The 72,089-nt window shown below is 44.7% G+C and overlaps 2 protein-coding genes and 1 pseudogene across 2 annotated transcripts; all 3 read right to left on the bottom strand.

Moving 5' to 3' along the window:
- Nucleotides 1-26,421: 26,421 nt before the first annotated feature.
- Nucleotides 26,422-41,608, bottom strand: LOC149328781 (uncharacterized). Its single transcript, XM_089559089.1, has 6 exons — nucleotides 41,605-41,608; nucleotides 41,492-41,508; nucleotides 32,426-32,646; nucleotides 29,924-29,997; nucleotides 27,933-28,016; nucleotides 26,422-26,555 (listed from the first exon to the last, which is right to left on the bottom strand). The coding sequence occupies exons 1-6, from the start codon at nucleotides 41,606-41,608 to the stop codon at nucleotides 26,422-26,424; spliced, it is 534 nt and encodes a 177-aa protein (XP_089415215.1).
- Nucleotides 41,609-44,520: 2,912 nt separating this feature from the next.
- On the bottom strand, nucleotides 44,521-53,934 carry LOC149328780 (uncharacterized; annotated as a pseudogene).
- A 1,744-nt stretch (nucleotides 53,935-55,678) lies between these two features.
- LOC149328779 (uncharacterized) lies at nucleotides 55,679-71,231 on the bottom strand. Its single transcript, XM_089559088.1, has 5 exons — nucleotides 71,097-71,231; nucleotides 65,419-65,576; nucleotides 63,706-63,779; nucleotides 60,867-60,950; nucleotides 55,679-55,812 (listed from the first exon to the last, which is right to left on the bottom strand). The coding sequence occupies exons 1-5, from the start codon at nucleotides 71,229-71,231 to the stop codon at nucleotides 55,679-55,681; spliced, it is 585 nt and encodes a 194-aa protein (XP_089415214.1).
- Nucleotides 71,232-72,089: the final 858 nt, after the last annotated feature.

Below are 72,089 nucleotides of genomic sequence, written 5' to 3'. Positions count from 1 at the left end.
GATCCTGTATAGCCCCTATTCTTTGCGATATATTTTTAGCTTCTCTGGAAAGAGAACTTGTTGAGACATTTCAAGGAGTACATATTTTAATGTCTAGATATGTGGATAGTTTGCTGATACTTTTAAATACTGATTTCGACAATTGTATTAAGGTAATATTTTTAAGATTTTAAATGCTTGTAAGAATAAAGGCCATGGACTAGTTTTTACGCTTGAGCTACCAACTGCCAAGCTACCAAGCTACCAAGGATTAGTCAACTTGACTAGTTTTTCCAACTTCTCAGTCTCCGAGAAGTTGGAAAAACTAGTCAAGTTGACTAATCCTTTTCCGAAGCCTGAAGAACCATGCGGTATCAAGCACCGGGATCCTTTTGTAGCATGTGTTTCTGGTGTGGTCTATGAAATTCCTCTATCGTGTGGCTCAGGTACATCGGTCAAACTGGCCGATGTCTGAACGAAAGATTACTGGAACACAGGAGGAAGGTAGGCAATTATAGAGACGGTAATCTTTGTGAACATTCACATGGTTGTGCTAAAAAGAATAAGAGACCATGTAAACCTGTCTTCAGCGCATGCAAGATTGTGGCCAAACATCGTTGTCAGGATGTGAGAGGGATAATAGAGGCAGATTTGATTAGAAAAGCCGGTCCATCCTGCGTCAGCGCACCATCTGTCACACTGACTAAAAAGGAAATAATGTTTTGGGGAGCAGCCACGTAATGTCGGCAGGGCTATCAGTTTGACGTCATGCAGCAAGGTGTATATAGTTGTGCTGGTGTATAAATAAACTTCAGTTGAAAGTAAGCGCTCCTGTTGTCCGAGTCTCTTCTCTGTCCGTGTTTTTTTGCCCTTCTACGTGTCTGCTATGAACCAACTAGCCCAAAGGTCTGTGCTCCTGATTCTCTTTCGTTCTCTGTCGCGCGCTAGCACAGCGCGCTCTCCCCTCGCGCTCGCCCCGCGCCTCTTCTTTATTCGTACAGCGCAGCGCGCTCTTGGCCAGCGTAGGTCGTGTGCCGTAACAGTCTGTCCGCTTCGTGCGTTACGGCTAGAATAGTTCTTGTGGAAAAAGTTTCGATGCTCGAGTTTTTCATGCTGAAGGATATGATTCCAAACGATGGTTATACTTACGGTTCTCTGACAGCAGGGTGCGTTTGCAGTTTTTCTGCAAAAGATACCGCGCACTACAGCTTGAAATATTAAACACACACATGCGTTCTTCTTCCGACACGATGAGCTTGCCGTGAGGCGGCTTTAATTGTGCCCCACAGCTGCACTTGAATCGCTGCAAGCTCAAAGCTGGTGAACGGGGGCATCAAAAATCTGCGTTCATAAGTTCTTCGCCATGTGCCTTTTTATATTGTGGAAATAGGAACTGGGTTTCTTCGCTTTCTCTTTGATGAGCATTCAAAGAAATGCCTTCAGTGTTCATTTCTGAGCAGGTTGTTTGCTCCTACTTGCCTATTAGTACTATGCACGTAGAAATCACGCTTCTTTTTGATCGTATAATGCGACAGTACGGCGTGGTAAAAACTGAGAACATATCCGGTTAATTTTGAACTCCTCAAGACGTCGATTTATTAGCGATTATGGCACATGTGATGGAGCGTAGAGCGCAGGTAATGTTGAAGGATGGACCAGGTGCAATAAAGAAACGGTAACGGCAGTTTATTCAACATGCCAGATCTCACGTTCCATTCATTTGCTGCGGAATGTTCAGCACGAAGCGATAAGGGGCAGCGCCATCGAGCAGTCAGCGTGTGTCATAGAGTTAATATAACCAACTCTAGAGGGAAAGCTGGCCATTGAGCCCATGCATACCAGTGGGGAACGCATGAACGCCGCCATGATCCAGCGGTTTGTGTATGTTGCCAGCTGTTTAGACACTCTCTAAATCTGGACAAAGAACGGAGTTGGAACCTGGCAACGTAGACCATGGGAAGATGGCGGCATGCAGAGTAGCTATCGACTACTCTAAACTGCTGTAAACAACGGGAAAATCGCCGCGTTTAGACCATTTCCAATTGTATGCAGTGTCGCATACCGACTGCAGTTTCATGCAGGTGGCTTGTGTGTACTTAATTGTTATTTGAAGGCGAATACCGCGATTGTGATGCGCTTGGAGTGTATTTCGTCCGTAGAGCGCGCGGGATTTTGCATGTCCTCTGTTGCCGAGTGCAGATACACGTCGTAAATTTGCTTTGGCCTCAAAAGGACGAACACAATTCGCAAAGGAAACGTATGCCCAAGGTAAATGGAGCAACTGCTCTGCCTGGTTTCTTTTGAATGCTCAGCGTTTTGTTATATTAAATGTCGAAGGTTTGTTAAACTACCGCGGGCCTCTCGCATTTTTTTAATCCTTCGCCTTCGCCGAGCAAGACTGCGCCGTGTCTTTCCTCTCCCTGGACGAGCTCATAATGGGTTTTTTTCGTACGCAGCAACGCCAAGAGCTTCATCACGAACGACTGAAACAAGGTGGAGGCAGAAATATATGAAACAGCATGTACCGCTCGAGAAACTTTCGTTCGATGTATAGCATTGTGCACACTAAATTGTGGGTGCTTGGTTGGTTGTTGTGGTGCTTTTGTGTTTTGTGCTTTTGCTTCTAATGTATGACACTACTTTTTTGCTGAGATTTTTTTTTATTCCTCTGTTTGGTTTAAAAACCTATTTATGAGAAGCTAGTGCCGCTAGTGCTTTATAGGCACGGGATAGAAAAGTGTCCTGCGATTACATGTATGCTGTCTTGTTTTCATGCCGATTTCCTGTCAGTGCATCTGTTCGGAGCGATAATGAGCTGTGTCACATGCTTGAGCTGAGGATCATTAGTGTGCCTCTTTTCCGTCTAATAAACAGTTGGTAGAGTGCGTATGTGTTGTCCTTCTCGTGCCGTTGTCGTTGCGGGGCCGTTCATTTCAACAGTGTTACCTTTAATTACCGCATGCATTAGTGCTGAAAAAGGTAATAAAAATGCATTTAAGCAAGAACACCTACATCCTTTATAAGTAGCACCAATGTGTACTCTGTCAAGCAGATTAAGGCAATGGCGTTAAGAAAGCCGAATACCGTGAAAAAGTAAACGGCAGCAAGGCTGATTCGATTCGTGTCATCGGCCTTTAAAGAGCAATTCCGAGAACGGGAGATTTTCGTTCACACCCTTTCAGTACACAGTTGTCGCGAACTGTGCATATGTACCACTTCCCACGTTTACTCACAAAATGATGCGAAATGTCCGATTCTTTTGGAGCTTTTGACATGCATCAACGCACGAAGGTGGCATCGCGGTGCACGAGAGCGCGAGTGACTCCTTGTCGTATGCAGCTCCTTGCATTAGTGCCTTGATCAGATTCGAAAGCAGAAGTTTAAAACCGAAACTCCGAGAACGTTTTCTCAGTTTACTCGTGAACATGTTCACAATCGTCCGATATTAAAGAAATGACCACAATCAGTATGCTAAAGATTACAAAACGTATTTAAAACATTGAAAATACGCGTATGAGTGACATAAAATTATTTTCTCTGCCGCAGTTTTCCGAATTCAAGTTGAAACTTCACCCATCCTTGACTTCGCGAGAAAAAACTGTGCTGGCCACATCAATGTGCTGTAAGATGGCGTCCAAGATGGCGACTTACATGCGTGGACCGCTTTGCTGCCTCAACTTTACCCCGCTTGCATGTGTACTGTGCAATTATGGAGTAGCCGCATAATCCTGGTGAGAGCCAGAACGCAAAATATTTTTGACGCTTATCCATGGTTCCGCGACACTGCAGTTGGATGCAGCGGGGAAACCTACCTAACCAAGAAGGTGCGTTAGGCGGCGGATTACAGTGAACAAAGAGCCATCCTTACAGAAGACGACGAGGAGATTGAGCTGCGCGGTCTGCTCAGGCGTGCACGGCCGCGCAACAGTTCGGTAAAACACACTGCACACCTAATAGAACGGCGGCAGAGTGTTCTCCCCTGCTTTGTTAATCTTAATGACTCATTGACAGACTATAGCTCCTACTCAACGCCAGCATCATGTGGCGTGCCAGCCATGGATGCTGGCCTTATTGGTTTAAAATCAGACAGTGAAAATTGATTTCGGCGTCTTTTCGTGGCTTTTCGAGTTAAACTCATGAGACAAACCCATACGTATTACGCAAGGTAGAAAAATCTGGATGCTTCACATCAACTATTCGGCTTTGCTCGTTCCAGCTACAGCGAGAGAAATATGAAGTATCTATTGTGTCCACTCGGTACAGCGTGCTGTTTTTATCAGGCAGTAAAAACTAGTTTTCGAATTTCGCATTGTAGTACAAATATACAACGGGGTAAGGGGCTGGGGAAGTATCTTTGTTCGTTTAACTCTTTACAAAATATATATCTGGATGCTAGACCCTTTCATGAGTAAACGACATTGATATCACCGTCCTGGCGATCGCCTCCATTACTTACCTAAGGAGAAGATGCTCAAGTAGGTGGGTGGGAGCAAAGATCTTCTGCGGATTGTGAGTGCTATGAGAAATATCTAAATAAAGGCTCTCTAATTCACTTGATCTTTTGTGCTCTCGCTCTTATGTTGCTTGGAGTGCAAATAACACGGCCTTCATGGTTCAGGGGACCTCTAGGAATGCCGAAATATTGCGATATTAATTTACAGGTTGGCGGATTATTGCAGGTAAATGAGAGAAAAAACACTTCAGGCAGGAATGATTACAAAGAGTTTATTTTTTTTAGGTTAGAAAACGGTTTAAAACACAAATATGGCAACAAGAACATTCAATGTCATCCTCGGCTGCGAAAAGTCTGATGTTAATATGAACGACCATGTAAAGACAATTTACAGCTCCTCCCCACGGAAATTTTGAAGAGGCAGACGCTCTGCATAAGTCAATGGGGCAGCCGGCATCTTGAAAACGGGCTGAGCAAGACGGAGGAGCAAACTTTAAAGCGCCTGCAGACAGGTGCTCTAATCTGTCCTGCAATCATAAAACATTACGTTCCTAACCCGAATGGGCAATGTCCGCACTGCGGGCAGAGCTGTGATATCTTCCACATGGTGTGGGCATGCACTCAAAATCCCCACCTCTCCCCTTCACCTACCCTTCCGGAGAGGCACGGGAGACTGCACTCCTCAATTGCTCCTCGCATGAGTCCCAAAGGGCACTGGTGAAACGGGCGCGAGACGGGGCCCCGTCATGCGGTATCCTGGACTAGGGACTCCGACAATGCAGCGGGGCCACTCTGTGGCTCCCAAACTGTATTCCATCAACTAGAAGCTTTCACCACCACTACTACCGTCAATCCGGACAAGGCAAGATAGATGAACCAATATAGTGGACGTGGTGACCACTAATATCAGGAGCCGCTTTGAAAGCGCCCAGTATCATCATGTTGTCAGACAGCAGGCTGTCGAATGTAATCCATCACAGGGTCCAGACTGAAAAGATTCGCGTCTCTACGTGTTGTGATTCCCTCATGAAGATAATGCCTCCACGTGAGCCGCTGAGGAGCGACCTGCGAAGAGTTTGGAGAGAACTGTATTATAACTCGGGGCGCGCGGCGGGAGTACTGCGGAAGGGCTTGATCGATGGTTCGATCAATGGGAATACGGCAATGCCTATGGGAATACGTAGGTATGGATCGTTTCCATAAGCCACCGCTCATTGCAGAAGCTACCGATACCTATTGCGTCGAGTGCACCCAATCGCTTTCGCAATCAGTGGTTGGGGAAACTGCTGGTATCAAGTTGTCATCAATAATGATATAAAAGTCAAAGCCGACACGCCGCGTTGTGTCTGTAGTTCGCTCAGCCTCTCCGCCGCAGTTCCCGGGTGGGAACACAGGTGCGGCGGCCGCGTTTTCATGGAGGCGAAACGGAGACGCGCCTGTGTGCTGTCCGAAGTGAGTGCAAGGATCCCCAGGTGGTCGAAATTATTCTAGAGCTCTCCACTACGGCACCTCTTTTTTCTTTCACTTCCACCTGCCTCCCTTCCTTTACGTGGCGGATCTGATGTCCACCGAGCTGTGTGAGACAGTTACTGAGTCATTATCCTGTCCTAAAAAAAAGCACTTTTCCTGTAGCCTACTCCGCAGCTTCCCGGTGGTCCGGCGTACAGCCAGCTGTCCACTCCTTTTCTCCATTTTTCGATGAAAGCTGTTCAATGCGCTGCTCAAGAAACCGCCGCTCTGTTTGTAACCGCACATACCATTGTACCACGTACACGTTATTAGGCCTCCAAACAGGCGTGCAGGCTCCACAGGCGCCGCTCTGATTTCGCCCAACATGAGCGCGCTTCTGTCAACTCACCCAAGGATATGCCGCAGCTGTGCTTTTAAAGCGAAAGCTTTACTACTTGCACTTTCAGCCTTTGCCGTGGCGCGGCGGTGCCACCATTGACCTCTAGTTGACCTCTGTGTGACGTCATGTGTGACATCACGCCGAAGAGAAGGGCGACCGACTCGCGTCGTCGCAAGCCGCGGCGGTGCCACCACCGGCGCCTATCTCCTGCGCTCTCCGCTAGGAGCGTAACAGGTTTTGTGATGTCACGCCGAAGAGAAGGGCGACAGACTCGCGTCGTCGCAAGCCGCGGCGGTGCCACCACCGGCGCCTACCTCCTGCGCTCTCCGCTAGGAGCGCGATTGTGGCGTTACGCTGAAGAGATTAGGCTCGACTCACGTCGCTAGAAAGCAGTAGCTGTGCCAACCACCAGCGGCTTAACATTGCTTCGCGATCTCGCGCCGTCCGTGTGCGACGGCGGTGCACATGAACGGCGGCCTGACTGGACTGGATTGTACTGGACTGGATTGGATTGGATTGGATTAGAATATATTAGATTACATTAGATTACGTTGGATTGTATTGGATTGTATAACAGATGCATCGCCACAAGTCTAACCACAAGCACCACCACCAGCAACACTACCAGCTGAACCATGGTGTAGGTACGGATGTGGCTTTCGCAATTAACGGGCTTAACCAAGCTAAGCCACAGCGAATTTTTTTATTCCCATTCGCACACACACTGTAAGCGGGCGCACGCCCTCTGCTTTTCTTCAACTTCCTCTTCTCTCCACTTTCGTCCTTTCTTATGTTACTCAACTGGCCACGAATTTCGGAGGCTGGGGTTTCGGATCCCACCGGCGGCATCTGGTTGCTTTTTTCTGCTTTTATTATTCTCCAATTGCTGGAAACGAGAAGTTAAAACAAGGCATCCGCTATGATCCATGGCTTCCGTTACTCGTGGCTTCAGAACGGTTACCATGATGTACAAGCACCTGCTCGAACCACCAAAAGTGATCGCTCTATGCGCAAGATAAAGGCCTGTTGATAGCGTGTTCCGCTTCCTGGTGACCGAGCCCATCTATTACCAGAGCCGACGTTAGAAAGCTCAGCAATATGTTTGCGATGCTGTCGAGCCTTCGTTTCACTTTTGAGTGCACCTGTACGCAGATCTGCTGACTGGTAGATTCCTCGCTGTAATAGCGCGGTAGTAGCGCTGTAATAGCAACGAAGATGGAGGCTGCTTCAAAGAAGGCCACGTATTTTGATATATTACGTTCTCCCAAAAGCCGGACCGAGTCACAGCAGGGCTGTAGCATGGTCGGAAGGGTGGTGTATATTAAAATGCGACAAGGTGATGCGCGGCGGTCCACTCAGTGGACTCCTATTCCACTACAAAGAGCGAAATGCAGGTTATCAAACTACCAGAATTGTTCCGTCTGCAAATTTTAATTTTGTTCTGAAGATTACATTCTCTATAGATCAGTGATTTATTGTTTTAAACTGAATGGAGCTACGCAAACTTTCTGATACGCCCTTCCATCTAGAACTACCTGACACAGCTGTAAATGAAGTGAGACGACAGCCGTTGTGTGAGTGTTCTACTGTTTCAGCGTATTAGCCTCAAGTGAAATAACGTATGCCAATACTCCGAGAGTGAGACTCTTCGGCAAGCTTTTCTCAGCTATGCATTGCCTCTAATTGGTCCGCAAGGTCTAGGGGAGGAATTGAAGTAGGAAGTTCATTATATTTCTGGCCACAACTGCTGAGCAGATTGCAGTTAAATCAGGCGATGTCAATGATCTTAGGTATGCCGGTACATGCACACGAGGATATATTATCACTGCTACTGAGGCAACACCTTGTATCGGGAAGCACTAGCTGCTGCCGGTTTTTAAAAGTTGTTTTCGCGTATTATGCGGTCACGCTTAGTCGAAGCCAGAAGAAAACATATGTTGCTCGATAATCTTGCAGGGCCGTCCACGCTAGCAAACGCACAGTCCGGTCTGTTCACTTCGCGGACGCTGCCCTCCATAACTTGTGCAGCGACGACTGTCACGAGGAGGTTAAAATGTCTGTACGTAGCAGTCTCTACTAGAAAATCATGACAATGGCTAGGTGATGATCGCTGCCTCAGTGGTAGTTTTCCATGTTGCCCACACTGCGAACTCGTTGGCGCTCGGGCACTCTTGGTATCCAACTGCTGCAGCCGCCTCAGCTGTCAGGAGTGTGATGTGCAGGGCGGAGTTCATCATGAGAGCATCGTTGCCGTGATCAGAAGCGCTATACATTGCAAGAATGGTGTAAATGAATTGACGGCTGATAACAGATGAATGACGCCCTGCCAGCAATAGCTGTCATTTCGGCTGTTGCCAGACCGCACAGCTTGTCGCCAGTATGATGGCGTGGCAGTTCCATCCCTCCCATCAACACGCTGTGTACGTGATGTCCCGCCCTTGTGCTCTACGCCGCGTGACAACCCGACGACATCTCAACCTAGTTTTTAAGAGTAAACTGCCACATCCGTTTTTGTCTGCTTGCTATCTCATTTAGCGTGATATGCTATCCTAATAAGGATAGAAATTTTTTGCACAACTGTTGCTTCAAGTTTTACTTTTTTCATGCTAATAACAAGCAATAAATTGTTTTGAATGACAAAAATACCGAGATCGACTTTAAATCATATTTTTCCACACAGAGTTGCCTCATTAAGACACCAAAAAATGTTTGTATTAGACTCATTGAAAATGATATTCGCCGAAGAAAACCTGAAGAAACATACCTGAAATCCTATAACAAAAACGCGAAAGTTGCATCGAATTTCAAAAAATTAAAAAACGGAAAGCCGGACCCGTAAGTATTATTCATCCGTGTGACATATTGTGTGAGCCAGCTTTAAAACTGTATTTGCGCGAAACTTCAGAAGCCTGGAGGTCATGAAGAGACCGGACAATATCACTAGGGCTACTTTGGACCATTCGTTGTTTATGTGGATGACTTCATTTCTGGAAATACCATTTACGTAGAAACACTAGATGGGACATACCCCGGCATACACGAGATGCCACGGTCAGCGATTTCGTGGACTCCAAGAGTTTGCATCCGATGTACACTGGCCCATAAACTTCAACTAAACTCTCGACCTCACGGCTTGTGCTTACAATAGCGACGGCAGCGTTGGCCGGCCGCTAAGTCCGAAACCGTGAAAAGCGACGGAAGGTGAAGCCTCCAAATATACACCGTACAGAATGGTTCCCAGAATCAGGGGCCAATGCTCAGCGACGCAAATGTCAGGCCTAGTTTGGAGCTCGAGAACTGTCGTTTAGTGTGCATGCGGCTTGATACTTTGGTGCCAAAAATCCTAATAGTACGAAAGGCAAAGATATGCCGCTCATGTTTAAAATAAAAATGCAGCCGCCTAACTTGCACGGCTTTCGAATGCTCGGTTTTGAATTTCGTGGAAGAGTGTTATGGTTAGCAACATAGCCATTTCATCAAGCCAAATGGAAATTCTTACATTCTTAAATTCTGTTTACGGCTGCGTAAGTATTTTTTTTTTCTCTTTTGTTCACGGCAGTCTTTCGTTCGTACAGTCTACCAGTAAGGGTCGTCGGTGTCAGCCTAAAAGAACTTGGCAAGTGGAGCATCAGCGACAATTGCGCAGATTATTTTGATGTCGCGTACCTAAAAGAGCTCTGCACTAGACACTAAAAACGTCGCGCATACACTCTCGTTTTCCTTTTGTCGCGGCAATCGGGCGCTGCGGGAAGTTTTCTGCTACCGAGCACGAAAGCTCAGTCCCCACTCCCGCCTTCTGCGACAGTATTTGCGATGCAGGTAAAATGGAGAGACACCCCTAAGATTTCTGTGCTCATAAGAAAACCAAGGTCGCAAAAGTTAACAGTGCGTTCTGCTACCGAGCACGCGAGTGCAGTCCCCACTCCCGGCTTCTGCGATAGTATTTGTGATGCAGGCAAAATGTGGAAGCACCACTGAGATCTCTGTGCTCATCACAAAACCAAGGTCGCAGAAGTTAACCATGCCCTCTTTATGACGGGCCTTATTTCTTCACAACGTCGAGCTATTACGCGGCTCTAGCAATATTTGAATGCACGCGTAGGCTCTTCGGCCCAAATTTGGAAGCGTACGCGTTGACGTCAGAGTTTTCAACTCTAAGAGCGGTATAGTTAACCATGGTGCCAGCACTAATGCGAATCAACGAAAAAACCTCCGCAAGATTACCTTTCGATAACGAGCTCCGAAGGCACAGAAGACCTCGTCATCACTACTGTTACCCCGAATCATGCAGCCCGAACAAGCAGCGAACGAAGTAGCATAAAATGACCCTGTGTCGACAGCAGTTCCAGTCCTTCCCTGCCTGGCCGATTTAAAGAAACACACTTGCACGAAGTGGTACTGAACGATCCCGCAACCCCTGCAGTACGGACGACGTATCACGAAGAAGTGACAAGCCTACAGCACGTGGCGCCTGCTGTCCGCGTTCAGAACAAGCAAGAAGAGATGTGAACAGGATCTGGTCCCTTTAGTCGGGCGGAGAGTCAGATCTTCACTATATTGCCGCAGAGTTTTGTAATATTTATTTCTTGATGCTTAATTTCGCCGACCCGCGGCTTTATCGTATTTGTGTGGGCAGACGCCACCAGATTTATCTCGAAAGATCGCAGCGAGGCGGTAGTGATTCTGCGTTATACCAGACAATTGTGGCTATTTTGCGCGGAGTATGACGAAAGTTCGTTGTTAACTATAACGTGAGCACTGCCGAGAGCGGCGGACATTCTGTTCGACCACTGCCGTGCACAATTGTGCCGATTCATTCTCCGCTGCCGATTAATTCGATTTTTTCTATGGGCTGGATGCGTAGTTAATAGTTTCCTTTAGAAGCTATTTTCGATGTTTTTATGACCGTCGTCACCACTCCATTGCAGTCTCTTAGACCGTGCGAAGTGCATATGAAAGAAGCAAAGACATTATTGATACAAAGGAAATGCTATAGGAATGTTTCGTCTTTATGTGAGATGATGAATGGTGCAGAATTAAAATATGTGCAAACGTCAAATAATTTTGCAGACAGAAGAAAATGAACCGAATGATCTAGAAAAAGTACGAGGCAGAAAAGAGGCAATGTAGAAATAATTTAAATGTGCTGCGTTTTAAAATTAGACAAACTACCTTACCGCAGGCGCTGTAGTATTTTTTTAATGCATATTGAAAAATGCTGACGTCTTTGGCTTGGTTTACCTGCTACTCTTTCCTTGCTTTGGAAAAGATTACATGAAGGTAAAATAATTGAAATGCACAAAAGGAGGCAAGGTAACTTGAAAAATCATGTAGTAAAGTGACATTCGAGCGAGTTGGTAAAGCATGTTGGAAAATTTCCAGCGCACGCAGGACAGCGGCGAAGAAGAGGACACCACAAGCGCTACAATTCAACTCGGTAAGAAACCACCACCGACAGTAACTTCATGCTCTCGACGTAGATACAAGACATGCAAACATTTACAAAGGGACACTACGGTTAAAAGTACGGCAAGCGATTTCAGTTTCGATGTAAAGACCAGTTTTGACTGCACATCGTCCAATATTATCTACATGCTCCAGTGCTCCTTCTGCCATAAACAATATATCGGAGAAACCGGGCAAACGATTCGTGCCAGATTAAACGGGCACCGGGCTGACAAAACACGGAATGAACAGAAGGCAGTGTCGACCCATTTTAATCACCGCCGTCACAAGTTCGATGAACTCAAATTGTTCATTCTTCAGTCAGGCTTCAAATCGACTAGGGACAGAAAATACAGAGAAGCATTCCTAATCCACAAATTTAAAACACTGCAACCAACAGGGATTAACATGTCCAGAGGAAACCTGGATTCTCTCAGGTACATTCCAGGGTTAGCATAATTTTAAATTAACAAATGTCTTGCACGCGGTCAGACCATTTCCTAGAACCTCGCATAAGCATATTATCGCTCTTTGCACTCTTCCCACGTCATATCTTCCACCCCATTTCTGGCCTTCTCACCCTCTCTCTTTGTTCTGCTTTTTTTTCTTTCTTTTCTCCTAATCCCCTACTATCAGTTCTCGGAAACCATGACATTCCTGTTACCCCCTCCGCCCCACCTTTTGTCTTTCTCTGAACTCGAGCCATTCCCCCCCCCCCCCCCCCCTGCCTTGTTCTTCCTTGGAAATGCCCCCGCCCCCTTCCTTGGAAATGCCCCTCCTTCCAGTGCCAACCTATGTTGTTTGCCTTCTTCTCATTTCCCTGTACCACGCTGACTAATCCTCTTATCTGAGTTTTTCAGGTCCTACAGCGCCTCCCCCCCTTCGCAGCCCCTTCAAAGCCTTTGTTCATTACACACCCCCCGGATATAAGTTTTTCCACTATTGCTTAACGAATCAAGGTTCACCTCCCTCCCCTTCCTGACACGCATCCCCTCTCACACCACTCTCCTTCCACACCCCCGGGGCCTTCCTCCTCGGAGCGAAGGCCCTATTTAATCCCTGCCAATGATGAACGCTTTGCCGAGACGAAGACAAGTCCCCTTGTCGAAACGTTGGCTCAAGCAACCTGAGGTTTTGCCCTCCCTTGTTCATTTTGTGATCGCCAAGGACCATCTACCACACCCTCCCTCTACCATTAACTACAAATGATGCAGTTTATTAATATGAATGTTGCGTGCTAAGAATTGTATTCATAAAACTTTGAACATGCAATGAAAGCTGTAATCTACTCCAATAAGCAAGCTGTAAGCTTGAATTCCGCAGATGTGCCGTAATGGTCCGTGCTGTGATCTTCCGGCTAGAAATCGCATGTCCGAGGGTCGTACACGTCGTACTTGGGCGAGGAGCCGCAGTTCTGGTCGTAAATGAACTCGCAGCAGTTGTTTGGTTCTTGCAAAGTTCCTCTACGGCGCCACATTGAACATCCATGGCCTATTCAATTGAAGAAAAATTTAAAGAAAAGCAGCAGAAGTAAGTCATTAAAAGTATACAGATCAGATTTTAGCGAGATGATCGCAAACCTACTGGCCTTTTCCTCTTTCTAAAAATTCGCCACATCACCCCGATAAATCTGCAGTAGCGTTGCTTACACGGTTCGTGCCACCAGCGGACGCCTGTAAGTAATGTGCCCATTTTAATTACGGTGTTTCGGTGAAATTTTCTACAAACGTTCTGTGATATAGGAATGGTGAACATTTCGTGACCTGGTCGTGAAGTCTATATCTGTAATTCCGAAAACTATTCAGTTGTCCACAAAAATCTGAAACGATTTCACAGACGTCAGTGTTGACACCCGTGTTTAATAATTAGTTATTTCTAGAACATGATACTTCTCTGATGAAAACATGCAGAGCGGCCTTTACAGCTATCACTGTGCAGATATTGGTATCCGTGGGGTCATGTGTACGAGGCGGAAAAACCCGCTTTTGTCACATTGAGAGTTCATTGCAATCGTTCTGCTAGATGCCAGAAAAAACTTCTTTACCTTTGCAATACTTAAACTAGTCGTTCGTTTCAGTGAATTGGTCTTTTCGCACTATTTCTGACCCCTCCATTGTATACAGCATTGCCACCCAATTAGTGAAGCATTATATTATTGTTACAAATGGGATAATAACAAAGGAGAAAGACGAATGTTCTTATGTTTATTCGCTGATTATAAGATGGCGAACAGCTCCGAGATCAATGTGGTCCTACAGTTCAATCCGTGGTTCGCAAAAAATTATCGTAACAGCACCACATCACTAACCTGAGATTCGTGACAGCCTGCAAGATGAACACCAGTATAGGCCTATAGGTTATTCTACATATATGCCATGCACCTCAATTCTTTAACATGCTTCCGCCGACAAACAACTGGAAGCAATGCCATGTATTAAGTTTCATTTTTGGGGTTTGCATTAATACAAAGTAACATGTCCTGGGGCATGTAAAAAAAGCATCTGCCTGAAACCTTTGCGTAGAATCCTGAATTTTAATACAATACAGTTTCTTGTACCACAAAGTTCTACATAGTTGGTGACAGCGACTGCTACATTTTGACCTGCGGGCCGAAATATATTTAGTCTGTGTTTATTTAAATGCGAACACTATTCCTTGAACGCTGCACTGAAATCTGGTCCTGTTTGTCTGTTGGCAAAGATGCGGACAGGGCAAATTTTTCTTATTTCTTTTTTAAGCCCAAACTAATATCTGTTGGCAATGTGGAGTACGTTCAAACAAGGAAAGTATCGTACTTTTGGCCCAATACGAGAAAAAAAAAGGTTACACGTGCTGTTAACCAACGCAATGCTATTGCTGGTAATTACGGTTAGTGGTTGCAATTTCTAAACTGTATTCAGATTCAAGCAGGCTCCTCACACTCACCGTTTGCAGCATACCGATGACGAATGACAGCACAGCTTGAACACTCAGTGTAGATCGTGTAATAATCTTGGGGAGGGGCATTTTCTGAATAAAAACCAGTGATAAAACGTCTGAGGCTTCCCTCACCTTTCGAGCAAGAAAGTCAAAGCTTCACTTCGGGGAAATAATGTGTTTTTACAGTACCGCAGCCCCTCGAATACCAAAAAATTTTATGTCACCCCCCATCGCGCTAGTTGTACTTTTAAGCACTTTTTACAAAATTTATTCTTACTAATCACTTAAGCACAAAAATGTAATATAAACGCAAGCTTCTCTATAAAATATTAATCTTAAACTTTTACAGCCTAGACTTAACACCACAAAATCATTGTGCGTAAATTTACTACACCTGAATCACAAGAACGATGTCTGCAATCATTACCACTATCTGCACTTTAGCCATAAACTGCTCCTGTTTTAACACCCAGGGTGCGAATTGCGGTGTAACTGCAGAAATAAACGCATGAAATGGTATAGTTCGCGCAGATTTGCTCCAGAAGGCTAATGGGGATATTGTTCTTTAAATCTGCGGGTCGCGGTAACTATATACACTGCATGAAATTTTTCAACAGTGTGTTAAGCGCGCATAAACGTGCTTTAAAAGTGCTCAGTACACAGCAAATGGCCAATGCCTAAAACGACTCGATTCCCGTTTCCTTCTTTAGGTTACGTAATCGCGCCTAATGTCACCGCTTGCACAGATCAATGTTATATAGATAAAGTTGGCAAGTACGCTTCGATTCCAAAGAAGGTCTGGCTCCTGTTGAGGCGAATAAACATCAAGCAAGAAAAATCTTTTTCCAGCTAGGGCCTTTAATGAATGAGGTGAGGAGCACCTGCTCCTACACCCTAAAGTTACTGTGATGCTGCTCATTAGAAGAGTCTGGTCATCATGTTCAGTATGCCCAAACCATGGGAACAGGAACAATGCGACATGAGGCCTGAATCTCTGCACAAACCCAAGTCACTACCCTCTGGTGGCACAAAAAGTAATTCACTCTAAGGCACATGACAGCTTTTTCAGGAAACAGTCGTAACTTTCACTCATATGAACATTATCCCAGATAAAAAAGACAACACATAACCAGGTTCGGGATTGCAGGAGTTTGGACACGGCACCAAGAGGGGGCCTGACTCTCTGTCAATGACTTTTCAGCCGGGGAGATGCCAGTCCCTGCATTTCCAAAATCCTGAGGTACTGTAGCTTACTCAACTGAGAGGGACATCTTCGTCTTTATGATCATTCTCGAACTATTGTCAAGTCGCCTTTTCCAGTACCTCGTGCTTACTTTTCAAGACATCTGTTCCTAGTCGGCTTGCATCAAGCTGCTACTGTCTGTTATGACGAGCTCCTAGCCGCCCCGTCGAAGTAAAGGAGGCGTTGGATACCATGAAACCTTGTTAAGCTCCTCGACCAGAGGGGCTCCGAGTGGAATTTTATGTTAAATTCTGGCACACTGCAGGTCGCATTTTCAAAGAGGTACTTAGGCAGAGCTTCGTTCAGCAGGTATCTTTAGAATCCTTTAGAACTGGCCTCTTTGTTCCGATGCCTATAAGCAGTCTTTGCTCTTGTTGCTCTATAGATTGGCGATTCATCAATTTGTTGAATTCTGATTAAAATGTACTGCCTAAAATAATTGTACAACGTTTAGGAGCTGTGCTTATTTCTGATCTGCTGTCAACATTTTGTTTCTCACCTGGTCGCGATGTCCACCGTCTATCGTCAGTAATGCATGACATCCTGGACTACACTATCCACCGCCGCGCTCAAACATTATTGGTTTTACTCGACCAGGAAAGGGCGTACAATTTCCCGGAACATGAGTACAGTTACTCTCTTCTTCAGGTTTTCGCCTGCCCATCTTCAATTGCTTTTTTCTAACCCGTGGTGTTCATTACTGTTGCCTGCTCTCTACACATTTCTATGGCCTGGCATTGGAGCCCTTCCTCTTCGCTGTACATCGCCACCATCAAGCTACTGGTTTGCGTTTACCAGGCAGCCAGAAAGTGCATGCCGCAGCCTATGCTGCTGACATCGCACTGCAGTCTGAGGCCTTCTTCAGGCCTTCTATCTATTTGTAGTGTATGCCTCCTTCTCTCGGTCTCCTCTTATCTACTGGATCTACTCTAAAGCAATTACTTTGTTGTGGGTGTCGCCCTTTTTCGAGCACTTATTGCGTGCACTCGACACCCTTAGAGCGTGTGGGGTAGCGGTCTCGGTCACAGAGGAGATGCCCTCGACTCAGCATGCCAAGCTCAGCCAGAGAACAGCTACCAAGTGACGACGGGAGCGATAGAGTGATAGTTTGGTGCCTATCTTTCGCACGTCCCAAGCAAGAGAATCTGTCGGAGCCAAAGGTTCAGAAGGAAAACAAAGTTTAACAGTAAACAGATAATATACAGGATTTATCAAACACCCGTACGAGCACACACAATGTGATTGACAATACAATCCAATTCGTGCAAAGTAACACTTCAAAGATTCTACTATACACAGGAATACTGCCCCTAAAGGGGACTAATACAAGAGAGAAGAAAAGCACAATTTGTTCACCAGGAACTGCAACAGTCCAAAGACCAGAGGATCACGAGGCAGCCGTACCGCAGACTGGCCCACGCTGCCTCACTGGTCCTTTGCTGAGCGAGTGATGTTGGCGCGGGAGTCGAGGGGGGCGCGCTTCTCCGAAGCTTGAACGGCGGCTCGGGCTGGCAGACAGCGGTCAACGCCCTTCATTTATATACGCGCTTTGCGTTTCTTCTCACCGCCAAGGCAGGCGAACACATACACAGTCTGAGGTGTACAATTTCCTTCTCGTTCTCACTTCGGGTGAGCGTCCCACTGGCCGGGCGAGGAGACCAGCTTCTACATACTTCGGTCTCCTTCTTGAGCTGTGCCGGCGACAGCGCACGAGTGGAGGGGAGAGGACATCACTGAACATGCTGAAAGCTACGCCTTCTGCATAAGCATTAAGTAGAATTTACTCAAACCTTCTCGAATAATCGACAAAGCGCGCTGACGTCTTCCTTCGGCGCCGCGCCAGTGATCGAGCAGGACAGGAAGGCAAACATACAATCTTAGGCGTTGTCTGGGCTTTTTTTTCTCCCCTGATCCATCGGCGCGCGCGTCGGCGAGATGGCTTTCGCGCAGCGTTGGTTTCTTCGAGTATCTGCCGAGCTTTGTGACAAAGGGTCTGCGCAGTCACGTATATCCTCAGCAGTCCCCTCACAGTTTTGAGAGAGGTTGTGCATTTTAGAAGTCTCCTTTGACTACTTCGGTGTCTGGGACGGAATGTGGTCTTTGGTCGCGGAGGGCATGAAGGCCAGCGCACACTCGACGCTGGCTTATAATATCCCCTTGCGAGAGCGAGGTTACCTTGTTCATTTGGTGATGCTGGGTGCCCTCTAGTACCTGAGGCGCGTTTACAAGACCTCCGTCCGTGTTCTTATAAGTGTGTAGTGCACTGTATTCGCGTTTTCCGGTCCGGAGGAGCAGAACTTGTGGCTCGAGCTGTGCTAGAAACACCACTTGTGTGAGGTGGATTCGTCTTTCCCAACCTCTCCATCTCCCCGTCTTATACTCATAAGTGCGGAAGCAGGAAAGAAAGAAAAATGTTTCATTGCTCAAAGCTATTATGTTGGTAAATAAATTCGCTTAACTCCTTCAAGTGCACTGTTCACAGATGTATATGAGCACGCACCTGTACACCTCGCCTATGCATGCGCAAATGTAGATGTAAAAAAATCCGGTGGTCTGCGAAATGTAACCTAGAAGCTATTGTATCAGTCATATCGAGTGAATGAAGGAATCCGATTTTCTTGACGCCCGTGTACTCTGCGATGTCAGTGCACGTTAAAGAAACCCATGTGGTCGAAATTTTCGGAGCCCTCCACTACGGCGTCCCTCATACCCTGAGTTGCTTTGGGATGTTAAACCCTAATAAACCAAACCAAACCTTTTTTGAAATGAATATAACAACCGACTGTAAGAGGAATAAGTCTCAACAATTTTAACTCAGACTTTGAAACTTATAATGAGTGGCAATGTGGATGTGTCAGGAGTCGAGAGATATCGCTTAAGACCTTTCGGGGAAGGCTGGACAGTTTTTGAAATTCTAGCATGCTTCTTTAAAAATTTTCAGTTGATGATTTTCTCTCCCTTTTTCATTTATTAAAAAATATGCGTATTGAGCTAAAAATTCAATACAGACGCCTAACACTACTTGCGTTTTTATTAAATGAGAATCATTGCTGTACCTGGGAACACTGCAACACACATACGCGAATGGCTCCGCCCGGAACGCTGCACAAGTGTACAACATATTGGTGCTACACAATATTCACACGGAATTTGGTTTTATGAAAAACCAGTGAAATGTTTCCTGTGTTATTTCTGAGCGTGTTGTGCTGTTTTTGTTGTCTGCAATTATTTACGGCGGATAAATTACTGCTGTCTTTTTTCGGTCGGATATTGTGGGGCAGGTTTGGTTATGTTTACTGGGGTTTAACGTCCCAAAGCAACTCAGGCTATGAGGGACGCCATAGTGAAGGGCTCCGGAAATTTCGACCACCTGGGGTTCTTTAACGTGCACTGACATCGTGTTAAAGAACCCCAGGTGGTCGAAATACTGGTGGGTGGGAAAAACTCTCGGCTTCTCTGGGCAGTTTTGGTCGCCTCGAGCCACCGATTATTTAGCCAATAGGGTGCATGTAATCATATGTAGAGCGCAGTGAATACTGAAGGGTGCTCGAGCTGCGATACGAAAAAACAGAAACGGCAGTTTATTCAACATCTCACACGCTGTTGTTTAGTTGCGGAAGGTTAAGCACGAAGCGAGAAAGGGGAGGAGCATCGAGTAGTCAACCAATTTACTCAGCAACGATGAAGCAGATGCAGCATGCTCTTTATAGCCAGGACACAACTAATTTTGGACTCTTATTTATGGTACCAGATGGATGCAGTGGAGAAACCTACTTAAAGAAGAAGCAGACCTATGCAATGGATCATAGAAAACATACTGCCAGCCTTACAGGAAACGGCAAGGAGATAAAGCTGTGTGGTGTGCTGAGGATGCACAGCATCGGAACAGTTCGCTAAAACGCTTTCAAGAGAATTTTATTGGGCACAAAGCTACAAAATGGCGACTACCGTCGCCCGACACACAAAGAAACAGAACGGCGACTATTGTCGCCCGACACGCAGAAATGTTACAGAACGGCGACTATTGCTGCCCGCCACAAAAAATAAACGAGCACAAGTGTCCCACGAAACTTCATAAGGGTCCAAAAAACCCGGGGAAAGGACGCCGAAAAAATCTAGATACCACTCCGCGCACAAACATCGCGCACAACAGCGGCGCGCAACACTTAATATGGGAGGAGCCGCACCGTCACGCGACCCCCGCTGGCGACGATGATGCGGGTGCTCCACCGTCGAAGGAACTCGTCTTCCGGTAGTGTTACCCAGTCTAAACGCTACTGAATAGAGGTTTATTTGAACCCAGGAGCATAAAAGAGACAGCCATCCCTCTACAAAACAGAAAAACACATTACGGCGACAGATGTTGGCCGATGCGCACACATACAATCACAAGCAACGTAAGTGTCCAAAATACAGTGTCCAAAGTACAATAGCTCAAGAGGGTCCATACGCACGGTGGAAGCACGCCGGAGGAAAACCGCGCACCAATTCCGCGCGAAAACATCGCGCACTACACTGACGCGCGACACTCAATCTGGCAGGAGCCGCACCATCACACGGCCCCAGCTTGCGACGATGATGCTCCCACTACACAACCTAATAAGCCGGTGTTAGAGTGTCAGTACGCCCTTCTCTCCTTGAATTATTAACCTAACCGAGAGTTTGAATGTCTAGAGCTCCTACTCACCGCCAGCGATGCTGGGCGTACAAACCATAAATGCTGATCTTATTCCGTTAAAACCATAGGTTGAAAATTCATTTAGGCATCTTTTTAGTATTGTTTTCCGGTTTAAACTAATGAGAAACACACCTACGTATTACGCAAAATACATAGTATGGAGGCTTCAAATAAGCTATTCGACTTTGGTCGTCCGAGATAGAGCGAGATCAATATGAAATATCGTGGCTACAGGCGATAGCATGCATTGCTTAATTAATGGCAGTAAAAACTCATTTTGTACTTAGGCAGCGCAACATAATATATGCCCTGGAGTAAGGAGCTGCACAAATTTGTCTGTTCGTTAAACCCTTTCATGAGTAAACGGCATTAATATTACCGTCGTCTGCATCGTTCACCTACGCAGAAGATTTGTAGGCACGTGGGTCGCTGTGGCGATGTGTTGGAGTTTGTGAGGGCTCTCAATAATATCTGCTTAATGGTCCTGTAATTCGCTTGGCCTTTTGATTTTTCCATTTTTGTTGCTTGGATTGCAAACATGCCCTTCTTAGGCCAGGGGAATCTCTGGGAATACAGAAATAATTGTATATTTATTTACAGGAAGCAGAATTATCGCAGATAGTTAACAGAAAAAAACGACGACAGAAAGAAAATGATGTGTACGTGCTTTTTTTTTAGTTTAGAAAACAAGTTAGCTGGGAATATTGCAACAAGATCATTCAGTTTCATCCTTGACTGCCACAATTGTGAGGTGAATATCAACCACCCTGCAGCGACAGTTTACAGCTTTTCCCCATAGAAATTACGAAGAGTCAGATGATTTGCCTAAGGTCTATGTAGCAGCCAGCGCCTTGCCATGGCAATATAGATGAAGCAATATACCTGACGTGTTGGCCACTGATATCAGCAGTGCGCACAAAAGCCGCATTTAATGCGCACAGTACAGTCGGTTTGCCAGACAGCACGCTGCCGAAAGATACAAACCAGAGTGACAAAACTCAAAACATTTGCGTCAGTACGGGTTGTGATCTCCTCTCGAAGATAACGCACTAACTGCTAACATTTTGGAGAAAGCTGTATTCCTGGCGACGCGTGGCGGGAGTAATGCGGAAGAGCTTGATGAAAAAAAAAAACTAAAGGCGATTGATAGTGCGATCAGCCAGGAATACGTAGGTTTGGCTCATTTGCAGAAGCTACCGCTCATTGCAGAAGTTACCTATGTAACTTGCCTCGAGTAAATGCAATCACTTTCGTAATGACTAGTTAAGGAAAGTGCTGCAATCATGTCATCACATATGGCATAAAGGGTTAAGTAATGACGCGGACACGCTGCGATGGATCAGTGGGTAGAGCGCTCTGCCACTGAGACCGATTTGGCAGGCGTGAACGTGGCCGTGGCGGCCGCGTTTCGATGGCAAGGAGGCGCAAATGCGGCCCTGTGCGGCGCTATATCAGTGCAGGCTAAAGACCTCCAGTGGATCAAAATTATTCTAGAGCCCCTAAATACGGAACCTCATTATTCTTTCATTTGCATCTTCCTCCGTTTTCTGGCGGCGCGGTTTCGATATCCACGAATGTGCGAGTCCAATAATGCGCCATTTTCGTTTCCTCAAAAACCAAATTTCCTGCAGAATACGCCGCAACTCCCGCAATTACCGCCGTCCATCCAGCTGTCGCCGCGCTTGCTCTTTTACCCAACTCTCCATTCTTCGAAGAAAGCTATTCAACGCGCTGCTCAAGAAATCGCAGCTCTCTTTACAACCGCTTATAACGTCCCACCATGAGTACCTCTATTAAACCTGGAAACAGACGCGCCAGCTGCGCGGGCGTCGCCCTCATTTCTCCATCATCCACGCGCAGCTTACACATATAAGGCCGCGGCACAGCTGTGCTGCTCTTTGCCAGCCCCACACTTTCCAAGCGGGTGCACACGTGGCGCTTTTCTTTCACCTCCTCCTCATCTCTCCACTTTCGTCCTTTCTCCTGTTACTAAAATTCTTTTACCACGTGTTACTGAAGACCTCCGAATTTCAGAGGTAGTGGGTTCGAGATCTCACCGACGCATGTGGCTGTTTTCGTCTGCTTCTAATCGTCTACATTCGATGCAAACTACCAAATAAAAAAAACGACATCCTCAATGCTCCAAGTTTTTCTTGACTGTTGGCATCCGCGACAATATCATTCAGACCGATTACTATAACATCTCTTATGCAGAGGCTAGCATTGCACACGGTGAAATTAAAGTTGCGCTCATAAGTACAAAGTAATAACTTACACGGACAGCTTCAAAATGGCTTTAGAAGGCTTAGGCGCCTTTTCGTGCCCACCTAATGCATAAAAATAGCTGAGGAGGAGAACATTCGTCTTTATTTAGCCTTTATGGACATAAGCGGCGCATAGGTCAACGTGAACACGGAACAATTTTCGAATATACTAAAGCATGAAGGTATCGGTCATGAGATAATTGATTTCTTACCTGAAATATACCGAGATAATAAAGTTGGAATTAGATGGGATGCAATCAGAGGTAGGACATCTGTCGAGGTACGCAAAAGATTAAGACAAGGTTGTATTCTATCAGCGCTGTTGTAGATGCTTTTATGATAAATATGCAGAGAAGTGTTCCAGAATGTAATCTACGTGTACTCAGTGGTACATATTAGTCAGAAAAGTTGTTGAACGACGGGTCCTCGCTTTAACGCATGCGGACGATATTGTACTACTGGTAGATAGTCAGGAAGATTTACAAACTGCGGTTAATTGTTCTGGAGACGGGGACGCTCTAGGTTTAGGTTCCAGAGCAGTTTAGTTCGGTCTCGTGATTTGCAATGATAAAACTGATGGTGTGCTTACGATACAAGGCCATCAATCACCCAGAGTTGCTGAATACAAAATCTTGGGATACGGGTAAACGAAATACAGATGTGCACTGAAAAGAATAAAGAGATTGTTAGGGCAAAAGGGCGGAGATATGAGGAACATAGGGCTTTTTGGTAGGTGCAAATAATACGAAGTACTGTGATGTATCAAAGTAATAATGATGCTAGGGCATAAATTGAGGAATGCGGTTTTCTTCATGAGAGCAGAAGTTTAGTACGGGCTAGAAATATATGAACGAGAATTTAGAGTCCGTCCGTCCGTCCGTCCGTCCGTCCGTCCGCCACCTCCATTCCAATCGCACTCATTGCTTCAGAATTTTAACCACTACAAAAACCGGAGAAAAACAGCCATTTTCTTCAAATTAAATTAACACCCATACTTCGGCGCTCCAAAGGCGGCCTCTACTGCTTCGGTATGTTTGTGTGCTTCACTTCTATGCTACGGGCCTCGATTTACAAGCGTGCAACAGGAATGGAAATTAATGTGCTGCTCGAAGTTCTCCACAGAAGAAGTTCATGCCTCAGCACAAACCTATGACGCCTTTTTTCTGGCTGGTACCGCAATTTTACTTTAAGGTAGAGCTATGCGCCCTACTTCGTGCCTGCTTGTGCGCTTCTCATTGCCAATGTATACATATCTGCTTTGTGGTCGAGTGTTCGCTTGACTGACATAAATGAGCGCCGTAATAACAACGAACATGGAGGCTGCTTAAACGAACTGAACAGTGCGCTCAAGTAAAATAACGTACGTCAGAACGCCAATACTGTGATGGTGAGATTTATCGGCTTGGTTTTTACAGCTGAGCATTCCTTTCAACCATGACATTTTAAACTGTATATAAATGGGCGCTAAATAAGACTCCTCCCACTGGTCCGCAAGTTGTCAGGGAGGATTACAAGTGGAAAGTTAATGATGTTTCGGGCCCGAGCTACTTAACTTACAGCATTCTAACTAAAATCAGGTGACGTTAATTAGCTTATATATGCCGGTCAATGCACACGACGATTTATTGTCACTGCTACCAACTAAGACAAGACATCCAGTCGGCAAGTGCTAGCTGCTGCCAGGCTTTAAGCATTGCCATCGAGCACTTTACGGCTGGGCTTCATCAAAGCGGCCCGAAAACACCTGTTTCTCGATAAACTTGCTGGGCCATCTACGGTAGCAAACGCACTGCCCGGCCTGCTCACTTCGCGGATGCTGGGCTGCATAACCAGTGCAGCGAAGACTATCAGTACGATTTGAAACTTCCGTACATAGCAGTCTCTACTAGGACGTTATGACGAGTGCTTGCAGATGACAGATACCACACCGCTAGAGATTCCCTTGCTACCAGCGCTACCAACACTTCGCCGCTCGGGTACTCTTGGTATCCAGCTGGTGCAGAAGCCTGAGCTGTCAATAAGATTGCACGCTCAGTGGAGCTGATGTCGCTGAAGTGCAGGCCGGAGTTCACAGTGAGCGCTTCGTTGCCGGGATCAGATGTGTGACACATAGCAAGGATGGTTCAAAAGAATCGACGGCTAATTGTTTTTTCGCCACCCCTTTCGCTACCTTCCTGACTGTGGTCACCACTACGCGACAATAGTCTTACACGGTTCAAAATAAATATCAAAATAGCAAAGATGTCATCGATACAAAAGAAAGCCAAGGAAACAGTTTTTTTTAGACCGAGTTTGTTTATTTATTTATTCATTCATACTGTGAGCTTATGGCACGAAGGAGTCGCGAATGTTGAACAATATAAAACATAATACAAAGCAACAATGTAAAATCAGATGTGGGACAATGCAGTGCATTGAATTTAGGATAAAAAGCACAACATAACAAAGTCATCAAAACTGGTTTCCTTGAAGCCATTCACAAATGAAAGTCACGAGTGTAGCGGAAATAAAAACCAAAACCAAGATGCAACACATCAAGACATCACCACCTCAATAGGAATACGTAGGAGGAATACTCAAGCAATTTGAAACAATACAGTGCCTAAACAGGCACAAACAGCGGACAATAAGTTATAAAAGGAAGTAAGACGAAATGACATGTTATATCGGTCAAAAACATACATGTTGCTTATGAATTAGCAATTTGATTACCACAGACGTGAGATAAATTTGCAGACATAGCAAAATACAAAGCGCATATTATAGAAAATATAATCAGAAAACAGGTAAAGTAGGAAACTTAATAATCGCACTAACTCGTAACTCGTAACGATGCATTTAAATATAGTTTCTTCCCCAGAGCAATAAAAGAATGGAACATGCTTCCCGATTCCGTAGTTCAATCTTCTTCGCTCAGTGCATTTTTGGTTAATTTAGACTCTTTTATTTATTCCGGGAGCGCGGTGTGCTAACATGACTGAGTTAAGTCCGTGTATTGTGTTTCGTGTCTTTATATAGTGTTTTATTGTGTAGATGCTCTTGAGTGTGCGTGATTATGTTTTTTGTTGCTCTCTTCTACAATGTAATAGGGCACTGTGTATACTTCTTTCGTCCTCTTTAATGACTTGTTACGTGTACAATGCGCTTGATGACAGATTTGTTGGTATTTTTGCTGTCTTTTTTTTTCCTACCACTCCTGTAATGACCCTTCAAAGGGTTAACAGTATCAATAAACAAACAAACAAACAAACAAACAGATATGCACTGAGTTTTGAAGTTGGACGCAATACTTTGCGGGAGGCGTTATGCGGTCTCTTGTTATGCTTGGCAAGAAATGGTGACTTGAAAGGTTTGGATTACGTGCAATTACTCAGAGTAAGATGACACAAAGGCTCACAATGAGGTAAGGGCGCTTAAAAAATCGTGTAGTTTATTAATAGTAATGCTGCGTGTTGCACGTTGTAAGTCAAGGACAATTTTCAGAAAAATTATAACACGTACCGAAGGCTGGAAGCAACGGCTATACGATAGCGAGCTTTACGCTCAAATCTCAGCAGATGCGCCGTCATGGTCTGTGCTGCTATCTTCCGGCTAGAAATCACATGTACGAGGGTCGTACACCTGGTACTTGGGTGACGAGCCACAGTTCTCGTTGTAAATGAACTCGCAGCAGTCGTTTGGTTCTTGCAAAGTTCCTCTGAGGCGCCACAGGGAACATCCACGGCCTATTCAATTAAAACAAAATTTAAAGGAAGGAAGCACAAGGGAAGAATTGAAGTTAAACGCAGCAGATTTTAATTTTTCAACCTCTTTAATAATCTTTCCCTTGCATGCGCTAAATCTAAATTGCCGTTGGTTATCCGGTTTCTGCTACCAATTGACGCCTCTGAGTTTTGTGCCCATTGTAATAATGGTGTTGCAGCGTACTCCCCAAGAAAGTCCCAGGATTTAGTGCTGGTGACCATTTGTTGACCTGATCGCGGGGTCTATGCCTGTTATGGAGAAAAGAATGCACTTGTCCATAGAAGTGGGGCAAACGATTTCATGGATGGCTTGGACTACACCCGTGTTTGATAATCAGTTACTGATTGAACAATATAGTTTCTCACGGAAATATAGGCAGCTGCCTTTCATCCATCATTGTGCCGACATTGTTAACGGCGGGAAAATGCGGCTCCATGCGCAGAAAACAGGTGATTTGGTCACATGGAGACTTGAATGGCATGATACTGATTGATACCAATCCAAAACAAAATTAGTTTAAAAGATTCAAACTCGACGTGTTGTTCCAGTACATTGGCTTCGGCGCACTACTTCCGACTCCTTTCGTTGCATAGAGCATTGCCAGCAAATTCTTGAAGCGTTATATGATTGCTTCAGCTGGTCTAAAAACAAGGAAGGAAGGTGAGTGGTGGCATATTTATCCACTGATTCTAATAGGCCATGCTGAACAACTCCGAGATATCTGTGGTCGCAATAGTGCAGCCTGTTCTTAAAAAAATGAGGATAAAATTCCTGTGATACGTATCTTGCGATGATAAACAAAAGATCCACATAATCCGTAGCCATCGTACAATGTACTCACGTATAGGCGTTTTTTTTACCTTTACCGATACACCTCGACTTCCTGACACGCTTGCGCCGAAAAAAACTCCAAACCGTACCATCGTTAAAAAGCCGTCATCGGTGTTTGCATCAATATAAAGTAGCGTGGCTAAGGGCATGAAAAAACAAAGCTATCAGGATGAAACCTTTGCGCAGACTCGTGCTTTACTCTAAAACAATCTAATAGCTTTTGCCACAATGTTTCACATACTTAGTAACAGCACCTGTCATATTTTGACAATCGGTTGGAAAAACATTCACGCAGTGTTGATTGAATGCGAACACTGTCCTTTGTACGCTACCATGACATATGGTCCTGTTTGTTCCTAGGCAGTATGAAGTACTTTCCTCAAGGGAAAAAACTATTACTTTTGGTCCAATAGGAGATGAAATGTGCGTACATGCGCAGTTGATCAAAGCAATTCTACTGACAATTTCAGTGAGTGGTCGTCATTTCCAAAGTTTAATGAGATTTGTTCAGGCTGCTAAGCACTTACCATCTGCGGTGTAGCGATGGCGAAAAACAACACAGCTTGAACAGTCAACGTAGATTGCGTAAAACATTTCCAGGGGGGCATTTTCTGATGAAAAAAAGTAAAAAACTAACATGTAACACTTCTTGCACCTTTCGAGAAAGAAACTAGCGCTTCACATCCAGGCAATAATGTCTGCTTACAGTTCCGCAGACCCTTTAATATACCGCTCTCTAGGCAAAAAATTCAATGACGTCAACTACAGCGCTAATTTAACGTTAAAGCACTGACTCGCTAATTTATTCTCACAAATTGTGAATGTTCAATCTAATCTGAAGAATCTCTGCAAAAACTCAATAATGAACATTTATAACCTTGTCTTAACCCCACTCGTCATATTTCTGCGTAAATTTTAGATAATTACATCACAAAAGGAATGCCTGAAATCATTACCATTAAATGCACTATGGTAGTCATTTTTCTGTATTTCAACAAGCAGCGTGTGAAAAGAAATGTAAATGCTGAATTTGGTAAACTCAAGAAACGGCAAAGTTCGCGCTTAAATGTTCCATGAGGCTATTGGGAATGTTGTCCTGCCACTATGAGCTCCACTGTCTAGCTAAGCTGCATGACGTTTTCCTACAGCGTATTAAGTACGCATGAACGTGTTTTAAATGTGCTCAGGACACAACACTTCACCAACGTGCAAAGACGACACCATTCCTGTTTTCTACATTGCATTACGTAATCGTGCCTAACGCCGGGGCTTGCACACAGTAAGGCGCATCCATAAGTTTCGGATGTATGCACTGATTGGTTAAGGACATCTGCCTCCGAATCGGACTCATCAGGAACGAGCAGGGAAGTTCTTTTTTTTTAAGTTCCGGACGTTTGATGGAGACGAAGAGGACTACCTAGTGCTAAGATTTAGCGTTAGTGTGGGGCTGCTCATGAGATGACTGTAGTCATGCTCAGTTTCTCCAGCACGTGCGAATGGGAACAATGCGACATGAGGCTTTAATGTGTACAGGTAATATTTAACATCGCTACAATCTGTGACACTTAAGGCAACTGATTCTATGTCGCCTGGTAGCTTTTGTCCGCCGCTTAACAACGTGGGTGGCGCTGGTGAACACTCCCAAGGTTAGGTTATTTGCAAACATAAATACCCCCGAAAGCAGAAGGTTTGACAGCCGTCGCCGTAGCTCAGCGGTAGAGCACCGGACGCGTAATTCGGAGGTCGTGGGTTCGGATCCCTCCGGCGGCATGTGGTTGTTTTTTCTTCTGCTTTTCTAATCAATTAGCTTTAACATATTCAGTAATATAAATTGATCAGCACCACAAGAAATAAAAATAAATTAAAAATCCCCTGTGCCCCTTGATTTCTGTGGCTGTTGGCTTCTCTCATATATTTTTCATAATTAGATGAGATTTAGGGATATCTATAAAGCTCGAAACCGAAGCTTTTCAAGATTTCGTTTTTGTTCTAGCATTAAAAACAGTAAAGCAATATCCTATTCAAACCACGCTGATGTTTAGGCCTCTCGCAGTGTTGTGTTGTGCGTACAACCATGATGATTACATCATATTGCACAAGATGTCAGACCTGTGCCGCGGTACGAAATGCTTCTAAGCAAAATTCCGCTTGGTCACCCGCGATGGGGCTTGTTTTGTTTGTTTTGACTAAACGCTCATGTTTTGAAAATGCATCAGAATTTGTTAAGAAGTCATTATTCCCTTTCCTGAACGTAGGTTTTGTATACGGGGACGAATGAAGAATATCGCCACTTTATTAGGTAATTACTTCATCATTAAAAATGTAAAACAGACTTCCCGTAGTTCCCCTTCATGTTTCGTACATTGAATTTATGTATAGTCTCAGCATTCAGAAAGATTAAGGATACCGTTCATAATTTATTCAGCAGTTTGCATTTAAAATTGCTAATTTCGAATGCTCTGGTTGCTCCAGCTCGTAACAAAAAAGGAAGAAAAAAATTACAAGGCTGCTTACTCACCGTCATCAGGAGTGAACTTGTGTATGTTTTTCCCTTGGTAGCAGGGTGAAGAGCTCAGCTTACAGCTCCCGGTCCTATGACAAGAAGAGAATGACACTTTGCAGTATTTTGCTTCGTTTGCTTCCGTTTCACTTCGTTCGAAGTTCAGGTTGTTATTTACCCCTATTTTGTATATCCTTATTTGCGTCAGCCTATTCACAGACTACGTTTTCGACCATTTTATTAGGGGAAGATCTTGGCGTGACCCCTTACTTCAGCAGCACGCAGCGCAGTGCGATTGCACACAATCTACTTGTACAAAACCCGTTTTTATTTTGTGCTGTTGGAAAGGTAAAATCAGTGGCTTTTCTTGGTAATAAAGTTATTTATCGTATGAAGGTTCTACAAACTTTATCACGGCAAATGTTTAGAAGCAATTTTCAGTGCGAAAGAAACGCTGTTATTATGTTTCGCTACATGCAAATTGCCCATTTTTTTACGCGTCTCCTAATTATCCGTGCAGAGGCTAAGTATCTAATAATAGTGCTGCCAGGAGACCATTTATTATTCTTGCTTTTAGCAGGAAAGTTGTATGGGGATTTTTCACGTAGCGAATAAGACTATTTCAAGGTGCTGCTACTATAGAAGTCATGCCTTTCGTTCTGTAATCTGTGGTATGCCTAAGTTGCGAAATGAAGAATTGAAATCAAACTGAATAATTCTGCGAATACAATGAGTGGCGCGAAGTCGATACCAAAATTTTTTACACCACTCTACAACTTGACTTCATTTTATACCTCAACGACCCTTGTTAGACGGTATTACATACGGGGTGGGGCACGCAGAAATGAAAGTACCACGAATTTTCTAGACAGTTATGCCAATAAAAGGTTTTCATTGCGCAAGTACATGTCAAATTAGTTCAAGAAACTCAGATGGGCAGCTGACAGGAACGACATGTCTTCCACTCGGACGAAGTGAGATGAAGTGATTTCTTTTCTGAGACCAACGCTCAATGAAAATTAACGAAGGCGAATGAATGATTGTCACACAGCTCATATCGAATGCACAGTGCTGATACCGCAACCATCATGCTCGAGTAATAACACTACCTGCCATACCTACGGAGCGGAGGCCCTGTGAGATGTATGAGGAAATTTCAAATGCACATTTATACTATAGCTTCTGTCTGAGCCCAAGCCGGAGGTGCTCAGATGAAAATTAGAGCAATTGTCGAATATACAATACACAAAATCACAGAAAGCCGTTGCGTTGGACGTGCTAACGTAGACTAAGATCGCCACTTGTGATGAGTCAAAAATATATATTGCATTAATGGGGAGAAAACATCGATGTAGCAGTAGCGACATTAGAAGAGCGAATTCAGAAAAAGAAATAATTTATTGCGCTGTTAGCACTGTGGTTTAAAATATGTGTTTTTATAATACCGGGAACTTAAAGTCCTCTGATAGGTCTTTCCCCAGTTTTTACATTTCGAGGGAAAGGCGATAAAGGAATAGATTAGTCCCGGCGAAACAATGTCTTAAAAATGCTACAGTGCGTGCCGTCAGCCTTTAAATGAGCGGCATTTAAAACGGCCGAGCTATAAAGGTAGTTCTCTCGGCTTAGCATGTAAACGAAAATTTCCAGGTATCAAACCTTGGGTTTTGATTGGAAAGTGAGACATTTTTGGGGTGCCAGAAACGCAGGTGTGGAATGAATATTTGTTATGTAGGCTCTAAAAACCAGACAAATCATTCTATTCAATGAGAAGGGAGCGACCCTGTTGTTGGCTGGAGTCACCATATTCTCTGCCACAAACACTATGTGCCCTGTATGCAGCTAAAAACTACTAATGGCATTTGTAAACGGCAGCAATTTCCAAAGAACTCAGTTACCCAGTCAAACAGGGCTCGTATTCTAGCCCTCTGATGCCTCTCTATAACCATTTAATGAAAGTGAAGATACGGCCTTTGTTTACTGGTTCGGATAAAATTTCATCGGGGAGGATGCGAAAGCGCATATAAGTTGCATCTGGCGTACACTGAAGTACTTTGTCACTAATGGCGGCGAGAAAAAAGCTTCTTTCGGGTGAAAACATCAGACGGTTAGTCCTTTATTTTTCTATCACAGCTGCGATAATTCTATAACTTTATTATTCCAGCTTTGAAACAAAATCTAATCAAGAACTCCATTACTATAGCCGAGCTAAAAAAAACTATCCATCGAGATGACTTACCAAATAAAAATGAAGTAAGACTTAGACAATAAGGCCTCGGTACGAATGCATAATGGTTAGATCAGTGGCAAGAAAACGGAGGCACAGGCAACAAATTGGTGGCACATGGGCTGCTATTCAGCTAGGGACGAAGGTCCAACATTAGTTGAAAACGAGCGCCTGAGTGGACGGCGTACTCTTTTGCTTCGCACTGCTCGAACAGCCTGCAAGAGATTGCGATCTACTGCAAACAACTGGCATATTGTGGAGTCGCGTTTTCGTAGCCGAGAGCTTTCTGTGCTTACGTTGATCCGTTCTGCCCAAAAGTAAAAGCGACTGGAGTGGTGAAATTCTCGTAGGTTCCGTATCTGTGAAACTTGAGACACTTAGATGAGCCACCGAAGTCCGGATCAGCGTAGTAGTTCCTGTGCATGCAGATCCATTCACCTACATCTGGGAAGCACTGAGAGAGAGAGAGAGAAATGGACGCAAAGACATGGATGTTAACCAGGCGATGCCCAGTTGGCTACCCTACACTTGGGGAGGGGAACTAAGGGGAAAAAGGACTCGCGTCCCCTAACAGCCTACAAGGTTCTGGGGCCTTAGACACAACCTTGCACACAAAGGACAGTGGTTAAAGCGCTCCTAAGATTCTTAAAGGACTAGAGGTTGTATTGCCGTCTATAATCCAAGTTTTTAGCGTGTGCCCTCTCTCCCCTTGACGATGGTCGATGGACACTTGATATCTGGGAATCACTAGAAACATGGAAAAGAAGGGAGCTTATGCCTGAAACACCAGGATTAATATGTGCGCTTTTGGCACTTTCAATTAACATGGCACCGAGAAATTTCTAGCTTCGTATATGTTTATATCTTACAGCCACAGAAACCAAGGGGCACAGGGGATTTTTTTTAAGTTATTTTATTTCGTGGTGTTGATCAATTTCGTGGTGTTGATCAATTTCGTTATTTCGTGGTGTTGATCAATGGTGTTGATCCCTTGTGTGCTTAATTGCTTAGCGAGGGCCTCGATTCTGGCAGCCTTGACGCCTTAGGAAGCATAAGAGGGTTCTCACGCAGCTTCCACCCTCTCCGTTCGATGACGTTCTACGTCACACCTGCGGCAACTCAGGACGTTCTACGTCCGCCGCTTATGAACGTGGGTGGCGCTGATGAACACTCTCAAGGTTAGGTTACTTGTAAACATAAATACCCCCGAAAGCAGAAGAATTGACAGCCGTCGCCGTAGCTCAGAGGTAGAGCACCGGACGCGTAATTCGGAGGTCGTGAGTTCGGATCCCACCGGCGGCAGGTGGTTGTTTTTCTTCTGCTTTTCTAATCAGTTATCTTTAAACGATAACATATTCAGTAATATTCTAAATTGATCAACACCACGAAATAAAATAACTTAAAAAAAATCCCCTGTGCCCCTTGGTTTCTGTGGCTGTTGGCTTCTGTCATATTTATAACGAGCCCCTCATCCCCTTCCCTTGTGTGCTTAATTGCTTAGCGAGGGCCTCGATTCTGGCAGCCTTGACGCCTTAGGAAGCATAAGAGGGTTCTCACGCAGCTTCCACCCTCTCCGTTCGATCGATGACGTTCTACGTCACACCTGCGGCAACTCAGGACGTTCTACGTCCGCCGCTTATGAACGTGGGTGGCGCTGATGAACACTCTCAAGGTTAGGTTACTTGTAAACATAAATACCCCCGAAAGCAGAAGAATTGACAGCCGTCGCCGTAGCTCAGAGGTAGCGCACCGGACGCGTAATTCGGAGGTCGTGGGTTCGGATCCCACCGGCGGCAGGTGGTTGTTTTTTCTTCTGCTTTTCTAATCAGTTATCTTTAAACGATAACATATTCAGTAATATTCTAAATTGATCAACAGCACGAAATAAAATAACTTAAAAAAAATCCCCTGTGCCCCTTGGTTTCTGTGGCGGTTGGCTTCTGTCATATTTATAACGAGCCCCTCATCCCCTTCCCTTGTATATATATATATATATATATATATATATATATATATATATATATATATATATATATATATATATATATATTTAGTTATTTACGCTCAAGGCCTAGGAGGCGTTACAGAGGGGGTGGGTAGAGGGGTTGAACAAAATTTCAACAAAGCAATTTGGAGAAAAAAAAGAGAAAGCACACGTGTACAGGCACTCCTGCTTGGGCAGCACTGCTTCCTGCAGTATTTGGAAATAAATAAAAACTGAAACATATGTTGCAGGGCTTAAGAAAAGAAACAAAATGCTCCAGACACAGCAAACAAGTGACAAGAAAAAACATGAAATAAGCAGGCTAGACAGTCAAACAAATTTTTAGCGCGTTTTTGAATGCCACAGGGTCTTGAATATAGGCAATGGAGGAGGGAAGGTGGTTCCAGTCCGTTATAGTTTTTGGCAAGCAAGAGTCAGAAAACAGATTTGTACGGCAGTGTGGGGCACGAACTTTATATGTGTGATCGACACGCGTTTATAGGTAAGTAGGTTCAGAAAAGAATTCACTTTTAAGTAAAGGGTTATTGAAATAAATTTTAAGAAACAAGCACAAACGGGAGATCTTCCTTCGAATATGTAAGTTCGGTAGACCTGCTTGTGATTTCATTAAGGAAACACTTGCAGTACGGGCATAATTAGACAGAATGAAGCGCACTGATCGATTTTGAATTGCTTCGATGTCGTCGGTTATTGTCGAAAGAGCTGGGTCCCATATTGCGGAGGCATATTCTAGTTTCGGTCGAATTAATGTTTGATATATTATTACTTTGTGATGATTTGGTGCTTGAGAAAAGTTCCTACGCAGATAACCGAGAGTGCGATTAGCATTGCTGGTAATATATTTCACATGAACATGCCATGAAAAGTTGTTTGTTATGTAAACACCCAGATATTTGTAAGATGTGACATTTTCGAGAGCTATGGAGTTAACTCTGTAGCTGTAAGGTATAGGCAGTGGGTACGGCGTGATATTGTCATGATTTTGCATTTACTAGCATTTAAAGTCATAAGCCAATCGTTACACCAGTGTGAAATCGCGTCAAGGTCGGTCTGCAGGAGTATGTTATCATTAGCGTTTGTGATTTCACGAAAAAGAACACAGTCATCGGCATAATGCTTTATAGATGAGGAAACACAGTCAGGAAGGTCATTAATATATATTAGGAACAATAACGGGGCCAAAACAGAGCCTTGTGGGACACCGGATTTTACAGAAGAAGTGCATGAAGTAAAATTGTTAGGTGTAACAAACTGGGAGCGATTAGAGAGGAAACACTCAATCCATTTTATGATGCAGGGGTCGATGTTCAGGATGCTTAATTTTAGAAGGAGCAGGTTATGGGGGACTTTGTCGAAGGCTTTTGCAAAATCGAGGAAAATGCAATCAATTATTGATCCATGGTCGAGAGAGGAGGCTATGCTGTTAGTAAGAGATAATAGCTGTGTGTCACACTAGTAGTGCTTGCGAAAACCGTGTTGGACAGGAGTAAAAAATGAGTTTAATTCGAGGAGCGTTATGAGGTTAGAGTAAATTATATGCTCTAATAATTTGCACGGGATGCTCGTTAATGTGATTGGTCTATAATTAAGAGGGGAATGAGCATTACCGGATTTGAAAAGCGGAACCACCTTACCCACCTTCCAGTCCTGAGGCAAAACGCAGTGCTGTAGGGACTGTAAAAAATTGCTGGCCAAAATGACGGATGAATATATATATATATATATATATATATATATATATATATATATATATATATATATATATATATATATATATATATATATATATATATATATATATATTTGTCGCAACTTATCCTCGAACCTGACTGCCCTATGTAACCTATGTTAAAAGTGAAATCGCATGGCAGCCCTCGGAACGCTGCACAACAAAAGTTTGCTTCTCAATTTTGGCGCTACATCTGTCGTGAAAGCCAGCGGCGCACAGAGGTTGGGCAGTGGGGAATATACATATTTTGAAGAAGGACGTGTATATGGATGTATGAAATGCTACTGCCTAGCTTGCTGTCTGGCTCGCACGACAGCTTGATGACGTCATATTACTTTTCTTTGTATCGCTGGGATTTTATGTAGCATGTGCGAGCGCACGCATGCACGCCGCCGGTTTTTTTTTAGTAATATGGCCAACAATGCCTTCGCAGTAAATTAGTAACCTTCTTAAAGCAGCGCGAAACACAGGACGTAGTGGAAGAATAAGAGATGACACGAGCGCTGCGTTTTATCGTTATGTTTGGAGCATATATTTCTAACACTTCTGAAAATAAAATTCAGTTGTTAAATAGCGCTCGTGTCGTCTCTCATTCTTCCACTACGTCCTGTGTTTCGCGCTGCTTTAAGATGAATCCGTTCCAACTTGCCCAGTTTTCTGTTCTCGTTAAAAGAGTAAATCAGTACCCTTGGCCCATTATCAGCATGTCACAAATCTCTGAGACATTTAGAGTGCAGTCCATTGTGCGACACGGGATTAAATGAGCAACACCAAAATATCCTAGCAGAAAGAAGCATTTCCTAGCATTGGATCGAATTAACCATTCGTAACTATTGCAAAACTTTGAAGCCCTGATTACCAACAGGACTCAAAGGCGAGCTTGTATGGAAGTTCCAAAAAAGCACGAACAAACGGGGTGGCTGAGTAACCGCACACGCGCCGGAAAGTCAGCAATATAGAACAGATATGCATTTCTAAATTTAAATGAGATCTAAACAAAAAAACAAACGTGCTGTTACACTACCTGGGATTTTGTACCATGATACGCCTTTTAGATGAAAGTTACACAAGTGAAATGCCCGGAAGTTCTCGAAATTTCCACGGTATATATATGTTCCTGTGAATAATGTTGTCGTCAAAAGTCGGCAGAAGTGTGGCCACCTTGGACGTGCCGCCTAGGGCATTTCTTGCAAAAATTGTCAATCCTTAAATTTTTAATGCTCGAGCAGATAATTTAAAGCAAATATCGTACTTACGGTTCTCTGAGAGCAGACCACATGGTGAAGTTTTTCTGTAAAGGATACCGCCCGCTAAAGATCCAAACGTAAAGAACACACACGTGTTCTTGTTGAGAAACGAGCTTGCAGTGCGGCGACCGCAGATAAACTCCACAGCTGCAGTTTAAACGCTACAAGCGCAAAGCTGCTGAATGGGGACTAGAAAAAACTACCTTGATATGTCCTCTGCCATACGCCTGCTTATAATCTACGAGTAGAGACTGAACTTTCCTGTTTTCATTTTATGAAAAATCAGCGAATGTTTCCAGTGTTCATTTCTGAGCGAGTGGTTTGGTTTTTTGGTTGTGTCTGGTTATCGTCTTTGAGGAAATTACTGTTGTTGGTCGAATATTGTTGTACTGGTGTGTGAGAAAAACTAACAGCTTATCTGAGCATTCTTGGTCTCCTTTAGACATCGATTTATCAGCAACTATATTACGTGCAATCGTACGTAGAGCGCTGTGAATGATGAAGGGTGCACGAGCTGCCATAAAAAAAATTGGAAACGGAAGTTTATTCAACATCTCAGCTGTCACTCTCTGCTGATTTATTACGCAAGGTTCAGCAAGAGACGAGAAGGGGATAGGGGCATCAAGTACTCAAACTGTGTACAGTGCACGTATGCAGCCGCAGAGTACTCGTGATAGCCAGGACCTAACATATTTGTGACACTTATCTGTGGTATCACGTCAGTGCAATTAGATGTAGTGGAGAACCCTACTTAACCAAGAAGTAGCCTTAGGCGTTGGATCATGAGAACAAAGAGCCAGATTTATTGGACACGGCCAGGAGATGGAGCTACGCGGTCTGTACAGGCGTGTGCAGCAGCGGATCCATTTGCTAAAGCCCACTACACTACCTAATAGAGCAGTGCCAGGGTGTCACCATGCTCCTCTCTTCCGTGCATTGTTAATCTGACCGACTGTGTGACCGACTATAGCACCTACTCAACGCCAGCCATGTGTTTCGTGCAAACCATCTTAATCGGTTAAAACCAGGTGTTTGAAAATAGTTTTGACGTCTTTTTATTGTTGTGTGCCGCCGCGGTGTTTCAGTGGCTAAGGTGCTCGGCTGCTGGCCCGAAAGACGCGTGTTCGATCCCGGCCGTGGCGGTTGAATTTCTTTGGAGGAGAAATTCGAGGCCCGTGTACTGTGCGATGTCAGTGCACGTTAAAGAACCCCAGGTGGTCGAAATTTCCGGAGCCCTCCGCTACGGCGTCTCTCATAGCCTCAGTCGCTTTGGGACGTTAAACCCCATAAACCAAACCTTTTATTGTTGTTTTTCTGTTAAAACCAAGGAGACAATGCCCTACTTATTACACGATGCACATAATTTCTATGCTTCACATTAACTATTCGGCCTAGGTTGTTCGAGCTAGAGCGAGAAGAATATGAAATATGTATTCAGGCTACTGGCTACTGCATGCATTGCTTACGGGAAGTAAAAACGCGTTTTGGAGTTAGCCAACGCGACATATTATATACCGCGGGGTAAGGGGCTGAGCAAATATCTCTGTTCATTTAGCCGTTTAAAAAACTTATACCTATAAACTTGACGCTTTAGTTAAGCGGCATTAATATCACCGTTCTGGCGACAGTAGAGCAGCGCTGGTGAATTACAGTGACATAATATATATTGCTCCGAATCTTTGTAGCTTTTGTTGATTCCTCACCACTGCCGACAGGCCGCTTTATTGATTTGTAATGCAAAACGCGACCAGATTAATCTCGACTGCCCGCCTCCAGGCGGCGCCGTTTCTACATTGGTCCAAAATGTTTTAGTAACTTCCACACGCTGTACCCCGATAGTCCTCGATTAGCTTCAAACTTGAGCACGCTATCGAGTGGCGGGCATTCAGTTGGACGACCGCTGAGCACGCCTCTTGCAGCGCTGCCACCGAGTCTTTCAGTTAAGTGAGTGCAAAATAAGTTTCGTTTTGAAGCCATTCTCGCTGCTTCCTGCTCAACTGACTTAATCCACCACTGCGTGACATTATTGTAGGGTCAATGTTGCCTGTAACGTTATCTTCATGAAACCAATTTTGGTCCAAAAAAGGTGAATATCCTGAAACATTATAAAATTTTTGACATGATCGCGAGCAGGAACTTAGACCCTCGGGAGGCGGGGCATTTGTCATTAGAAGCTAGCCCCCTGCTCGAGCAATAAGTCTTAAAACAAATCTTGATGCTCCTGTGGTCAGCCTTGGTAGCTACAAAACACTAACATTGTGTTTTCTGTACCTTCCTCCACATATTGTAATAACAGTACAAGATCTTGAAGTCATACTTCGTGAACTTCTGGGAAAGCGAACGCTGTGTAATAGAAAGTTTCATTCTTGCAAATAAAGCGTCTTTTAAATACGAAAAAGGACACATGCGTTTGCCCAAGGTCCTGAAAAATGCGCTTCCTCGATTTCGCTTCGGCATCCCCATTTCTTTTTAACAGTTTAAGGGGGGATGGTTTAAATGGTTCACTGCAAACTGATCACTTTCCTGCTGTCATGAGTCTCTCTTCGTCTACTCAGTCTTCACCACAAGACCACGGCGGTTGGCACTTCAGTTAGCGGACTGGTCGCTCTTTAGAACGAATGGCTCTCTGGAAAAGAAATCTCGTGCAGAAATCACCATGCAATAAATTAATCAAATGTTTGCTGCATGCGTAATATCGACCGCAACACTCGCCATACCGCAAACAACAGGACTCATACAGAAGACTACAATGTACGGAGGACAAAAGACTGTACATTGGCGAAAAAAAACAGCAAAAAAAAAAGCCTGCAGCGCTCAGCGTCGCTATCCAACTGCAGAGAACTTACATATGTTTAGGAAGGCTGAGGTATACTCGAAGGATCGCAGAATAAACTTCCTGGCAGAAATATGTGTCCCCAATAAACAGTTCTGATCACATTTCTTTCACACCTCAGTTGTTGACAACACCCGGCGTAGAAACATAATTACAAGAACAGGACAATATATTGAGTGAGCATTATTGTAAATGTGTCAAATTTCTCCAACTACACAAGTGCATTCCAGAAGCACAAACCAATAGCAGAAAAACGAAACCTTTCCTCTTGAGCACGCACGCATGAGGACTACCAAATAACGCCAACATAGAAGATTTCCTGCAATATATAGATATGCAGATGAAAGTGAAAGGAAACTATGTCTGCTGGCACTACAACATAAGGTCAAATAAACCGATCTTCAATGTCAACTCAGAGCCCTTCGAGATAGGTAAAAATTGCATAAATTGCATAGCCAAGTAGTGCCTGCAGACTGCCCTGGAGATATCATGTTTCCATGTGATGAACATTACCTTCGAAGCCAAGGTGACCAAAGTAACGGTAGGAGGCTACCCGCAACAACTATTGGCGCACATCTCCGGTGAGCTATCTAAAAGAATAAGTAGCACGTTTTAACACAACAGCCAACAACGCAAACTGAATAAAAGTAATAAATTAGCCGTCATAACATACGTACACCACCTCTCAAATTTGCTAAAGAGCGTGGCGAAGCGATATCAAGTTGATGTCTTTTTGTCCGCTCCCTTGAAACTGGCCCGCATATGTGCAAAGGTGCTTCATAAGCTGGAAGCGCCAAACCTAGGTGCACACAGGGGTTGTACTATACGCCATGGGAAGCAGTTCGTTTCGTGCAATGAATACGTAGTGTATCAGATCAGTTTATCTTGCGGCGACGTCTACGTAGGACAAACTGGACGAACGGTGTCTGAATACATGCCTTCGGGAAGACAGCAAAAATATCGAAAATAACGACCCAGATTCCCACATTGTCAAGCACTGTCTCACGTGCAGTGGGTGCTCGTCCTTTTTCAACACAGCAATAGTATCGCATAAGCACATAAATAAGACCACGCGGGAAGGCATGGAATCCTACCATATGACAAAAAAACTGTGGCAAGTGAATCACCAGGGCCACAGTAGTTGTTACAGATAAAAAGCCAGCATTTCTGGACAAAAGTTGAGGACTCAATGGACTGGACGGTGTTTGTTATCTATCACTGCACACTGTTAGTATGAAACATGAACAGGTAAGAAAAAGTATTTTAAAACATTCTACAGTGAATACGTCCTATTACATCCCATGTTGGTTTTAGCTGATCAATCACTAATGAATTTTTCAAGTATTTTTATATTTGTTAAGGAAGCCAATATTTTAAACAAATTATAGATACCACCTTTAAAAAGACATTCTAACCATGCGTGTGTCGCAACATAGCTTTTAGTTGCTTTGGTGCCATTGAATTCGTAACAGACTAACATTCGATCACAAAGCTGCAACATCATGCTGGCCCAAGTTTCCTGGATAAACAAGTGAGCGCTCCACCCACCTGAAGCGTTATGGTCCCTGTAGGTGCCACAGGAGTCGAGAACACCGGAATCTTGATCTACGGAAACCGCAGTTGATTCTATAACAAGGAATCAGTATCGCATGAGGCATTACCCATTTTCGCAATTGCCGGGCTTGCTGCTGACGAACTTTACCGGAGACTATTGGGACGTTAATGGAGGAACAAAGATTGCTTTCTTTGGCGAACTATCCGACGTTTCATACGCCTTCGCTCTGTCCGACGGAATCCCAGAACATTCACGTAGGAAAATTAAACACCTTTCTGACATACACCAAGACCTAATCCGGAACAGTCAGGACCAGATCTGCAGTCTGCTTCGAAGCTACAGCGAGTGCTTGTCGTTATCGCCGAAGGTCAGAAAAGGGCCGATTTTCAAACATCCTATTGTAACTGACCGGCGCTCCCGACCTTTCCGCCAAAGCACCTACCGCGTATCGCCGCGTGAACTCCAAGCCATCCGGGACCAAGCTGAGGAAATGCTGCGCGAGAAAGCCATCCGCCAGTCGATGATCCTCCGCGCAGACCCGGTATTCGTTGTGAAGAAGGATGCTAACCTATGGTTTTTTGTCGATTACCGTCGAATAAATAACATAGCAAAGAAAGATGTCTACCCGCTTCCTGGAAGTACGCTTTATTTGCTGCCGATATCGAAGGACAAACTCTGTTGCGGATATGCTCTATTCCTGTAATCTGGATTTCTTAGAAACACGAAGGCAAAAAAATCGGCTGAAGCTATTGTTCCAGATGCTCCAAGGACAGATAAATATTCAGAAGGAAACATACATACAAGCACCAGGCAAACGCAGTTCTAGAAGAAATCATGGTCGGATAATTCAGCCTTACAACGCCCGTAGTGAAACTTTCAAACATTCCTTCTTCCCTCATGCAGTTGAAATGTGGAATGATTTGCCAATGAGTGTTGTGGAACAGAGTGATGTGCATGAATTCGAACGATCTCTGGATAACCACATGCTTGAAAGTGCCATTTGATGCTTGACTGAATGATGTACCGTTTCATGCTGATGTATTCAATGCTTGTGAAAAGTGCTGTTTTTCTATGAAATTTTTATACCCTCTCTCTAAGGACCCTCGCACGAGGGTTGAGAGTATTGTTAAATACAATAAATAACATAAAATACTCCAGAACACCTCTGCAAAGCCAAATATTTCTCGTCCATGGAGCTTAACCGCTGGTATTGGCCGGTCGAGGTCGATGACAGGCACCGCGAGGAGACCGCGTTTATAGCGGCAGATGGCCTCCACTATTTCAAGGTAATGGAATTTTTTTGCCCCACCAACATTTCATCATGTAATGGATGCCGTACTAGCAGGCCTGAAGTGGGAAGGTTATTTCCACAGTATAGGATTCTTCTCGCGTATGCCACGTTTGGGTAACGCTTACTGCATTACCTGAGGTACTCGCCGCAATGCGTATCCGATGTTCTCAAGATTGTTGTTAGAGTTAAGCTTAAAGAAAACCGCTTCTTCATCAGAAGCAAACAAGAATGGGTCATTCCTTGAAGGAGGAAATTATATCGGGACCATAGCCTTCAGTTCACTTTACCATACACGTTGTATAATCACTGTACAAACAACCCAGTTACTTTTACAGCACCTATAGAGCATTTTAAATTGTATTTCTTTCATGCAACTCTGTAGTTATTTTCTTTGCCAAGGTAGGATTACCTTGACCACAAAATTTCTTACGGTTTTAGCTACGAATGTTGCATACTTTTCAAAGGTTTTTGGTGGCTTACCGGGTTTCTTTTTACTTTTTTTTTTATCAGCGCAAATTTCTCTGTTCAGTACTATGTCACGACGTGCTTGATCTGTGTGAGCCTGTGAGTGTGCACGTGCTCTGTTCTTCTGTATTTTTTGATATTTGTTTAACTTGCCCAATCAGGCCTTAGGCATCTCTTAAGCTACGCTCGTAGCGCTTCGTCTGTTGTTATTTCCAGAACCTCACTGGAAAAAGAAAAGTACTCCTTGTTTGCATTTTCTTAGTGGCTATATTTTTATTCGCTTTGTTTATTTTTGCCCATATTTTAAATTAAAGCATCGCCTAGATGCTTCTTCAAGCGAAGGCTAATGCCGCAAGGCTTCGTAATCTTTTTTTGTTTACGCTTAATGCTGCCAGGATGCGGCTTCATCGCTATGATTCTGATTCAAGACACAGTCAGAATTATCTCGGAACATTACAGCCAGGTGGAAACAATTCTGCGTTGTTCCAGATTGTTGGAGCTACCATATGGTAGCACGCCTTATTCCTAAAATTCGTTGTCAGTTTTATAGGGAGCATGGCCGACAGAGGCGGGCACTCTGACGACCACCGAGTACGCTTAGTGGTATGCTGCCGCTTAGTTATTCAGTTGTTTGTGGTCGCAGGTATGCCTAATCAAGTTTTTTTCGCCACTCCATTCGCTGCCTCTCTGACTCCCGTCCCCACTACGTGACACGATTCTTACTCTGTGCAAAATAACACCAAAATAGCAAACGTATCACTGATACAAAAGATACCTAAGGGAAATGCTTTTTGATCGAGTTGGTTATGAAAGGAGCCGAATTAGGAGTGTCTTTATTATAGATGTCAAATAATGTTGCAGAAATAAGAAAATACAAAGTACAATTTATACAAAAGACAAGTCAAAAAAGGGGTAAAGTAGGAAAAGTTAAGAATACATATGTACCGCGTTTTGAAGTTATACAAGCTACCTTGCGGGAAGCCCTGTGCTGTCTCTGGTTATGCTTGTTAAAGAATGGTGATTTCTAAGCTATGGGTTACCTACCATTACCCAGTGAAAGATGAAACAGATGCTCAAAGCGAGGTAAGGACACTTGAAAAATCATGTAGTTTATTAATGAGAATGTTCCACGTCAAGGATTGTTTTCAGAAAAAAATTGGAACATGTACCAAAGGCTGAAAGTGACGACTACGATAAGCGAGCTGTAGGCTCCAATCTGAGCAGATGTGCCAACATTGTCTGTACTGCGATCTTCCGATCTTCCGGCTAGAAATCGCATGTCCGAGGGTCGTACACCTGGTACTTGGGCGACGACCCGCAGTTCTCGTTAAATGAACTCGCAGCAGTGGTTTGGTTCTCGCAAAATTCCTCTGAGACGCCACAGGGAACATCCACGGCCTATTCAATTTGAGCCAAATTCAAAGAAAGCAGAAGTGAGGAATCAAATGTAAACACAGCAGATTTTAGCTAGGTGATCGCAAATCTATTGGCCTTTTCGACCTCTGTAAGAATCTGCCACATCCACATGCAAAATTTAAATTAGGGTTGGCTACCCGGTTTGTGCCACCAACTGGCGCCTCTATGTTCTGTGCCCATTGCAGGTAAGGTGTTGCGGTGAACTATCCGAGAGAAGCTTAGTAATTTAGGAACGGTGGTCATTTTAGGACCTGATCGCATTGTCTCTACCTGTTGTGGCGAAAAGCATTCACTTGTGCACAAAAGTCTGATAAACGATTTCATGAACGCCCAGGACAACACCCGTGTTTGATAATCAGTTATTGATTAAACATGATACTTTCTCACAGAAATATAGGCTGCTGCCTTTGCATCCATCATTGTGCAGAAATTGTTATCCGCGGAATCATGCGGTACATGGCGGAGAAAATAGGTGCTTTTGTAAGATCGAGAATTGATTTCGGTGGTTCTGCTAGATGCTATTCAAAATAAGATCAGTTTAAAGACTAAAACTCGAACTGTTTTTTCAGTGCATTAGCTTCTTCGCACTACTTCCGACACGTTTCCTTGCACAGAGCATTGCCAGCAAAATCTTGAAGCGTTAGATGATTGTTTCAGCTTGTCTAAAAAACAAACGGGGAAGAGAAATGCTGGCATATTTCTCCGCTCATTGTAACTTGTCGAACTCTGAATATGTGTGATCTCTATACTGGAGCTCGCTCTTTAAAAAAATCATCATAACAGGGCCGGCAACGTAACTTGCGATGATAGTAAAAAGTTCAGAATAATACGTGGCTATTGTAATATGCACTCCAATAGAAGCCTTGTTGTTTCTTCTACATTTGCCGATACGCCTCCACTTCCTGACACGCTTACGCCGGAAATAACTCAAAACCGTACAACCGTTTAAGGGCCGTCGTCGGTGTTCGCAACAATAGAGAGTAGCATCTGCTAAGCGGGCCAAAAAACAGAAGCATTGATTGAAACCTTTGCGCAGAGTCGTGCTTTACTCTCAAAACAATCGAATAGCTTGTGCCTAACAGAAACTGTAATATTTTGAAAACCGATTAGAAAAGCATTCAGGCAGTATTTATTTAAAGGCGAACACAATCCTATGAACACAACCCTGAAATATGCTCCTGTTTGTCCCTGGGCAGTATGAAGTACTTTCAGCGAAGACAAAAACCATTACTTTTGGTGCAGTACGAGAAGAAATGGGTATATGCGCAGGTGATTAAAGCAGGAGTATTGTTAGTAATTTCAGTAAGTGGTCGTCATTTTTAAACTTTATTGAGATTCGTTCAGGTTGCTAAGCACTTACCATCTGCGGTGTAGCGATGACCAAAACAGAACAGCTTGAACAGTCCACGTAAATTGCGTAAAAATCTTCGAGGGAGGCATTTTCTGTTGAGAAAAAAGTAAAAAAAAGACAACCAATAACACTGCTGCACTTTTCTAAAAAAAAACCATTGCTTCACCACCAAGCAATAATGTGGACCTACAGTACCGCAGCCCCTCGCATATACCGCTCTCTAACCAAAAAAAATCAGTAACGTTCATTGTAACGCTAATTTCACTTTAATGGGCTCCTTACGTAATTTTTTTCTCACAGAGCGTGAATAATAAACCTAAGCTGGAGCCTCTCTATAACAACTTAATATTAAAGATTTATACCTGGTCCTAACACCGGACGCCATCTTTTTGCGCAAATTTTAGATAACTAAATCAAATGAGGGATGACAATCATTTTCATTAGCTGCACTTGAGCAATAATTTGTCTGTATTTTAACATCCAACATGTGTAAGCAATTGATTGTAAAACATTTTATTCGCCGGAAAGAGCTTGGTAAGAGGTCGCGTTAAGTGGTCGAGAGTACATAGCCCTCGACGACTTTGTCAGCCCACTCCACCGCCAAAACTTGCGTTCTGGGGTCAGAGCTAGCCAGCACGGTCTCCCACCGCTCGAGAGAAGGAGCTGTAACTAGATCACCCGGAGGTGGCTCTATTTTGCATTCCCACAGGATGTGATCGTAGGTGGCTCGTTGGCCACAGTGTTTACAGTTTGGATTGTAAAGATCTGGATAAATGTGGGCGAGGATTGGTGGGGTGCGCATCGATCTGGTTTGTAGACGACGCCACGTAACCGCTTGTTCTTTAGTAAGTATTTTGTCTGGAGGAGGAAATTCTCCTCTCTAGTTTAAAATGATTGGTGCGATCATGATATGTGATCATGGAGTCCTTCGTGAAATTCAGGGAGCCAGACTCATCCGCTGCCCGATCGACGAAACCTCGGGCTTTATCGTGGGCTGCCTCGCTCCCTAGATTCCCGGAATGGGCTGGGACCCATATTAGTTCGGAATAATTTGGTGAGAATTTCGTTGCCTTAAGGATTTTAAGGGAGGTGTTTGTAATTCGGCCTTTTGCGAAGTTATTGATAACAATTTTGGAGTCGCTGAGGATGATGCTCTCTTGGGTATGCGCTAGGGCGAGGGTTATAGCCACCTCTTCTGCCGTTTCAGAGGATTTCGTTTTGATTGTTGCCGAGACGATGTGGTCATCATTCCCGTTCACAGCCACAATTGCAAATGCATTCGTATGTTTGTATTCTGTCGCATCTACATAAGGTGTTCTAGCGCACTGCCTAAGTGCAGAATTAGATAAACTCAAACTTCGCGCGGAAATGTTCCTTGAGGCTATTAGGAAAATCTTTTTGTGACTTAGGGCTGGGCTGCGTAGCTAGACTTCATGGAGTTTTTCTGCAGCGTATTAAGTACGCATGAACGTGTTTTAAATATGCTCAGTACACAACACGTTACCAAAGTGCAAATACGGCACGATTCCTGTTTTCTACATTCTATATTGCACTGAGGTATGCTCTGATTGTTAAGAACGGCTCTCTCAGAATAAGACTAATAATGAACAAGCAGTTTTTTTTTAAGGTTTCGAAGATTTCATAGAGACGGTGAGGAGTACCTACTCCTAAGACTGAGCGTTAATGTGAGGCTTCTCATTAGAATATTGTAGTCGTCATGCCCAGTTTCCGCATCACGTGCGAACGGAAATATTGCGACATGCGGCTTTAATCTGTACACGTACTTTTTCACGTCGCAAGAATCAGGTGACACTTAAGGCAACTGATTATATGTCGCACGGCATCTTCTCTAGAAAGGATTAGCAAAGATAAAGTAGATTTTTTACGGTTAGATTAGATTTAAGTAATAGAATGTATGAAGCTTGAAACTGAAGCTCTTCAAGAATTCGTTTTTGCGCTAGCATTAAAAACAGTGACTTTATATCCTATTCGAACCGCGTTGATGTTTAGACTTCTCGCCATTTTCTGTTGTGCCTACAACACTGATGATGACATCATGTTGTACAAGATTTCTGACTTGTGGCGCGGTATGGAATGCTTCGAAGCAAAACTCCGTTTGTTCACCTGCGATGGGCCTTGTTTACTTTGTTACGACAAAGCCCCATGCTTTGAAAATGCATTACTTTTTGTTAGGATGTCATTACTCTCTTTCCTGAACGTAGGTTTGTTTGGTATGCGGAGACGAATGAAAAATTTCGCCGCTTTAATAGGCAATTACATCATCTTTAAAATGTAAAAGACTTCCTGTAGTTCCTGTTCAAGTTTCACTCATTGAACTGAATTATAGTCGGAGCATTCATAAAAAATGAAGGATAGCGTTCAAAATTTATTCACCGGTTTGCATTTAACACCCCTCATTTTGAACACTTTGATTGCTCCAGCTAGTAACATGAAAATGTTCGGTACTTTACAAGGCTGCGTAATCACCGTCATCAGGAGTGAACTTGTGTATGTTTTTCCCTGTGTAACAAGGTGAAGAGCTAAGCTTACAGCTCCCGGTCCTATGACAAGAAGAGAATGACACTTTGCAGTATTTTGCTTCGTTCGCTTCCGTTTCACTTCATTCGAACCTGACGTTGTTATTTACCTTTTCTTGTATATCCTGAGTTACGTCACTCTACGAACAGATTATGTTTTCGACCATTTTGTTAGGGGAAGATCCCGGCGGGACTTCTTACTTCACCAGACCGCAGCGCAGTCGCATTACATGCAATCTACTTGTAGAACACTCGTCCTTATATTTTTTTTTTTAGTTGAAATGGTGAAAGCAGTGGCTTCTTTTGCGAATGCCGCCGCGGTGGCTCAGTAGTTATGGTGCTCGGCTGCGGACCCGAAAGATGCGAGTTCGATCCCGGCCGCGGCGCTTGAATTTCTATATAGGCGAAATTCTAGAGTCCCGTGTACTGTGCGATGCCAGTGCAAGTTAAAGAACCCCAGGTGGTCGAAATTTCCGGAGCCCTCCTCTACGGCGTCTCTCACAGCCTGAGTCGCTTTGGGACGTTAAACCCCATAAACCAACCAACTTTCTTTTGCAAATAAAGTTATGACCGTGTGAAGGCTCTGCAAACTATTTCCCTGCAAATGTTTTGAAGCAATTTTCAGGGCGACAGAAACGCAGTTATTTTGTTTCGCTACATGCACATTGCGCGATTTTTGCGCATCTCTTAATTCTCCCTGCAGAGGCTAAATACCTAAAAATACTGCAGCCTGGAAAACTTTTATTAGTCTTAGATTTAGTCAGAGAGTTGTGTGGGGATTTTTTACGTAGCGACGATGACAATTTCGATGCCCTGCTATAGCTGAAGTTATGCTCTACCTTCACTCATTTGTAGACCATCTATGTTCGGAAATGAAGGCGTGGACCAAGGTGGGCACCTGCGACGAGCTAAAAATATATGTTGCATTAATAGGGAGAAAACATCGATGTAGCAGTACCAATATTAGAAGAGGCAAAGTGAGAAAAGGAAAGCAATAATTCGACCTTTAGCTCTGCAGCTTGAAATATGTGCTGTTATAATGCTCAAAAACCTGGAGTCCCTGAATAGGTCGCTCCCCTGTATTATGTTTCGGAGAAAAGTGAATGAAGGACTAGAATATTCCCGGCGAAGCAATGTGTTAGAAAAGATCTTGTGCGTGCCATCTGCCTTTAACTGAGTGGTGATTAAAACGGAGTGGGAATAAAGGTAGTTTTATACTTAGAATGTGAATAAAAATTTTTAGGCATCAGGCCTTGATGCTTGATTGGAAAGTAAAAGTTTTCTCGGATGCCAGAAACGAAATATAGAATCAGAATCTTCTATGCATGCTCTAAAATCCTGACTAATCGTTCTATTCGCTGAGAATTGAGCGGCCGTGCTATTGTAGCGAGAGCTAGACTACGCTACCTAATCGAGCATTTCGCCGTGAGTCTGGGAGGCCGATAGTGCGCATGCGACAAACCAGAGAGGAGCAGCAGATGCGCGGCGCATGACGTCAGAGTTCTCCACTGCCGCCAGGCGAGGAGCCGCCGCGGATAAACTGCGCCCGCCAGCGCCGCGCGTGAGCTATCGCTACAAATATACTGGCATAGCTGAGCTGAGAGAATGCCATTTTTGTTTTGCGAAAGCAACACTACACTACTCGCCGAGCCATTTCGCGGAGCTCTGGAAAGGCCAAGCTGCGCATGCGCGAGGAGCGGGTGACTTCACACTGCGCTCAGCTGCGCGCCGGGGCGGCCGCCGCGCTTTCCTTCGCCTCGCCGACAGTCTCCCTCTCTCTCTCTGTCTCTCCTTCTGTGACTGATGCGCAGTAGCGGTCGCGCATCGCCATCTGCTTGGTTTGCGTGTATATGAAATTGGCAGTGGCTCACCTCTGCTATGACAGGATATACGTAGCGTGAGGTGAGGCCGAGGTGTCTACATCTTGCTGGACACCTCAACCGGAGGGAAGGAGCATAACTGCCATCTTGGAAGAGCGGAAACCTAAACCATGCTTTGAGTTAAGTCGCACCAGTGACAGGTGTGTGCTGCATGCGTTGGCATTGACAACGTTTTGACAGAATCGCGGCTCTGAAGCCATAGGCCGTCGGCTTTCGTTGTGTTCATTGGTGTTGGCGGTGACCATGTATTACACATCGATCGTTTTAAGGAAAGGAAGTGCGCATAATAGCTCCCTGGGTCAGTGAACGCCTGAATCGAGCTTTAGGTACGTTGGGTGATGAGAAAGATGTGAGCTGCACGCAATGATAAGGTTGTGCCGGAAACGCGGCGCTGAAGCCATTGGCCATCGGCGTTCATTGTGTTCATTGGCGTTGGCGTTGTCAACGTTATACACTCCGATAATTTAAGGAACGGAAGGTGAGCGCGCGCGGCGTTGCACGCCAGCTGTGCGTAGTGACGTCACTTGCTCCTCGCTCATGCGCAGTATGGTCGTGCAAGAGCACGCGAAACGGCTAGGCTGTGGGCAATGTTGCTCACGCAACAATATATGGCTACGCGCAGTTGTTGCTTTCGCAATCCTCCAGGTTTAACCAGAGCTAAACCACAGCCAATTTCTTTTTTTTTCGCCAGAGTCGCCATATACCTTGCCACGAACAGTAGCTGCCGAGTACGCAGCTGAAAACGGCTAACGCCATTTGTAAATAACAATTTCCAAGGTCGTCAGTTTCTCAGTTTAACAGGGATCGCATTCTAGTCCTCTGATTCTCCTCTATAACCATCAACAAAAGTTAAGAACCGTCCTTGGTTTAGTGGTGCCGAGCAAAATTCCACCGGTGAGGATGCAAACACGCATATAAAGTGCATCTAGTGTAGACTGAAGTAGTTTGTCTCTTTTGGCGGCGAGAAAAAAAGCTGGTTTCGGGTGAAAACAAAGTAACGTCATTGTGCTAAAAATACTGATTCGGAAGAAACATCAGACTGTTTGTACTTTATCATGTTTATCACAGCTGCGAAAATTGCAGAACTTTATTCTCCCAACTTTCGGAGAAAATCTAGTCGAGAACTCCATTACTATACCAGAACTGCCGCCGCGGTGGCTCAGTGGTTATGGTGCTCGGCTGCGGACCCGAAAGACGCGGGTTCGATCCCGGCCGCGGCGGTTGAATTTCTTTGGAGGAGAAATTCTAGAGGCCCGTGAACTATGGGACGTCAGTGCACGTTAAAGAACCCCAGGTGGTCGAAATTTCCGGAGCCCTCCACTACGGCGTCTCTCATAGCCTTAGTCGCTTTGGGACGTTAAACCCCATTAACCATAAACCAACTATACGAGAACTAAAAAAAAACTGTGCATCGAGACGACTTACCACATAAAAATGATTAAGACAGAGAATAAGGGCTCTGTACGAATGCATAAGGGTTGGATCAGTGGCAAGAAAACGGGAACACAGGGAACAAATTGGTGGCATATGTGCTGCTATTCAGCTAGGGACGAAGGTCAAGGTATCTTTAGTTGGAAATGAGCGCCTGTGTTGTCGGCGTATTGTTTCGCTTCGCACTAATCAAACAGCCTACAAGAGGTTGTGATCTACTGCAAACAACTGGCATCCTATGGAGTCGCGTTTTTGTAGCCGTGAGCTTTCTGTGCTTACGTTGATCCGTTCTGTCCGAAAGTAATAGCGACTGGAGTGGTGAAATTCTCGTAGGTTCCGTACCTGTGAAACTTGAGACATTTGGATAAGCCACCAAAGTCCGGATCAGCGTAGTAGTTTCTGTGCATGCAGATCCATTCACCTAGGTCTGGGAAGCACTGTAAACATGGAAAAGAAAGGATTCGATGTCTGATGTAACAGGATTAATATGTACTTATTTGGCACTTTCATTCACCACAAGTCGAAGAATTTCTAGCTTGGTATATATTTATACCTTACATGCATTCCTGTCCATTAAACTAATGCAGTTCTCGCTCTGACTTGTTAATAAGTTTTAATAAGTGTGTGTGTTAATAAGTCTTAGCTACATTAGGCATTTGAGTGGCTGCTCTCTCGATAGGTGGTGGTACCGTGTTCGGTCACCGATCTAGGATCATTTTTCTTCTACTGCGATGCTCATGGCAAAGCTGCAGAGCTTTCACTCTCAGCCTTATTGCGCTGATCAAGTGTGTCTCAATCAATACTTACTTGATGTTTTACCTTTTGCATGGATAACTCGTCGAATTGTTTGTTTTAATCAACTAATGCCTAAAAAGAGCCATGCTAAGTCTGTCAACTTTAAATTTAATATTATTGTGAACTTGAGGTTAACAGTTATTGACAAAATTTTCCAAATAACTGCCTGGTGCCGGATTCTAAGGACAACTATGTTAGTGAATGTCTAGCACGTAAAAGCCTATGTGCTTGCGGGTAAAAAAAGTTACCGGTATCGCATCGCGTAATAATAATCTTCCATGCTACATCCCTTTTCCAGTTCTTCACAAATGAAAGTGGGCTAGGATACGGCACCTGCGAATTTATATTCAAGTGGGACGAATGCCACTCACCTTTCGGCAGGCAGACATGTACAGTCTTTATCAAAAGTTAACAGGCTGCATGGTTTGCTTCTAGCTCGTACAGTGGAGCCCTTACAGCTTCCCTGAAGCTGAAATGGTTGTTAAAGGGAAGGACTGGGGGTCTTCTTACCTTCCAACACCTTTGGACCTTTAGGAAGGCCACAAGGTCTCCACTATACAAGCTAGAAGCAAACTATACAGCCTTGTTAGTTTTCCCAAAGACGGTACGTATAAAAAAAGGAGCCCGGTATTGAAATCCTTTATATAAAAAGTATCGATGCCTAGTCGCAAAAGGTGTGTTCTAGCGACACTGCCATATTGTAGAGAAATGTTCACACTGTTGCTGTCCTTCATCTTAGAACGTGCTAATGAGTCCCCAGCCTAAGTCCAATAGTTTCCTAGCTGGCTAATCTGACCTCTCATTTGAGCACGGACGCGTTTAAAAAAAATATTGCCCGACTAAAACACGGGCATCATTGTCGCAATGCTGATATTTTTACTGCGCCGGGGTGGCTCAGCACATATGGCGCTCGGCTGCTGACCCCACACCTACGCTTTTCAATCCCGGCCGCGGTCATCGCATTTCGATGCAGGCGAAAGGTAGGTGCCCGCGTGCTGTGCGATGTCAGTGTGCGTTAAAGAGCCTCAGGTGCTAGAAACTTCCGGAGCCCTTCACAATGGTGTCCTTCATAGCCTTAGTCACTTTGGGGAGTTAAACACCCCTAAATCATAAGCAGGAGAGCCAAATCACACACCCTGCTGAGGTCTTGCTATTTTTGCAGGTCGCTGCGAACTTCCGGATAGTTAGACCAGTATGCGAGCGCTCCTAGGCTTTGCAAGACAAGAGCGGCAAGAGCTGTTAACAAAACCTCAGCTTTCCCATCAGTCATTGTTCGTTCGCGTGAAGAGCGCCGGCCGCTATGAACAATGAAGATTTAACTTTAAAAAGTCTCCCTGCAAGACCTTACCAATAGCCATTTTCCACCACGTAAATAACTTTTACGCAAGTGCTTCCAAAGTTATGGATATCAAAAACACGGGAAGAGGCTTGCAGTGAATGCACTGGCTAAATGGCCGTAAAAAAGTTGTAAACTCAAAAGTTGGTTGGTTGGTTTATGGGGTTTAACGTCCCAAAGCGACTAAGGCTATGAGAGACGCCGTAGTGGAGGGCTCCGGAAATTTCGACCACCTGGGGTTCTTTAACGTGCACTGACATCGCACAGTACACGGGCCTCGAATTTCTCCTCCAAAGAAATTCAACCGCCGCGGCCGGGATCGAACCTACGTCTTCAAAAGTGCCGTTCTAGCCAAAACGTTTGATGACAAACTTTAAAGGGATTCGTCCTGCAAGCATATATCAGTACTCACCAGCTTTTAGATTGTTTTCCATGTGTAGGGAGGACGCTGAACTCAACCGCTCGCATGAAGCCCCGAGGAAATATTGATGCAGCTTTTAAAGTCTTCAAGCATCCTCTGTGACAAGGTACTAAAATATAGGGACAGCCTGTTCGTAAAAACAATGGCCATTTGCTGTATTTAATATTTCACACATCAGTTTGTTATTTAAGAAGTGGGAGTTACATTGGGTAAGCATTGTAGTAAATTTAGTACCCCATCGAAAATTGCGTGCTCGAGGTTGTGAACATTGGTCAGTCCTACATAGTGACATTAGGCAGCACTTGTTTGTCGCTCCGGAAACGAAACAAAGTCTGTTCAGACGCACATTGCGCAAACCCAAGTCAAGAGGTCAGTATTCCAACGTGTTGTGGACAAAGAGAAACCAGACAAACCAAACCAGACAAGAAAGACCAGATTTATTTCGAAAGATTGCAGGGAGGCGGAAACAATTCTAGTTGTTCCAAACTATCGTGGCTACATTGCGCGCCGCATCTAGAAAGTTTCTTGTCAGACTTATATTGAACAGTGCCGAAAGTGGCGGACATTCTGTTCGACCACTGCCGAGCATGCTTATTTTAACTACGCTGCCGATTCATTTGGTTGTTCCTTCGGAAGTCCTTCGGAAGCACTTTTCGCTGCTTTTATGAGACATCACCACTCCGTCAAATTACTCTTACACCGTGGGAAGTACTTATGAAACAAGCAAAGATATTATTGATAGAAGTAAAAGACTTGAGGAATGGTGGTTTTTGTATGAGATGACATATGGTGCAGATTTAACAGTCTGATTTCTGCAGATGTCAGATAAATTTGCGGAAAGAAGAAAGTAGTCACGACAAATTACAGAAAAGCCAAGGCAGAACAGAGGTAATGTAGAAAAATTATTAAATAGATAAGTACTACGTTTTAAAGTTAGACAATTTTCCTGGCCGCAAGCGCTGTAGCGTATGGTTTTTGTTACGCATGTTAAACAATGCTTACATCTATGGTTTGGATTACCTGGTAATCTTTCCTTTATTGGGGAAAAAATGACATAAAGCTACAATGTTTGAAATTCACAGAACGAGGTAAGTGAAGTTCAACTTGTCATTTATTAATAGCAATGCTGCGTGCAAGAAATTGTTTTCATAAATCTTAGAACATGCACCAAACGCTGAAAACATCGATTGCGCTATGTGAGCTGCAATCTCGAATCTCAGCAGATGTGCCGTCACTGTCTGTGCTGCAGTCTTCCGGCTAGAAATCGCATGAACGAGGATCGTACACGTGGTACTTGGGCGACGAGCCACAGTTTTCGTCATAAATGAACTCGCAGCAGTCGTTTGGTTCGTGCAAAGTTCCTCTGCGGCGCCAGAGGGAGCATCCACGGCCTATTCAATTGAAGCGAAATTGAAAGAAAGGAAGCAGTAGTGAGTTATTTGAAGTAACACAGAAGATTTCAAAGAGGTGATCGCAAATCTGCTGGCCTTTTAGACCTTTGCAGAAATTTTCCACAAATCTAAAGTAGCGTCGTTTACCCGGCTTGTGCCACGAAATGGCTCCCCTGAGTATTGTGCCTTGTGTTCTTTATCGTCGTGATCGGCACGGACGGAGCGGCGGAGGAGTGCTTATCCCCTTCCGAAACACCCTATCATCATCACTCATCTGTCACGACACCAGACTAGAACTAACCTGGATATGCGCGCACAACTTAGGATTGAAAGAAATATTGGGCATTTGCTACAGACCACCAGACAGCGATCCATCCTTCTGTGACTCCCTTCATGACGAATTAACGGCAATTTCAAACACATATTTGAATTCCAATGTCTTTCTATTCGGTGCTTTTAACTACTCACTAATAAACTTGGCTTCCCTCTATGTATCTAGCTATTCACCCTCCAAAGATTCGAAACAATTCATTTGACTTAACACTGCACTACAATCTGCATCAAGCCATCACACACCCCACAAGAGGTGCTCACACTCTTGACCTGTCACTGATATCTTGCCCAGACAACATTCACAGTGTAACCCTGCTTCCGGACCTCAGCGATCACATGTTTCGGCACATTTGCGCGTCATTACACTTAAATAGGTGATAACCTACGAAAAAATTATTCAGCTACTATAAACGACGTAACTTTGATTTCATAAATAAGGAAATTTCATTCTTTTTCACCCACTTCTTAGGTTCTTATCTAACCAAAACAGTTCAAGAAAACTGGGAACGTTACAATTCAACAATGCTACGACTAAAGAATAAGTACATCCTAACCATTTTCGTCAAATCGGATTCAACAATATTTCGTTTAGCAAAAACTTGAACCACCTTCTTAGTAGAAAAAACGACTTTATCGTTCCGCCAAACTAAGCCAAAAACAAGAAGCATGGGAAAGATACCACGCCTGCGTGAGTAAATATTTAAATTATTTGACTGCTGCGAAAGATAAATTTTTCGCTGTTGACTTGCTATCCATTCCCAGAACAAATCCCACCAAATTCTGGCGTATCCTCTCCCCTAAACATAAATCTAATCGGTTCGGTCTTGTAGGACCTGACGGCAAACCAGCTGAAACTAATCAATGCGCAAAACTTTTAAATGACTACTTCTCATCTGTGTTTTCGCCTGTCAGCAATTCTACACCCACAGTTTTGCAAACCCATAGTCAAAAAGACATGTCGGAAATTCAAATTAGCCCTGAGGGAATCTCCAAATTAATCAGTTCACTCAAGCTCTGATCATCTGTAGGATGTGACCAAATAAACAGTAAACTACTTAAAAACACTCTATCGTTATCAAGCCATAATTAAACCTAATATTTATCTAATCTTTAGACACCGGAAGCATTCCTGATGATTGGAAGGTAGCCCAAATTGTTCCAATTTCAAAACAGGTGATCGCGCATGTCCAGCTAACTATCGTCCAATATCCCTTACAAGCATATCTTCCAAGCTTCTAGAGGTCATATCATCAAGCTTGACGTCCCAACTTGATTCAATTAATTTCTTTTATCCACATCAGCATGGCTTCAAGAAATTATTTTCCTGCGCAACACAGCTGGCCGAGTTCACCCAACACACACTAAAGGACATCGACGATAACCTCCGAATAGATGCAATCTTTTTAGACTTTTGGAAGAAATTTGATCTCGTATGTCATAATTATCTGCTTGCGTGACTTTCGTGCCTCGGAATGCCTACCAATCTAATATGCTGGCTCAAACGTTCTATAAAAGGATACTCGCAGTTCGCATCCGCCAATAACACACAGTCACACTTAACAGATGTTACATCTGTTGTCCCTCAAGGAGCCGGCTTATCACCATTACTCTTCATAATATACACCAATGACCTGCCCTCTAAGATTCAATGCAAATTGCGATTGTTTGCGGATGATTGTGCCATTTATAATGGAATAAGTAGCTTGACTGATAACCTCACTTCACAACAAGACATTGACATTGTTGCATCACGGTGTAAAAAATGGCAGATGCCTTTAAATCTTACTAAGTGCCAAATATTCTCCTTCACTCACAAACACACTGCGATGCGTCACACAACATTTCATAAGTCGATTTAACCATTGCAAAATCTTATAAATATCTGGGTATACTCATCACATCAACACTTTCTTTGGTCACCGACATTAGACCCATTTGCTCTTACGCTTCACGCACACTTGGCTACCTGAGAAGAAATTTGAAATCTGCATCCTCTGAAATAAAACAGCTCGCGTACGAAAGAAACATTTGTACGGCCAAAATAAGAGTATGCGTAATCCACCTGGCACCCATGCCAACTGTATCTCACCATCGAATCGGAATCGATCCGAAATCATGCAGCTCGGTTCATCACTTCATGTTACTGATGATAAGCCAGTGTCATCGCCCTCAAGCACTTCCTCCTTCTCTCAACGCTAGAATAACTCCGCGTCGTTCCCCGCCTATGCTTACGTCATACTTTTTATCGTAACACAAGATCACGGCACCGTATATTAACCGCCCCACTACGAACGTCCTCCCGGCTCAGTCACGGTATCCCGATAGCACGTATCAGTGCCTACACGTCTGCTTACAACAGCTCATTCTTTCCCATCGCTGCATGAACTCTGGAATTCACTGCCTAACGACATCCACTGGCTGCATCCACTGGTCACAAAACATTCCGCGAGAAAATAAAAATTCACCTCATATAGATTTTGATCGCTTCTGCGCACTTTGTGGGAATATCGTTTGATATATCTTTGACGAGTGGCCTATCACCTGCTGGGGAACCCTGACATGATTACAGCCTCTGTTATGTTTGTTTGTACGTTTTTTTATGCCTGTCCACATTACTTTCGCCGTTGTAAACCAATATGTGCCCCCCTTATGTAATGCCTTCGTGCCTTTAAGGAAACAATAATTGAAACGAAAGGACGTCTGTGATTTAGGATTGGTGAATATTTGGTGACCTGATCACGGTGTCTATAATGTTACGCCGAAAAGCATTCACTTGTCTACAAAAGTCTGGCACAGAACTTCACGGACGTCAGCATTGATACCCGTGTTTGATAACCAATCATTGATTGAAAATGATACTTATCTGGTGAAAATATATTTGACCTGCTTTTGCTGCTATCATTGCGGAGATTGGTATCCGTAAGATCAATCGGTACGCGGCGGAAAAACTTTCTTTTGTCACATCGAGTTTATTCCGATTACGATCATAATCATCAGCCTGACTACGCCCACTACAGGCCAAAGGTCTCTCCCGTGTATCTGCAATTAACCCTGTCCTTCGCCAATTGTGGCCACCCTATTCCCACGCACTTCTTAATCTCATCCGCCCACCATACTTTCTGCCACCCCCTGCTACGTTTGCTTTCTCTTAGAATCCACTCCGTTACCCTTAAGGACCAGCGGTTATCTTGCCTTCGCATTACAACTCCTGCTCGAGCCCATTTCTTCCTCTTGATTTCATCCAGGATGTCATTAACCTCTGTTTCTTTCCGCACCCAATCCGCCCGCATCCGATAACTTCATGCTAAACTTATCAATTTTCTTTCATAGCCCACTGCGCTGTCATTAGCTGAAGCTGAACGCACTTGTTAGCCTCCACGCTTCTGACCAATACAAGTAAAACACAGCTGTTGTATACTTTTCTTCTTAGTGATATCAGTAAATTCCCATTGATGATTTGAGAGAACCTTCCATGAGTGCCTCACATAATTCATATTCTTCTAGTTACTTCCCTCTCATGATCCGGACCAGCGGTCACTACCTGCGCTAAGTATAGATTCTCTTACTACTTTCAGCACCTCGCTGCCTATAGCGAACTGTTTTGTTGGTAGACAGTTGAACATTACTTTGTTTTCCATCATGTTAATTTTTAGACTTCCCGTTCTGCTCTGCCTTCCTGCCTTACTCATTGGTCGTGCTTTGCGGTTCATGTCCTGACTGACTTAGCAAGGCAATGTCAACGGCGAATGACACATTAGTTAGGTGTTCTCCACTAACCCTTATCCCAACTGTTGCCAATCCAGGCCTCGGGTTTCCTGTGAAGCGAATACAGGCAGTGAATAGTCTTGGCGAGATAACAATGGTTTTGCCATTATCAGTAAAAATGTAATTAGTTTTCTAATACTTAAACAAGAAGTATTGTTTCAGTGAACTGGAATTTTCGCGCTAGTTCTGAGCCCGTTTCTAGCAAATCGTATTTCCAGAATATTTATGCAGCATTAGATCATTGTTTCAGCTTGGCTAATAACAAACCGTAAAGAAGAATGCTGTCGTATTTCTCCGCTAATTGTGATATTCCGAAAAACTCCAAGATCAGTGTGGTTGCTACTGTGCAGGTCGGTGTTACAAAAGAAATATCGTAAAAGCCCTATGTCCCCTAACTCGAGATGGTAAGCAAAATTGCCGAATAATTCGTGGCCACTGTACAATGAACACCAGCATAGGCCACTCTGTTTATTCTACATATCGCGATACACCTCAACTTTCTGCCACGCTTCCGCCAACGAACAACTTAAAACCACGCCATCTATTAAGTGTCGTTGCTGCAGTTTTGCATTGATATAATGCAACATGCGCATCTGTATGAAAACTTTGCGTAGACTCCTGAGTTACACTCACAAGAGTACAGTTGCTTGTACCACAGCGTTCTACATAATTAGTGAGAGCACCTATATTATTTGCGCCTGCAGGCCGAACAATATTTCTGCTGTGTTTATTTAAATGGCAACACTTTTCCTTGAACGCTGCCCTGAAATTTGCTCCACTTTGTCTCTGGCCAGTGTGAGGTAATTTCAACATGCAAAGAATTATTACTTTTGGCCCAATACCAGTTAAACGGGTTTATGCGCTGTTTATCAACGCAAGGCTATTGGTGGTAATTACAGCTGATGGCTGCCACTTCTAAACGTTACTAAATTTCGTACGGGCTCCTCAGCACTTACCGTTTTCAACATAGCGATGACGAATCACACAGCAGCTTGAACAGTCTACGTATATCATATAAAAATCTTCCAGAGGGGCATTTTCTGAATAAAAGAGGTGAAAAAACATGTAACACTCCCCACGCGTATCGAGAAAGAAGGCTTAAGCTTCACTTGAAAGCATTATTATGTATTTACAGTTCCGCAGCCCTTCGAATGTATCGGTTTCTATGTAAAAAATTCCATCACGTCCCTGATATTGTTGGATACACTTTGGAGCCCTTTTCGCGTAATTTATTCTCACAAATCACTATGCACGAAAAATATAAACTTATGCTTTTCTAGCAAAAAAAATAATCTTAAACTTTGATAACCTTGTCCTAACATCACAGATAATCATTTTGTGTGCATTTTCAAAAACAAACTATTTGTATTTTAGCTGTGACCTGCCTGTATTTTGTCACCCAGGATGTGAGATGCAATGTAACTGCAGGAATAAAGACAAGAAATGGTATAGTTCGCGCAGAAACGTTCGAGGAGACTGATGGGAATGTTATTCTGTCGTTCTGCTGGTCGAGGTTTGTGGTTGCACTTCATGAAATCTTTCAGCAGTGTGTTAAGCACGCATAAACGTATTTTAAAATATTCAGGACTCAGTATATGGCCAATGCCGAAAGACGATAGGGTTCCTGTTTTCTTCTTTAGTTTACGTAATCGGTCCTTAAGCTATCGCTTCCACAGCCCAAGGTTATATAGATAAAGTTGGGAAGTACGCTTCGATTCGTAATGAAGGTCTGCCTCCGGTTAAGGCTAATAAACATCAAGCAGGAAAAAAAATTCAGGGGGCACTTTGACTGTCTAAAGTGCGTAGAGGCGAAAGCGTTTTCCACACCACTTTCAGTGCTTCTGTGGCACTGGTGGCATCACATGTATTTGAGTACTAATTACTAAGTGATGACAAATCACTAATTAATGGTTAATTACTGATTAATGCCTGAATACTAATTAACTGCTAATTAAGCTTAAGCTTCGCCTTTAGGAGTGGAACGCGACAGCGTGTTGTAGCGCTGCCGGGGAGTCCACGGAACGCCAACACCCGTTCGGCGCGATGGCTTGCCGTTTCAACGCAACGGTTTTTGAGGAAAGGAAATGGCGCAGTAAATCTCTCTCATCTCGGTGGACACCTGAACCGCACCGCAGAGGAACAGAGGAAGTGGTACTGAAAGAAGAAAGACGAAGATGGCCCGTAATGAAGAAAATGAAAATTGTATTTGAGGAAAGAAAATTACGCAGTAACTGTCTCACATATCTCGGTGGCCACCCGTCAAAATTCAGGGGGGGGGGGGTGCACTTTTTTGACCTAAAGTATGGTCACTGATGTGTGGTTAAGATGTTAAGCTTCGCCTCTAAGAGTGGAACGCGAGAGCGTCTTGCAACGCTGCCAGGGAGTCCATAGAACGCCATCGCCCATTCGGTTCTACGCCTCGCTCGTCGGTAAATTGGTTTTTGAGGAAAGGAAATGTATCTGTCTCTCATATCTCGGTGGACACCTAAACGTCGCCGGAAGGGAAAGGAGGAGGGTGGCAGTGAGCGAAGACACCGTATTCACTAGACGTGCCTTTGTTCATTCCAAACCATCGAGCTGGCATGGCGGAGTGGATAGCATGCTCGTCTCGCACTCCGAAGACCGGGGTTCGATTCCCGAGCTCGGCCAATTTCTTACTAGGTTTTATTTATTTATATGGCCTGACTAGAGAAGTTAATTAGGCTAATTGGGTAATTAAGCAATTAACTAAGCTCAGTCCCACTTGGAGCATCACTATATGGTCCCTTCAATTGGTTGCATGGTTACTAGCCAAAGTACAATTGGCCCCGTTTGAAATTGGCGCACTATGACGTCACGACCGTTTCGACCAACTGAAAAGCGTGACATTCTCTGTCGACAACTGCTGCTTACAACGATGAGACATTAAAGGCTTTCGCCTTAATATCTTTCCAGCTTCAGATATTTCACGTAGAAGGTGAGGAGCACCTCAGCTACACCCTACCGTTACTGTAAGGCTGCTCATTAGAAGATTAATGTCATCATGATCAGCTTTCTCAGAACATGCGAACAGAAACAATGCCACATCAGGCCTTAATCTCCACACAAATTCACGTCACTACCCTCAGGTGACCCAAAAAGTAGTTCACTCTATGGGACCTGACCGCTCCTTAAGCAAACAGTCGTAAAATAACGCTGTATCTTCTTTTTTATATTTAAATGACTGACTTTTAATATGCTTGAAGGAGAAGCTTGCTAAGATTTCATTTAAGCGATAGCACTGAAAACGGTGACACAAGAGGCTAATAAAACCGCGGAGGTATTTATGCTTCTCCTCATGGTTTTGTGATGTGCGTACAGCATTCGTGATGACATGATCGCGGACGAGGCTTTAGGCTTGTGCTGCCACGCCGTGTGGACGACCTCCAAGTGAAACTGCGCGCTGCATCAGCTGTAGGAACGGCACCGGTTTTCTATTTTTCGTAGAAGCGCTCATGTGTTGCAACTGCGTCTTTTTCTGTTAGGAAGTCATTATGCTTTTTCCTGCGAGTAGTTTTGGTGTGCAGAGATGAACGAACACTTTCGCCGCTTAAATAGCTGATTACGCCGTCATTTAAAATGCTCTAAATAAAGACTTCCCAAAGTTACTATTCAGTTTTCGCATACTGAAGCCGCCTTTGTGCAGTTTTTAACAGTGACGGGATACCTTTCATAATTGATTCACCGCTTTCCTTTTAAGAAGGCGCCAACAACGTCGTTTTGGTTGGTCCAGCAGCTAACATCAAAATTTGTGGAGACACAGCGTTGAGTACTCACCGTCGTAAGGAGTGAACTTTTCTATGTTCTTCCCAGAGTAACAGGATGAAGAAGTCAGCTCAAGCATTCCGTTCCTAGGACAAGAAGGAATGGCGCGAAATCAAGAGAAAATTTTTTAACACAACTCTATTACGACAAGTGTGCGGTGCGGACGTAATGACATGAAATGAAATCCTGATGCGCAATCATTTCCTTTGTGAGATTAAGGTGTTTAGCAAAGTAACCATGCCAAATAAATGAGCGTCGCATAGTTCAAATCATACGCACACTGCATATGCGGTCACCAAGATGCTTTAATAATCAAACTAGCTGCCGTCTCTATGGCGCGGCGACCCTGTAAGATGAATGATGAGATTTCAATTTTTCATTTTTATTATACTCTCTTTCCCTCTGGGCTCAAGCAGAAGGGGCTCACGTGACAAGCGAAGGAAGTGTGGGACGTACAAGAAACATTATCACACAAAGCCGCTGCTTTTTACCTGCACAGGAAAAATAAATTCTTCATTAGTGATGAGTCAAAAACATTCGTTACATTGCTTGTCATAAACCTTGGATGCAGAAGTGCCTGATAAACACAAAATGCAAAAAAAAAACAAATTATTAGCCAGGTGGTTTGCTCTTCAGTTTAAAATATGAGCTTTCATAATGCTTAGAAGTTGAATGATATCGCTCCACAAATAAACAATAATAAATTGGTCCTAGCACGATAACATATGAAAATGATATCCAGTGAATGACGTCAGCGTTTTAGTGTGTGGCGTTTAAAACAGGAAGCTAATTTTCGACATAGCACGATGCGAAAAAAAATTTAGGGGCAGAACATGCGTTTCGATTGGACAGGATGTTTTTTTTTTCGGCTGCCACACAGCAGAACTTAATATTGATATGTCCTATGTAGACTCTAAAAACCTGACTAAACGTTCTATTTCCTGATAACCAAGCGGTCCAGTTATTAGCGGGAGTCGCTTGTTCCGTGCAAAACAGAGTACCCTGAACGCCCGTTGAAATAGCTACTCGCGGCATTTCGAAACAGCGCCGACTTCAAATGTATAATCTTATTCAATTGAACACGGTTCATTTTCTTACACACCTGGTGCCTCTCTACAACAATAAATGAAAGTTAAGATCTAGCCTCGCTTTACTGATACGATTACTGCAACCGGCAAAGGTGCAAAAACGCACATGTGATGTATTTAGCGGTGCACTGAAGTAGTTTCACTTCGGGCGTTGAAACACACGCTGCTTTAGTTAGAAAACAGTCTGATTGTATCGCGATAAATAATTGATTGGGAACAAACATCAGACTGTTTATTTAGCTTTTTCATCACACCTGCAGGTCATATTAATTTATTATTGTCATATTACGAGACAATCTATTCAAGAACTCGATCCCTGTACCAGAACTGAAAAACTGTGCATCCAGACGACTTAACAAATAAAAAGACAGTAAGACTAAGAGAATAACGCCGCTGTAAGAATGCTTAAGTTTTCCAGCAGTGACAACAAAACGGAGACACAGGGAACAATATGTGGCACATGTGGTGCTATTCCGCTATTGTCGAATGCCGATCTTGCTTTAGTTGAAAATAAGTGCGTGTGTTGTGTTGTTTTGCGTGGCTTAAACCGCACAGCCTCGAAGAGATTGTACTGTGCAGTATACAACTGGCATCCTGTGGAGGAGTGCTTCGGTGCCCGAAATATTCTTGAGCTTACGTTGATCCATTCTGTCCGAAAGTAAAAGCGACTGGAGTGGTGAAATTCTCGTAAGTGCCGTATCTTTGAAACTTGAGACACTTGGATGAGCCACCGAAATTTGCGTCAGCGTAGTAGTTCCTGTGCATGCAGATCCATTCACCTAAATCTGGGTAGCACTGGAAAGAAGGAAAAGAACGCACCTGATGCCTGATATAACAGATAAAATATACGCGCATTTTGAGCTTCAATTTACCGTAAGGAGAGGAATTTCTAGCTTGGTGCAAGTTCCTAGCTTACGTGCAATCATGCCCATTAATCTAATGCAGTTCTCGCTTCGAATTGTTGATCACTTTAAACGCGCCCTTCCATCTGCTACATGTCGTGGTAGGCTTAGTTCTTTGATTTACTGACCTCGACACCTGCTGGTATCATGTTCGGCCACCTATCTGGACAATTTTTCCTTCTACTGCGAAGCCCGTGGGAAAACTAGCTGGGACCATCAACCTTTTCATGGGTGCTAAAGAACTTTATTTCTCTCTCTCAGAAGCGCTGTCTTTTGTATCATTTAGCTCCTTTCATATGCGTCTCAATAAGTAATTACTTGTGATTATAGCCTTTGCCTAAGTGAATTGTAGTCTTTATTGATTTAATAAGCGATTGCCCCATAAATAGGTTTGCTACTTCTTTGAGCTTTTTATATAATGTGACTGTGAGCTTGGTGTTAAACTCTTAATGAGTTTACACTTACTTTACACTACACTAAACTTGGTGGAGGTGCTGTCTGCTCTCACCCTCGTGATACGCCACGACACCCAGGCTTCCAGGCTCTACCACGGTGCTGGACACCCCGGCCCAACCTGCCCAGCCTGTTGGCCCTGCTGTCATCTGTTCCGGTGCCGTCCGTAAGCGCGACCCTACAATCTTCAGCGGCACGAATGACACGGATGTAAAGCATTGGTTGGCCCCCTATGAACGCGTGAGTGCGCATAATAAGTGGGACGACAGCGTCAAGCTCACTAATGTTAGATTTTATCTAAGCGACGTTGCCAATCTGTGGTTCCGCAACCACGAGGCGGACATCTCGAGCTGGGCGCATCTTAAAACCAGCCTCACAGTTGTATTTGGCCGTCCCGCTGTACTTAAGCTTCGTGCCGAGCAATGCTTGCGCAGCCGGGCACAACAAAGCGGTGAAAACGTTACCAGTTACATAGAAGATGTCGCTGGCCGCGTGGCTCGTTTGTGCCGCAGTCGCGACCATCGTCCGTACATTTATAGGCGTGAGCCGATCTACGATCTTCCGCCATCCTCCTCCCCTGTGTCACATGAGCCGCCTCTGGATCCCTTTTCTCCTAGTTACCGTCTCCGCTCCCACCGTTCACCATCTTCTGGCCGACGTTCCCGTTCTCTGAGGCTCCGCCGCCCACCCGCCGTGCAAGCGGAAAACTCCGGTTTTCCGGAGGCAAGAACAGCGCCATCAGCGACTCGCTAAAGACCTGTTTCCGTGCCCGCCAACATTATCACCGTGTTCGTTGATGGAGTCGCCGCCGAAGCACTTGTTGACGCTGGCGCAGCCGTTTCCGTTGTTAGTCACATCCTCTGTTGCACACTAAAAAAGTGACGACGCCTCTTCCTGCCGTTTCTCTCCGCCCCGCCAGCGCGCAGGACATTCGACAATTAGCCGCCTGCACCGCCCGCCTGCTTATCGAGAACGCCCCCTACAAAATGGAGTTCATCGTCCTCATCCGCTCATCTCACGACGTCATCCTTGCTTGGGACTTCCTTTCCACACATCAGGCTGTTATTAACTACCCCGTGCTCAGCTTGAGTTATCGCCCTTGAGTGACGCTCCCTTGGACGTAGCCGGAGCAGCTACCTCTACTGTGATCGTCTCAGAGGACACTGACGTTCCGCCTTTTTCTTCAGTGCTCGTGCCCCTTTCTTGTTCTGCTCTCTCCGACGCAAGACTCACATATATGCCCTCTTTACGATGCGCTGGCCAGAAATCTGTTTTGCTGGCTCATGGCGTGCTGACAGTTATTCGTGGCTCAAGCAATATTGAAATCTCCAACATGCTCTCCTGCCCTACCACTTTGCTCCGTGGCCAATCACTTGGTAGTGTTGCCGTGCTCGATCCCGCCTCAGAATACCCCCTGGTAGATAGCTCAGCCGGCCTTCCCGTCAGCGCCATTACGCCTGTTCCCATCGCCAATCCTTCTGCTCTCAATGTTTTTCACAGTTTAGTCGACGCCGCCCCGACGCCTACCCAACGGGCCCAACTTGTAGCCGTCCTGCACCGTTTTGCAGCTTCGTTTGACTACCAGCAAACTTCACTGGGCCGCGCAACGACCCTTACCCACTGTATTAATACTGGCACACATTCCCCTTTGCGCCAACGTCCGTACTGCGTGTCAGCCGCTGAGCGCCGCATCATTGACGAACAGGTGACCGACACGCTCAAGCGCCATGTGATACAGCCGTCACAAAGCCCCTGGGCATCGCCGGTAGTCCTTTTTAAGAAAAAAGACGGTTCCATCCGGTTCTGCGTTGACTACCGTCGTGTGAAGAAGATCACACGCAAGAACATTTACCCTCTCCCTCGTATCGACAACGCCCTCGACTGCCTGCAGGGTGCTGAGTACTTCTCTTCCTTGGACTTGCGCTCTCGTTACTGCCAGTTGCCGATGGCAGAGGCCGATCGCCCAAAAACTGCATTCATCACACCCGACGGGCTCTATGAATTTAATGTCATGCCCTTCGACCTCTGCAATGCCTCCGCCCCATTCGAGCGCATGGTGGACAACCTACTCCCCGGACATAAATGGCACATATGCTCTTGTTACCTAGATGACGTTGTTATCTTTTCACCGAATTTTTCGTCTCACCACCCGCGCCTTGAGACTGTTCTTCACTGCGGCCGACGCTGGCCTCCAACTCAATTTAAAAAATTTCCGCTTCGGAGCTCGGCAGCTCATCATTCTCGGACATGTCGTGTCCAAGGATCCTGGACCCGGCAAAAATGCGAGCTGTAGCAGAATTTCCAAAACCCAACTCAGTAAAAGACCTTCGCAGCTTCGTCGGCCTCTGCTCCTACTTCCGCCGCTTTGTTCGCAACTTCGCCGCTATCATCGACCCTCTGACGAAGCTCCTTTCCGGCCACGACCTTTCGGCCTGGTCGCCAGCCTGTGATGAAGCCTTTACAGCACTCCGTCGCCTACTGACCACTCCGCCTATTCTGCGTCGTTTCGACCCTCGTTCTCCTACGGAACTTCACACCGATGCCAGCAGCGTCGGCCTCGCAGCAGTCCTCGGGCAGCGCAAACCTAGCTTTGACGAATACGTAGTCGCTTACGCCAGCCGCACAATAACAAAAGCTGAAGCCAACTACTCTGTCACCGAGAAGGAGTGTTTAGCCATTCTGCGGGCGGTCGCCAAATTCCGCCCTTTTGTACGGGCACCCTTTTGACGTTGTCACCGATCACCACGCCCTCTGCTGGTTGTACTCTTTGAAAGATCCCTCTGGTCGACTGGCGCGCTGGGCTCTGCGACTTCAAGAGTACGACATCCGCGTGGTCTATCGTTCCGGCCGTAAACATGCCGTTGCTGATGCCCTCTCACGTTCCCCTCTGCCGTCTGAGGCAGTGCCTTCTATATCCGCCCTGCCTTATTTGACGCTTGATTCCGCTGATATGGCTTCCGAGCAACACAGAGACCGGTGGATCACTTGCCTGTTGGATTTCTTACCTGGCCAATCATCTCGACCTCCTTCCCGTGCTCTGCGTCATCGGTCCCACCATTTCGCCACCAGAGACGAGGTTCTTTACCGCCGGAACTATCTTCCGGATGGTCGCAAGTAGCTGCTTGTCATTGCGACCCATCGGCACTCCTTCATTTGCTCTTCCTACCACGATTATCCCCAGTGTGCCCATTACGGCTTCTTGAAGTCCTTCATCCGCCTACGACATCGGTGCATACGGGCCGGGATGTACCGTTATGTGCGCAAGTTCGTTCAGTCCTGCACCGCATGCCCGCGCCAAAAAAAACCGATCTCGCCGACCCGCCGCTCCTTCGCAACCGCTGCCTTGCCCAGCGCAGCCCTTCGAGCGTGCTGGCATTTATGTCTATGGCCCACTTCCCAGCCCATCAGCCGGCAACCGCTGGATTATCGTCTTACCCGCTACGCCGGAAGGTCGCCTTTACCATCTGGTCTGGTACAGCCCACGACATTGCATCCTCCATTGCATCATTCTTCGCCATGGTGCTCCTAAAGAGTTGCTGAGTGATAGAGGTCCGGCCTTTCTATCTGAAGTTGTAGAAGCTCTCCTTCAGGAATGCAACATCGTTCACCGCACCACCTCCGCCTACCATCCGCTGACAAATGGCCTGGTTGAGCGTTTTAACCGCACTCTTGGCGATATGCTGGGCACGTATGTAGCTTCCGATCACTGCAACGGGGACCGCGTTTTACCTTTCGTCACCTATGCTTATAACTCCGCTGCTTAGCCACCACCGGATTCTCTCCACACTTTCTCCTCTACGGCCGTGAGCCTTATTGCATAATGGACACCATTCTCCCTTACCGCCCTGATTCTGCTGGGTTTACGACTGTTTCTCAAGCCGCCACTTATGCCGAAGAATGCCGCCAGCTTGCCCGGTCTCTCACTTCACACGCCCAACAGCAGCAGAAAGGCACCCGTGATCCCCGTGCTTTTCTTCCCACTTATCTTCCTGACTCTTTGGTCTGGCTCTGGGTTCCTTCTTCAAGTCCCGGCCTTTCCTTCAAACTTCTCAGCAAGTACCAGGGCCCCTACCGCGTTCTTAAGCAGACATCCCTGTCAATTACCTCATCGAACCCCTTAGACAGTCTACTGATCATCGTCGCCGAGGCCGTGAAATTGTCCACACCGACAACCCCAAACCATACTACAACCCCGCCGTCGCCACATCACCCTAGCCCGCCAGGATGGCGTCTTTTCACCCGGGGGCAGTTGTTACACAGGCCTTCGGCTCCCGAACCCTCGGCGGCTGGCTTAAGGAAGAAGACGAAGACAACGGCGCCGATGCTCGTGCGTGTGCGCTGATCACTGCCGCTGGGACCGAACCGACACTGTACCGCTAGTCGTTCGCGACGCAGCGCCTTCGAAGACGTCCTACACTACTATTCCTCCAAAATACTTGCCTGGTGCTAGATTAGGCAGAAGTTTAAGCTGCCTTGATTTTGTGGTTAACTACGTAACTGAATGCCTTACAGGCAAATGGCTTCGTGGTAACGGTCTAAAAAGTGATTGATAACGCATCGCCGAATTAACAACCTTCCAACCTATAGTCACTCGTCGCTTCTTTACAAATAAAAGTGCGCTTGGATTACGGCACCCGTAAATTTATATTTAAGTGGGATGCTTCCGACTCGTATCTCAGCAGGAGACATTTATGGATACAATAAAAGGAACATATGGAACATCTTCCGTAAGATGTAGAGTTCGAATGCCAGGGCGGAAAACATTGGTTGATGTAAATTACCATAATCTTGACAAGTCATGACTCCTATGCTTCTTTTCATCTCAGAAACTGCTAATTGAGCACAAGCCTGAGTGTAATAGCTGGTGTTGCTGACCTTTTAAGCTCGGATGCCATTAAGCTTCATCCTGATAAAATCATCCCGCCTAAAAGAAACGCAGTAGAGCAACTCGCAGACTCACCTTGCTGACTTCTTGGTATTTTTGTAGGTCACTCCGAACTTCGGGATAGTTAAATGTGTATGCCAGGGCTCCAAGCCGCTCCACGACAAGAGCGCAAAGGGCCGCAAGCAAGATGTTAGCTTTGCCGCCGGCCATTTTTTGGTGGCTTGAAGGGCGCCAGGCACTACGAACATCGGTGATTTCTATTCAACAAGTATGTCGATATAACCATACAAAATGAACGCTTCCTGCCTGGCCAGTGAGGTTTACGCACGTTCGTTCTAAGTTATGGGCACCAAAGACACGGAAAGTTGTTTGCGGCAAGCACTTTGAAAGTATTACCTCAAGGGTCCTAAAAATAGTTGTTTTGAACTCCAGCCGTGTCACACAAGCCTGCATGCTTCGTAACATGAAATTTAAAGGTAGCCGACCTGTATGTGCATTAGCATTACTGACCAGCGGGTTTTGGACTATAAAGGCAGCAGGTTACGGTAGCCACCACCGCACAAATAAATCCTTAAATAAAGAAGGGGCTCTAAATGTTGACAATTACAAACGAGGTCCTATCCGAACCTAAACACAGTAAGTAAAACTGACCCCACACTTTACGAACACAACTGTCCGCGGTGCCATGAAAAACCTACACTGTATCACATAAAATGCACAAGCCAAAAAGTCGACGTCGTTCTAGTTATACCAAAGCCAAGTGCGAAGCACTGGGAGGTTCTGCTCTCCAGCGACTGTCACCATGATCAGATCGGTCTGATACAGCGAGCTAAGCTGACGGCAGCATCAAGCGGAGCCCTGGAATAGGAGCTAACCACCATTGCAGCGATGGACCCATCTGACCCCATAAAAGCACTTCCGCTAGATGTAATTCAATTTATCCTATCCTATCAAAGTGTAGGGAGGACATTGAACTCAGCTGACTGCATCAAACCCGGTAGAGATTTTTGCAGTTCTAAAAAATTTTAAGGCTCCGCTGCGACAAGGCACTAAAACATAAAGACAGCC

Source organism: Amblyomma mixtum, chromosome 9 (genome assembly GCF_055824585.1).
Source record: "Amblyomma mixtum isolate Tamu chromosome 9, ASM5582458v1, whole genome shotgun sequence".
NCBI classification, from domain to species: domain Eukaryota; kingdom Metazoa; phylum Arthropoda; class Arachnida; order Ixodida; family Ixodidae; genus Amblyomma; species Amblyomma mixtum.
Note: the sequence above shows the minus strand (reverse complement) of the source record. Positions and strands in the feature narration are given on the sequence as shown.

What these genes read in the sequence shown, in the direction of transcription:
- LOC149328781 (XM_089559089.1), bottom strand. An exon ending in TTTGGGCAGAACGGATCAAC is followed by an intron (nt 29,998 to 32,425) that starts GTAAGCACAGAA and finishes TTCTTGTCATAG; the next exon opens with GACCGGGAGCTGTAAGCTGA. An exon ending in CAAGTTCACTCCTGATGACG is followed by an intron (nt 28,017 to 29,923) that starts GTGAGTAAGCAG and finishes TTTTTTCATCAG; the next exon opens with AAAATGCCCCCCTGGAAATG.
- LOC149328779 (XM_089559088.1), bottom strand. Translation starts at nt 71,231, where the DNA reads ATGGCCGGCGGCAAAGCTAACATCTTGCTTGCGGCCCTTTGCGCTCTT. An exon ending in TTCGGACAGAATGGATCAAC is followed by an intron (nt 63,780 to 65,418) that starts GTAAGCTCAAGA and finishes TTCTTGTCCTAG; the next exon opens with GAACGGAATGCTTGAGCTGA. An exon ending in AAAGTTCACTCCTTACGACG is followed by an intron (nt 60,951 to 63,705) that starts GTGAGTACTCAA and finishes TCTTTTATTCAG; the next exon opens with AAAATGCCCCTCTGGAAGAT.